This window comes from Pongo pygmaeus, chromosome 10, assembly GCF_028885625.2.
Source record: "Pongo pygmaeus isolate AG05252 chromosome 10, NHGRI_mPonPyg2-v2.0_pri, whole genome shotgun sequence".
NCBI lineage: Eukaryota > Metazoa > Chordata > Mammalia > Primates > Hominidae > Pongo > Pongo pygmaeus.
This window is the reverse complement of record NC_072383.2, coordinates 40,487,051-40,559,139: the sequence shown is the minus strand read 5'-3', so window position 1 is coordinate 40,559,139 and position 72,089 is coordinate 40,487,051. Positions and strand designations below refer to the sequence as shown.

The window sequence follows — 72,089 nt, the reverse complement described above, 5'->3', positions numbered from 1 at the left end:
AGAATGTCATATAGTTGGAATCATACAGTATGTAGTTGAATTAGTCCATTTTCACATTGCTATGAAGAAATACCTGATACTGGGTAATTTGTAAAGAAGAAAAGCTTTAATGGACTCAGTTCCATGTGACTGGGGAGACCTCACAATTATGGCAGAAGGCAAAAAATGAGCAAAGGGACATCTTACATGGCAGCAGGCAAGAGAGCATGTGCAGGGGAACTGCCCCCTGTAAAACCATCAGATCTTGTGAGACTTATCCACTATCATGAGACAAGCATGGGAAAATCCCACCCCCATGATTCAATTACCTCCCACCAGGTCCTTCCCACGACATGTGGGGATTATGGGAATTACAATTCAAGATGAGTTATGGGTAGGGACAGACAAAAAATATCATTCTGCCCCAGCATCTCCCAAGTCTCATGTCCTATATTTCAAAATTAGTCATGCCTTCCCAACAGTCCCCCAAAATCTTAACTCATTTCAGCATTAACTCAGAAGTCCATAATCCAAAGTCTCATCTGAGACAAGGCAAATCCCTTCTGCCTATGAACTTGTAAAATCAAAAGCAAGTTAGTTACTTCCTAGATACAGTGGGGGTACAGGCATTGGGTAAATATGCCCATTCCAAATGGGAGAAATTGGCCAAAACAAAGGGTCTACAGGCACCAAGCAAGTCTAAAATCCAGGAAGGCAGTCAAAAATTAAAGCTTCAAAATGATCTCCTTGGACTTCAGGTCTCACATCCAGGTCACACTGATGTAAGTATACATTGTAAGATGTCATACAATGATCTTGGGCAGCTCTGCCCCTGTGGCTTTGCAGGGTACAGCTCCCTTCCTGGTTGCCTTCACAAGCTGTTGGTGGATCTACAATTCTGGGGTCTGGAGGACAGTGGCCTTCCTCTCACAGCTCCAATAGGCAGTACTCCAGTGGGGACTCTGTGGGGGCTCCCACCCCACATTTCCCTTCCACAATGCCCCAGCTGAGGTTCTCCATGAGGGCCCCACCCCTGCAACAAACTTCTGCCTGGACGTCTAGGCATTTCCATACATCATCTGAAATCTAGGCAGACGTTTCCAAACATCAATTCTTGATTTCTGTGAACAGGCAGGCCTAATAGCATGTGTAAACTGCCGAGGTGTGGGGCTTGCACCCTCTGAAGCAATGGACTGAGCTACACCTTGGCTCCTTTTAGCCACAGCTGGAGCGGCTGAGATTCAAGGCACCAAGTCCCTAGGCTGCACACAGCAAGGGGGCCCTGGGCCTAGCCTACAAAATAATTTTTTTCTTCCTAGGCCTCTGGCCTGTGATGGGAGGGGCTGCTGTGAAAGTCTCTGACATGCCCTGGAGACATTTTCCTCATCATTTTGGTGATTAACATTTGACTTCTTGTTACTTATGCAAATTTCTGCAGCCTGCTTGAAGTTTTCCTCAGAAAATGGGTTTTTCTTTTCTATTGCATTGTCAGACTGCAAATTTTCTAAACTTTTATGCTCTGCTTCTCTTTTAAATGTAAATTCCAATTCCAAACCATATATTTGTTAATGAATAAAACTGAATGCTTTTAAGAGCACCCAAGTCACATTTTGAATGCTTTGCTGCCTAGAAATTTCTTCTGCCAGATACCCTAAATCATCTCTCTCAAGTTCAAAATTTCACAGATCTCTAGGGCAGGGGCAACATGCTGTCCATCTCTTTGCTAAAGCATAGCAAGAATCACCTTTGCTCCAGTTACCAATAAGTTCCTCATCTCCATCTGACACCCTGCTCAGCCTGCACTTTTTTGTTGAAACCATTCAACTAGTCTCTAGGAATCTCCAAACCTTTCCACATCTTCCCATCTTCTTCTGAGACCTCCAAACAGTTCCAACTTCTGCCTGTTACCCAGTTCCAAAATTGCTACCACATTTTCAGGTATCTTAATAGCAGTACCCCACTCTACTGGTACCAATTTACTATATTAGTCCTTTCTCATGCTGCTAATAAAGACATACCTGAGAATGGGTAATTTATAAAGAAAAAAAAAGCTTTAATGGTCTCACAGTTCCACATTGCTGGGAGGCCTCACAATCATGGTGGAAGGTGAAGGAGGAGCAAAGTCGCATCTTACATGGCAGCAGGCAAGACAACGTGTACAAGGGAACCGCCCTTTATAAAACCATCAGATCTTGTGAGACTTATTCACTATCACAAGAACAGCATGAGAAAAACCTGTCCCCATGATTCAATTACCTCCCAGCAGGTCCCTCCCACGACATGTGAGAATTATGGGAACTTCAATTCAAGATGAGATTTGCCTGAGGACACAGCCAAACCATATCAGTAGACTTCTAGATTGACATCTTTCATTGACTGATGTGCTTTTTAGCCTCCTTGTGTTTTCATGACTTGATAGCATTTATTTTCAGTGGCGAATAATATTCCATTGTCTCAATGCATCACAGTTTATTTATCCACTCACCTAGTGAAGAACAGACATCCTGATTGCTTCCCAGTTTTGGCAATTATGAATAAAACTGTGCTAACATCTGTGTGTACATGTTTTTGTGGGCATAAGTTTTAAACTCATTTCAAGGAGCATGATTGCTGAATTGTATGGTGTGTTTAGTTTAATAAGAAAGTGTCAAATTGTCTTCCAAAGTTTCTGTGCTATTTTTCGTTCCTGCCAGCAGTGAATAAGAGTTCTTATTGCTTCACATCCTTGCCAGCATTTGATATTGTCAGTATTTTGGGTTTTCTTCATTCTGATAGGTGTCTAGAGGTGTCTCATTGATTTAATTTGCAGTTCCTTAATAATGTATGATGTTGAGCATCTTTTCATATGCTTATTTGCCATCTATGTATTTTCTTTGGTGAGGTGCCTTTTCTTTTGCCCATTTTTAAATCAGGTTATTTATTTACATAGTGTTGGGTTTTAAGTGTTCCTTTTATATTTGGGATAAAAGTCCTTTTTCATATAGGTCTTTTGCAAATATTTTCTAAGTCTGTGATTGTTTTCTCATTCTCTTGACAGTGGTTTCCAAAAACTCATCTGTTTTATTTTGAAGTCCAGCATATCAATTATTTCTTTCATGGGTTGTGCCTTTGTATTGTATATTCTCAAAGCCTTTTTAAGTCTTATTTTTTTATTGATTTGGTTCTAGAAGTAGTAAGGTTTTCTTACCTTGAAAGGCTCCATATTTCAGAGCTAGCGTTATCTTTCTGTCTCTCTCTCATTCTCTCTCTCTCTCTCTCTCGTCATTCGTTGCTTAAGAAATGGTTCTCTGTAGTCTGCCTTCATTTCATTCTTCTCATGTTACGTCAAACTCAGTAACAATGAACAAATAATACTAGTAATACTATTTCAAGTTTTTAAAAATTACACCATACCACTTAAGTTTCCAATTTCTATTTTAGAATAGTAGGCACTGTTATAAATAAATCCTCAAATCTCAGTGGCTTAATAGAAATTTATTTTTGATTCACATACTAGTCAATTATGAGGATTCCTGGTTGGTGTTTAGTCACATGAGAATTATAGGTCCCAGTCTACTTTCATTGTGTGGTTCCACTTTCTCAAACAGATGGGGAAAATCAGAAGAGTTTGTTTAAATGTCCCTTGGCCCAGAAGTGACTGGTCATTTCTCATTATATTACATTGTCATAAATTATTCTTGTGTTCTCTTCTGGATCCAAGAGAGCTTTGTCTTGGAAATATAATCCTTGGTTGGGAAGACTTTCTACATTATGACAGAGAGAATATGAATATTTTGTAGGAAACATACGTTATTTGTAGAAAAAAACATAAGAATGGAGGATTTCAGCCAGGAGTAATGTGATGAGAGGAAGAATTGAAAGGGCCAAAGAAGAATCCCTAGATCATACCAACATTTAAGGGACTGGCTGAGAATGAGAACCATGGGAAGAAGACTTAGAAGGAATTGATCAGCCAGAGGGCAAAATCTAGGATGCTAGGGGAAGAAACAGTTTCAATTAAGAAAAAAAAAACCGAGAGCTAAATGCAGATGTGTATGTTAATAAACGGGCTCAAAATAGTTTGTTGTATTTGGAATTGATAACATATAAAGTGAAATGAGGGATGTGATAGCCAGTTTGCAGAGGGTTGTAGAGTGGACAGGATTTAAATGTGGATGCGGAAAAAGGAAATAAAGACTCTTTCTGCTATAGTTTAAATGTGTTCCCCAAAGTTCATGTATTGGGAACTTAATTCCCAATGTGTTGAGAGGTGGGACTTTTAGGAGGTAATTAGGTCATGAGGGTTCTGCCCTCGTGAGTGAATTAACGTCATTATCATGGGAGTAGATTTACTATAAAATTGAGTTTGCCCGCAATACTCTCTCATGCTCTCAAGACCTTTCTGCCTTCCACCAGGGATGATGCAGCAAGAAGGCCCTGACCACATGACAGCCCCTTCTTGGACTTCCCAGCCTCTAGGACTGTAAGAAATAAATTTATAAGCCTATCCCTTATAAATTACCCAGCCTGTGGTATCCTCTTACAGTAGCACAAAACAGACTAAGACACTTTCTCGTAAGAACTTTGCATCAGCAGAGGAGAAATGATATAAAGAAATACCTAGAAGGGGACACAGATTTAACGTAAGGGGTTTACTATTGCTTTTGTTGCAAAATCAAATTTTTTTTAAAAAAAGAAGACTAACTTTTTGTTGCAAAATATCATTATGGTTTGGAATTTGAAGAGACTTAACCACGTGGATACACTGAAAAGGGCACATATTTCCTGCCAATATAAAACTACGAGGAAGATAACTTTCCTCCTCAGACCTCCTATAGTGTTTAACTGAACCATAAGTGTGCTGTAAGTACCCATATTCTTGACAGGTTTCCACTACTAGACATAAGATCACTGAGGCAGAATCTAGGTCTAATTTATAGTTGCATCTGCAGAGCATCTTAGGAACACTGACGTGTTTACCTTCTGCATATAGAATAGTGACCAAAAATGTTTTTTGTATAAATGTAAGAAATCTTTCACTGTCAAGATTGTATATTTACTCAAGTGAATATTGTTTCTTGAAAAGATGGGTGATGATTTTTAAGCCTACCAACCTTTCTGCTCCATAATTTTCTCCCTTTCTTTTTACATTCTCACTCATTTTTTTCTGTTGTACTGCTAGACAATAGACGCAGCCATCATAATTGTAATAAATGTAACATGATCTACTTCATAAGGAAACATTATTTGTGATTAACATAATAAGATTAAAGACTCAGAAACAACCCTATGGAGCTATCCAACCTCCTTTGCTGTGATAGTTACGTAATATATCAATCATATCTGTAATACATTGTTCTCTTCGGCGGGTGAAATCTGTATTCTCCTTTGTTAAATTGTTAATGGCTTCAAAGTTTTGCTACCTGCTTTTCCTTTAATTTGTTTTTTTTTTTTTGCAGTTTGTTTAGAACTTTTTATTTTCCTAAATTGACAAATTTATATAAATTTTACTTATGAACAATAGTCCCCTTTAAAAGCAATTCACATCTAGACATCTAGTACATTCCTAGATTTAATGTTCTCTTTAGGTCTAATCTTACCTACTCACTCAATAGTTATGAATTAAAATATAATACAGCTTTGACTTCTAGACTAAATCTGCCAGCTGAGATTTAATTTGCCATTATGACCTCGTAGTTGTAAAACAGAAACTAGATCTATAGCTCACCTTATTAAAACATGGCCATCTATCAGTGCCTAATTTAATCCCTACTTTTTCCAAGAAATTTACAAAGACTCATTTTTTTCTATAAATTCATAGCTTTTACTTTCATTATCCCTTTTATCATTTAACTTTTCATATGGGTCTTTCTCTTGAAGATCAGTGACTATGTATTATGCTTCTTTGAGTGTTTTAACATAATAGATTTTCAATGGAAGAATGAAATGTATTAATGATAAATCATCTCATCTACAGGGCAAAATGTCTTCATAATAAGTGATTGAGATAACAAAGGAATCACAATGGTCATTATGCCAGATCATGAATGAGGGAGAAATTATGTGGAATGCTTATTAATAACAGCTGATTCTCAGAAAAGGAAAAACTAAATTAGGAGACTGAGCATTGCTGTAAGGTAGAAGAGAGTCCCCTTCACAAATGCCTGAGAAGAAAGAGTGTTAAGAGGACAAATTGGCCCACTGTGGCAAGTGCTGGTGAGCAGTCAAATGATAATTATGTTTGACAAGACAAGAATCACCACGGAACTGGATGAGAGCTATTTCAGTTGAGTGTTGCATCCCAGGATCTGCATGTTTAACAAGAACCGCAGATAATTTGTATGCAGAATGACTTCAAATCACACCAAGACACTCATATTATCTTAAACTATTTCTACAAACCTGAATGGGGGAAAACTTGAAACTAAACACAAAGTCAATTGACCTGATTCTTCTCTCTAAATAGATTGTCTATTTAGATTATTATAGATTATTGTACTAAAATACTCTTATTGTAGTTGAAAGTAACCAAATATCTAGGTGTTTTATGTATTAATAACAGGAGCGTCAAATAAAACATTAGTAATAAATATTCTAAGTTCGAGAATGTTGCTCTCTGTACTCATTTCATGAACACAAGATATTAGGAAATACTTATTTCTGTTGAACAAAAGAATTACACTAAGGTGAAACCTTCCCATTATGTTTTCCAGATAAGACAGAGAATCAAATATTTTAAGCATGACAATAGAAGGAAGGGCTAAGTGTATGCATGAGAATGGCTCTCCAAAGGATAAACATTACATCAGAGAAACATTATAGGAAGAACATTTTATATGGATCTCACAGCACTGAAATTATGAATGTTTCCCACTAGAAATTATGTTGGAAAGGTTATGTTTTACAAAGATTTAATTCAAACATAAGGAAATTAAAATAATGTAACCTGAAGAAATGTTTGTAATATTTATTTGATATTTTCCACAGGAAATGAAGACTCAGTAATAATTAAATACAAACAACATCTACTGAAAGAGGCTTATGAATGGTTGTGTGGAAAAACAAATTCAGAATTGGAAACTTCCTGCTCTCAGTTCTATTTTTGAGAATAATAATAGAATAAAAGCATAACATGAGACTATTACTTAGAAAAGATAATTGTGTTTGTAAGTGTGTGCATTCACACAGATCACAGACAGACATACTGTGTAGGAATAATTTTCATTATGGTAATGAAAGGTAATGGGTTCAAGAGAGTTGGGTGGAAATTAATAACCCTCAGGGGGTTCTAATTGTTATTTTCCGTTTTTATGAACCTCTTTCTGAAGCCCAATAAATAGTTAATGAATCATTCAGTAGCTAAGGAAAAAAAACTATATTAACCAGTGTATTTTGTGCAGAGTTAGGCTTTTATTATGACACTGAATGTTGCCTGGTGTCCAGAAAGCAGTCCCCGAAGCAGTTTTAATAAATGCTACAGCTGGAAGTATATATACTTTCCACAGACTGACGTGTGATTTCTAAACGCTTAAAAGGAAAGCAGACATAAAAACAGAAGATTGAGAAATACATCCTAGTATACTTGAAAACTACTAAATTGATAAATATTTAAAGAGTTCATGAAAATGTAAGGAATGCAATTATTTAACAATATATACTGATAATTTGATATCCAAATTAATTTAAAGAGCTTGACATCACAATTCTCAAATCAAGCATTGTGTAGTTTCCAAAAGGTAGCACACATTCACTCATCTTTTTCCTTCTCAATATTCAAAATCTCACATTTTGGTTGTAATATATTTTCCAATAATTTGTTGTATTATTTCCCAGAAACCCAAGTCAATTTAACAGGGTAAAAAAATCATACTTCCTGGTATTTCACTTGAACATCTCATGAACATTCTCTTTCTCAAAGCCTGCCCAATAGACAAAAGTGGTTCGCCATGGCAACAATCAACCTGTAAGGAAGAATTTATAGAGGAAGGGAAACACTATTTGTAAGTCATGTAGTTGGAGATAAAAACAAGGATCGGTTGTAAAAGGGACAATAAATTTTCTCACCTCACCAAGTCCACTCCTCTTCAGAGAAACCTCAGGCAAAACAAGAACTTCACAAATTAATACAGCAAATATATAGTCCTAATCTCTGAGTTCCATGGAGCCAAGGCAACCAGGCCTTGAAAGTCTCTCCAATTTATGGAGATACAGTCACCATAATTGGTGAGAATATCCCACCAAGTAACCCAGGAACTGAACTTTTCAAGGTTCACATCAGGGTTTCCCATCCACGAAGGCCCAGTTTGTCTTGTGTTTGGATTTAGACGTTTGGATCTTTGGAATGAAATTTTATTACCTGGGAGAAATTCTTTCAGAACCCTCAACCATAATCCTATCAGACTTCTCTCAAAAGTATATTTTCATTTATGAGAGCAAAATAACATTTTGATATGGGAGTATACCTCAGAGAAGCAGTGATTAGATGAGGGAGGAAGTCACAAGAAGGAAGAGGAGGTTGTTAGCATGTTCAGACTTCCCCAATTTGTGTGAGGCCATTAATATGTATTTGGTAATTAATGAATACCTAATCCTTGCAAACTGCAATATCCTAGCTGTGCACATAGATATTTTTTAAACCTTATCCATTTTTTAAAAGCCACTTTATTTTTTAGAGCAGTTTTAGGTTCAGATCAATATTGAGAAGAAAGCACTGAGAGTTCCCATGTGCCTCTTACCCCAACACAGGCACAGCCTCCCCAAATATCAATGCCTCCCACCAGAGTGGTACATTTGTTACAAATGATAAACATTCATACATCATTATCACCCAAAGCTCATACTTATATTAGGGTTTACTCTTGGTGCTGTACATGTATGGGTTTTGACAAAGGTGCAATTCCATGTATTCACCATTAGAGTACCATACAGAGTAGTTTCACTGCTCTAAAAATCCTCTGTGCTCCACATATTCATCTACCCTCCTTCCTAAACTCTGGCAACCTCTGATCTTTCTGCTGTCCCCAGAGTTTTGCCTTTTCCAGAATGTCACACAGCTGGAGTCATATAGAATGTAGCCTTCTACATTGGCTTCTTTCACTTACTATAATGACATACTTTTAAGGTTCATTCATGTCTTTTCACGGCTTGATAGTGCCTTTATTTTCAGTGCTGAATAACATTCCATTTTCTGGATGTACCACAATTTATCTGCTCACTTAGTGAAGGACAGACAGCTTGTTTGCTTCCAAGTTTTGGCAGTTATGAATAAAACTGCTGTAAATATTGGTGTGCAAGTGTTTTTGTGGACAAAAGTTTTCAACTTATTTCAAACAACATGGTTGCTGAGTTGTATGATGTGTTTAGTTTTCTAAGAAACTTGCTCAACATCATATAATATTAAGCTACTTTTTCATACACTTATTTGTCATCTGTACATCTTCTTTGGTAAGGTATCTGTTCAGATCCTTGGCCTATTTTTTAATCAAGTTGTTCATTCTCTTACTGTTGAGTATTGCATAGATTTTCAGCCTCTTATAACATGTGCATCCTCAAGTTTTGGGAGGGCTCACAAAATGTCTAATGTACATCCATAAAATTTTCTTGGGCACAGCTGGTTGTCATTGTTAAGTCAGGAATCTCTAGCAACACATATCAAACCCCTAGTATAACCAAATTCATGTTTGGCTGCTCACCACTCAAAACGCTGAATACATAACAGGTGAGGTATGGTGAAAGGAAAGCAGCTTTATTTAAATGCCAGTAGTTGAGGAGATGGCCAGCCTCAAGCAGCAAAGAAACAATCTCAAATTTTTAGGCTGAGTGAAGGGGCTTAAAAAAGGAAACTTGGCATAGGAAACATGTGAGAGTGGTGCAGGATACAGGTCTGCATGCCTTGTTATGATGGCTATCTGGAGATATTGTCCATCTGGAGTGCAGGCTGGCACCATCTCAACAATGACTAGTTTGTAGATTACCCGCCTTGAGCTGGGTCTCCATGCCTGGTTTGATTCAAGATTAGTCCGTGGGATTTCTAAGCAAGTTCATAATTAGATAAGCTAGCACAGTGCATGGGAGTGTCTGCTGGGAAAGAGAAGGAAACAAAGTTTCAAAGCACATTTTAAGGCTACATTCTGAGATTAGAGAAGAAAAGTCCAAAATGCATTTTAAAGCTAAGCTACTCTGTTACACAAAGAGGGGTCCCTCAGTATCAAATCACCATCTACCATAGAGAGAGAACTGGGATTTACTAGTTTTATTCCTACCTGGCATCTGGCATCTTGCAGAGATACTACTCCCAGCCCAGCCAAGGCTTGCTAATTGGCCTGAGTCATCATCATTGAGACTTCCGCAGTGTCGGTGCTATAGAGTTGCCTATGGTGCCACCTAAAAGTGAGTGAAAGCAACAATCTTTGCTCCATGTGATGTGCAGTTAGAGGGAGTCCCACTGTTGGGAAGCTTAGGCCCCAAAGTCAAGAGTTTAGTAAAGCACCATAGTCAATTCACACACATGACATTATTTTCCCCCAACCTGTGCCAAGGTGGTTATGCTATCAGCTTCAGGTTCAAATTGTTGTCTCATCCCATACAGCCTCTGGTGTCAAATGTGCCTTTTCTCCTTTTGAAAATTCACCCTCAATGGTCTCATCATCATTCCCTGTAATCCAGCCTCCACCTACCAGGTATGTTTAATACGTCAGAAATCCAGTCATAGACAGGGTTCAAGTTATTTTCCCCATACGAGACTACTGAGTGTGTCTGTCTCAAAAAGTCTGAAAGTGTTCATACATAGTTTTTCTCCATCCTTAAGGGAGCATAATTTTCTCCAAATCCAAGATGATACAAAATTGATTTTTTATGCCTGGGCCGGGAAATGTCAAATTGCTGATGCTGCTAGAGGTAAATGATTGATTCAAATATTCACAGGTGACAAGATTGCCAGCAAACAGTAAAATTCCATATTTCTAGATAAACAAAACAATGACTAGAATAAAACCATCAGTTTCAAATGGATGAGTGCTTCTCTGTCAATGCCAGGCCAAAGAGCAAGAGTGGTAGCAAACCTGGTTCAATGGTTTGTGCTATTCTATATCTGCCTGTCCTGATGGAGAAGGGGTCCCCTTCTTTACCCCTCACAAAGGCGCTCTATGGGATAGTGTAACCCCACCAAGGCTCATTAGATAAACATTCAAAGCAACTCAAATCCCACTAGGAATAGTGAAACTTGTGCTAGAAATAAAAACAAAAGCCAGAGTCAGAGAGTTTTTTGTTTTTCTGCTAAAGACAAATCAATTCCTGTCATAGATTTTCATCTGATATATTATTTGAAACAAAATAATTTATATGCAAAGAATAGAAACAGAAGAATAAAGTATCATTTCCAATTAAATATGATTGTGCTGCCTGATTTATTTTTTCAAAGTGAGAGAAATAAAATGAGTTATAACAAGCTTTATTATAGCTTCAAATATAACCAAGCTAAAAATGACTTTGATTTTGTGTGACTGTGATTTTCTTCAGAAAGTTCAAATAGACATGGTATGTTCTAAGGTTACCATGTTAGTTTTTAACGCAACATTTTACACTGTATCAATACAAAATTTTTTAGATCAAGAATATATCAAATGCACCATTTTCTTCTCGAAGGTTTTTGAAATCTAAAGTGTTGGCAGAAATCTTCTAACTCTGAGGTTAGAACTAATCTTATTAAAATGGTTTTCTATACACAATGGGAAGCTACTGAAGGGTTTTAAGTAAAATCAGATCTGTGTTTGAAAAGCTCTCTCTGGGCCAGGTGCAGTGGCTTACGCCTATAATCCCAGCATTTTGGGAGGCTGAGGCGGGTGGAGTGCTTGAGCCCAGGAGTTTGAGACCAATCTGGGCAAGATGGCAAAACCCATCTCCACAAAAAACACAAAAATTAGCCAAACTTGGTGGTGTGTGCCTGTAGTTCCAGCTACTCGGGAGGCTGAGTTGGGAGGATCACTTGAGTCCAGGAGCTGGAGGGTGCAGTGAGCTGAGATGGCACCACTGCACTCCAGGCTGGGCAACAGAGTGAGACCCCCATCTCAAAAAAAAAAAAAGAAAAAAGAAAAAAAAGAAAAGCTTTATCTGGATGTGAGATCCCTTTGGAGGGAGCTTTTGGAGGGAGTGCAAGCTCCCTCTGTAATGATGTAGAGCACAGTGTAAACTGGGGATATATCTCTTGCCAGTGGTTGAGTTAGGAGGCTACTACAGTGGTCAGATTATTGTGAAGTCTTGGAGATGGAAGCATGTGGACAGCTTTGAGAATGAATAGGAGGTAACATTGAGAAGATTTCATGAATGGTTAGATATAGGGGCCAAGGGAGGGAGATGTCAAGGGTGACTCCTAGATTTCTAGCTTGCCCAACTTGGTATTGCTGGTACCTTCAGTAACAGAGGGATGAATACAGGAACAAAACCACACCAGGAGTTGGGGAGAGCATGTTTACTTCTGGATGTAGCAATTTTGAAAAGGCTTTGAGACTTCCACGATGTGATGTCAAGCAGACAATTGAACATATGGGTTGGGAACGCAGAGCTGGAGGTGTCAAAGTGTGCAGAGGTGTTAGATGAGACAATTGACACCATGGTTGGGGATGAGCTGGCCTAAGGAGGGAGCATAAAGTGGAAGAGGAGAGGCCTTAGGGCAAATATTTCTGTGGCTGGGTCAGCAAAGGAGATAGAAAGAGAGTCATAAGCTAGATAGCACATGGAGAACCAATAAAGGGACAGGTTATGGAAAATGAGTGATTCAAGATGTGTGGAATGGGCAACCACGTGCAGAGGTGCTGAGAAGTCAATGAGAGTAGATTACCTCCAAGTGTTCAAAGTTAATGATGAAGCCTGGCTGTACAACCTTGTATGCAGATTATTACTATTATTTGTCCACAAGCCTTAAGTTAAAGTCCCAGGAACGGATTTCATAGGTCAAAAAGGGAAAATATTTGCTAATCAACATTTTAAAGGGCAAAAGATAATAGATGATTACTCCCTGACCCCCCAGAGCTTAAGTGAGCCTCAGGACATGACATCTAACACGTCATTCCAAACAAATTCCAACCAGGCAGGTCTTCTTTGCCTACCATATATGTACTTTTATTTCCCTCTTTCTTTTTCTGTCTCTCTCCTTTCTATTTTTTAAATCATTTCTATTCACTTGAAGACTGCTTTCATTTCAATGTTTTAGAAGTTTCAACTTATTTAAATGATAGGTTTTGACAGCAAGATGAAATGTTACATATCCCTTAGCCTTGCTTTTATAAGCAACTTTTCTTCAATCTAATAAGTGCAGAGAATTATAGATGAGTTAGCTCAGGATATAGAAAGTGCCTATTAATCTGCTGCTTCCAAACAAAAATGACTAGCCAAGAACAAAGTACAATTGATATATGTCTCTGATCTTTAAATTGCCTAATGAAAAAAATGTATTAATGTATTTGAAGTGTCAGAATTCCACTTGAGGCCTGGCTGGTTCTTATGGTTCCTTATATGATCAAAAGGAGAGAGTCACCCTATCTGGCATTTCAAAAACCCATCTATGCAGAGTCACTCCTCTGCAGAAGCAATTTACATCTGAATTTTCTCCTGCCCTCATACATTGTGGTGTCTGAGAGGAAGAGGGAAGGGAGATGGTGAATCTTTTTCTAATGTGATTGTTTGCAATGGCTTTTGGCTGTGAGTTGCATGCATTTCACTCTTTTGAATGACCTCCCTGCTCTGATTCTTATGGCATTGACTAATACTACACACCAAGCAAGACTGCCAACTCATTGGCACAATTTGCAATTTTCATGGCTCACTTGGTAGACTTGCATAGATGTAACTGGCCTGCCTCTTCCTTCTGCCAATTAAACTGTGCACTCGAGTGTCATCACCCAATACCACTGACAAGGGCAAATGGTACCAGGTTAGCTCTGTGCAGAGACGTTCACCATAGAATGATTAGTTTGTACCTTTTATTCCCTGAGGGGCCAAAATCAAAATAGCAAAAAGATAAAGAGGACTATTTCTCCACTGTCTAGGAAAAACACAATGAAAGTAAATCTGCCAAATGCTAATCACATAACTTACGCCTGAACTACCTGCATAACAGCTCAAATCTGTGCTCCTCCTTTATCCTCTCTGCCTTCTCGCCTATTCAGACATCACCTTCATGTGGTCTGTTCTGATCTTTTAAGCGTTGTAGAGAGGACTGAATAAAATAAAACTGAAACATGAAGCACAGCATCTAGCATATAGTACAAGTTTAATTAATGGAAGTAGCTCCAGTAGCAGTAGCAAACCTGCCCATTGGATTTTTGTTGTTGCTGTTTGTCTTTGTCACTCAGCCTGCCGCCAGCCATGGGTACAGAATTCCACATTCCATATTCCATGATCCCCTCATAAGCGACCCAGGTGAAATTTACTACTGGTTGCTTCTTCCTCAGTCATTAATTCATTTATACATCCACTCATTCATTTCATCTCTAGGTATTTCTTAAGCACCACGATGTGCCAGGCATTGAACCATAATCGCCAAGGAAACAGTGGTAAACAAGACAGATATGATATCCCTCTCCTGATAGAGCTTTTATTCTTGTGGAGCAAATCACAAGCCAAAATAAATAAATAAAATAATTGCCAGAGCAGGAAGACAAGAAGCTACTTTTCACAAGACAGTCAAGAAAAGACTTCTTTAGGAGGACAGTTTTAATCCTACACACCTGCAGAGGAGCTAAAATTAGAATGGAACTTTCAACCTAAGTACATGACAGGACAGAAAGCTATGTATTTTCATGTAGAAGAACAGTTTAGAAGCAGGGGGATCCCAGTTTCCTATAATCAGCTTCTCTCTCAGTTTATTTGAATATGCACTAATAACAGAAACTGTTATAAAAGTGATATGGTTTAGCAAATTTGACGCCCCCCCCCCAACAAAAGTATACATTTCAAATGATTAAAAGGGACAGTTTTAGATATTAGTTTGTTAAAAAAAAAAAACTGGAAAATTCCCTTTACTTTTCTGGGCCTCAAATCTTTCTAAAGATAGTCAAGGTCATAAAAATATTGACCACATCAAGTCCTGGAGTTATTATAAGTGTGACCGTGGCACATTAATACAAAATGTGTAATAATAAACTTTTAAAACATTTCATGAGAAATATTTAGTCTGGCAGTGATGGCAATAAACTTTAAAATATAAAAGTGTCAATGACTAAAAGAGTCTCAGAGAGATTTTAGTTTATTGTTACTTCTGATTCAATCAAAATGGAAACGTGAGTTATGCTGTGATCATGTATCAATGCAATCTCACACTCTCCCCCAGTGAGGAGGAAGCAGAAAGAAGGAAACGAGTTGGCAGCCATTTGTTGGCCACCAGAGCTTTCTTCAAGAATACATTTTGGGAAGCTTTGGATGTACAGCAAAATCAAGACATACACATAGAAAAAAAAATGTGGTTGTCAATATACATATTGTTTCAATGCTATTCACATTACTTGTAATTATTGATATTAGGGAAAAGTGAAACAAAGAAAGGGCAAACACAGTTCCTGACTGCTTGCTGGTCATTGTCAACCACCTTAATGAATTTTCTGGCTTGCCTTTCTTTTATCATGTCATATGTGGCTGGTCAAGAGGTTAACCTGTAGCACAAGTTTTAATTAAGATCTAGTAATTAGGTTTTTCTTTCCTATGACAAGAAATATTTTTAATAGAATTACCTAATGAGAACAGGCAAATGCTGCTGAATTCTAATTGATAAATGCCCAGGAGTACACGTAAACACTAAAGACCACCTGCCCTGAATTTTGAGTGACTACCAATTTTAAGGCTACACTACAACCAAATCAATTCAGAGCATTCTAGTTTCTTATTTAAAGAACTTCCATCTCCACTATCTGGGTACCTTATTTATTTCAGCTGTATAAGCTGATACTATCACAAGAATTCAAATGCTTTAACAATCTGCTTTTGAAAGCTGGTGAAATATTAAATATCTCCTAGCACTGATCAGTATAATTTGTCAAATTTTTTAATGGAGCAAGTCGCTAAGAAGTGTGTAAATAAGCCCAAAAGGTACAAGACTGGATTCAGTAATAGAAATAACAACAAAGGTAAAACAAAGCAGTTTTGGGAAACAGCCAGATTCCAGTCTTAGGTCTGGAGTTACGATGTCTTGGGCAAGTAACTCAAACTATCTCTATTATTTGTAAAATAGAAATAACCAGCCCAACTTTTAGATTTGTTGGGAGCTTTGCTGAAAGTTTGTTGTCCTATGGTTTGGCATGTGATAAAAATGCGCAATCAATATCAGTCAATATCTATCTCCCCAGGCTGGCCAACCAGACCTCATTGTGCAATCTGCCCTGGCTTCTGAATCCTCGATTAATCACATTGGCTGACTCCCTGTGCTGCAGCCATGGTTCCGAGATGAGAGTGGTCACAGGAAGGCAATGGATTGGCACACTTTGTTCCCTGTTCAAAATTTAAAACTGTTAAAGTAAAGAAAAGCCCCGTCTTTATAATCATAGCAAAACAGAGAATTGAAAACTAAACGAGCCAAAGACTAACAGCACATTTTATGCCTGATTTACTGAAGTAATTACTCACATCTATCCTTACTTTGGCCGTGACTCTTAAATTTACCTCTACCATCTAAGAATCACAACTCTTCAGTTTGTTCAGTAGACACAAGTCCCAGGCTTAGGGGAGTTCAGGAATTAGTATTAAGGTTCTGAGTGAAAGTTCTCCATAGAAATCATTTCCTGACATAAATGTCCTCCACTAGAACACTCTGTAATTTTACACAAGTGAAATTTCTCTGTTTCAAAAATAATAATACCAAGCATCTGTAGGAGAGTAAATTGATACCAACATCAAAATGTAAACATGGAAGTTAAGAGGATTTTATAAGACCTGCTTTTTACATTTTCTTTTTCATATTCTATTAAAAAAGTACAACATAAGCAAAATGGTTGTCTAAACCTAACTGCAGACATAGTTTTAAGTGTTTCAACTGCAGTAATACTCCAAGATCCTCTCTCATAGTTTATAACAGCATTCAAATTCTACTCCAGACATTTACCCTTTCCATATGTTCCTAGCAGGAAACGTGCTTGAAAACAGAAATTCAGAGAGACATATGATACTCAATAATATAAAACATTTTCTAGGGGAACAAAAGGGACACTCTAATGAAAATACTTGTTAGATATTGGTTTTACTCAAATATTATCCAAGTATCATTTCTTTGGTAACCATTGTTTTGCATCTCAGAATTTGTTTTTTTCTGAGATTTTTTGAATGCTCTTGTATTAAGATGTTTTTATAGCAAAAGTTATTATTTTAAGTCTTATTTTCAAATCTTCTCTAACTAAAATGTATAGCTGAAGCCACTCTGCAAATGAAAATTCCCCCTTCCCTTTGTAAAACTGTAGGCATTCTTTGATACAATAGCACAATTGTTTGAGCTCCAGTGCAACAAATTTGAGATGCTGATGAAGTCAACAGAAATTTACAACGTGTCACCTCACTTAAAAGATCAAAACATAATAGACTGAAGAATATTTACCAAATGATTATTAAATATTTTTGACAGTTTGAATTTTAATTTTGGGACTATCAGTGACAGTTTCTGAAAAATCTTGTCACCGATTTCTCTAAGAGTATAAAAGTATTGCCACTGAAGATCTTTCTACAGCATAGATGGGTGAGTGAGGGATGTATAGTGAATGTAGGCTGAAACTTTGGATTATATAATCAGATGAGAAGAATTTAAAATGCCTGCATCAGAAAATAATGCAACAGCAAAGAGAAGTGTAGTTCATTGAAAACTCTCTTCATGAGATACAAGGTCTTTCTCTTCCTGCCTTTCAAATGAAAAAAATCTTTTAGATGTAACTTATTTCATTTTCTACAATATTCTTGAAGTTTTGCCAATAAAAGAGATTTTCTTATACCGAAGGAGCATTTAAATACAACCAGGATAAGGACTGCAAGCACATGGCAAGCATAATGCCCCTCATCAATACACCACAGGCAGTCATTGCAATAGATGTTGGTACTCTTGGTCAGCGCAATAGTAAATCTTGTGTGTCAACTTGACTGAACTAGGGTGCCCAGTTGTTTAGTAAAACAACACCCAAGACGTTGTAAAGACAGTATTTAAATGTGATTGACATTTACAATCAGTAAATGTCATAATATTTACTGATTACCCTCCATAGTATGAGTGGGTATCGTCCAATCAGCTGAAAGCTTTAAGAACAAAGAATGAGGTTTCTGGAAAAGAAGCATTTCTACCTCAAGGCTGCAATATAGAAGCTCTGCCTGAGTCTCTCACCTGCTAGACTGCCCTGCAGATTTCAGACTCAAGACTGCATGCAATTAACTTTTACCTGAATTTCCAGCCTGCCAGCTTGCCCTAAAGATTTCAAACTTGCCAGGCACCACATTCACATGAGCCAATTCCCTAAAATGAGTCTCTTTGTACTTACATATTATTTACATATAAAAATGATACCCTATTGGTTCTGAAGAACTCTGACTTCTCACTAATATACCCAGTAGGCCCAGGCATAGCCTTTTCTCCACACTTATTCCAGCAGCCACTACTGGTTAATTAGAGGTGACACACCCAGTTAAATCTATTTTCCATTTCCATAGTAGAATATTTGGACATTTAAGAAAATAGCATATGGACATTTAGGTGCACATGTACCCTAAAACTTAAAGTATAATAATAATAAAATTTAAAAAAAAGAAAATAGCATATGGAATACATGTATAAAGTAAAAATTCTTTTGTAATGTGTTTAATTAACTTTGTCTTTTTTTATTTATTTTTATTTTTATTTTTTGAGATGGAGTTTCACCCTTGTTGCCCAGGCTGGAATGCAACGGCACGATCTCAGTTCACTGCAACCTCCACCTGCTGGGTTCAAGTGATTCTCCTGCCTCAGCCTTCTGAGTAGCTGGGATTGCAGGTGTGCACCACCCAGCTAATTTTTGTAATGTTATTAGAGACAGGGTTTCACCACTTTGGCCAGGCTGGTCTCAAACTCCTGACCTCAGGTGATCCACCCACCTCAGCCTCTCAAAGTGCTGGAATTACAGGCGTGAGCCACCACGCCAGCCACCATTGTCTTTTATATTTTAGTTGTTATGTAATCAGCTTGCTTAAATCAAAATATACTTCATTTCACAGCTCTTCATTATTCATATTGTAGAACAGTTTCCCACAGCCTACCAAAAATAATAAAAAGCACAGAGATGTGTTAATATCAAACTTTACATCATCTTAAGATGAGTTTTCACCTTTCTCAACTTTCTCCCTAAATAATCTTACCCATTTTCTCAAAGTCAGACTTAAGATGAAGATACAAAAATTGTCAAAGGGCCTTAGTCATAGGACCTACCCCACCTCCAAAGGCATTCACCAGCTTCTCCTGCCCAACCATTTTCTCTGAGTCCTAGATCCATTGTATCCAACTATTCATCCATGCTGCTACCCACTCCCCCACCTGTCTGTCTCCCACATTCCTGTAAATATATACTACTTCATTGCTTATGTCAGGTATTTAAATCATCCTTGATTCCTCTTTTCTTTTACTCCCATGTCCGAATACCACCACATAATATTTTTCCTACCTCAAAGACACATCTCATTTTGTCCTCTACTCCCCATTTCCTCTGTTATCATTCAAGTCCTCGATGCCAGTATTTCTGACTTGGACTCTTGCAACGGCTTCTTTGTGGTCTCCTCTTCCATTCTTCCCCTCACAATTCATTCCTCACATTGTATGAAAAGTTCCTATTGTGGAAACTGGATTATGTTACAAAGTTGATTAACCATTCAAAGGCTTCTCATTACACTCAGAGTAGAGGCAATGTAACTCATCCCCTCCCTCACCATCATCACTTCATGCCATTTGCCCTCTGCTCAGTGTCTGAGGGACACTGTTCCCCCATTGCTACATCTAGTTTTTAAAATAAGCTCTTCCTCACCTCACAGCTTTATTTCATGCTGCTCCCACTTCCTGAAAGCTTTCTCCATGCATACATCCTGAGTCCTTTACTGTCACTTGACCCAAGGGTCAACATGCTGTTCACCAACATCTCATCTCAATCAGTCTTTTTCTGAGATGGTGTTTTCTAACAAACTTCCTTTCTTGGTGTATTATGATTTGTAAGTATCTTGTTTATTTGTCTGCTTATCAGTTTTTAGTTTCCTACCTCCACTAGAATGTAAGTGCTGGTAGTTAATGGTCATGTCTATCATGTTTATTTTTGTAACTATAGAAAAATCCCAATTCCTTAAACTTAGTAAACATTCAGTAAATATGTTTCAAAGAAAATATTTCATGTATTCTTAAAAATAATTCCTTAGCTGCAAGCTCTGTTTTTACTAGTCTACATGTCACTAGACCATTAACCCTTTGCTCTGACAAAAACAGTCTGAATTTCATCACAGAACTCTGGGAAAATTAAACAAAATTATTGGAAGAAAACAGAGAGAATTTTATATTATACTTAGGAGAGTGAAAGATTTATTTTAGATTTTCAATAGGTGGATAGATAGACTTATAGATTTAAATGTACATAAAAATAAATGTAATTTATATATAAAATGGCATATATTATTGCATATATACATTATTTATATATGGTATATACATAGATTTATATATATATAATGGCATATATATTATACATATATAATGGCACAATGGCACAAAAGAACAAATACATAGCTCTTACAACTATAATAATTAAGACCATGCTGAAACATGAGGAAATATTATGATATGATGTTCAGTTAAAAAGCATAATGCAAAATGAATGGTAACTTTGATATAATCACATGTAAATAAAATGAATATACATGTATAAAAATGAAGGTCATGAATAAAAATGAAAATGGTTATACTAGGATTTATTATTATGAAGAAAAACCCACTCATGTTTTACATCATCATCCTTTGTATCAAAAGTACAAATAGGGACAAAGTGCACAATGGAAACCTTTTACATAACTTTTGCAAAGTTGATCTTAAAAGATAAATTGCATCAGGCTGCAGGTAACAGATATCTCAGTGTTGCTACATTTGCTTTAAGCAGCAGTGCATCTGGAGCCATGTAACAAGAGATCATTCTTAAACAAAATTGGTGACAATAGAGCCTTTTTAGGCAAATTAAATTGGTATTTTTTCTATAAATGTTTCAGATATTTAGACTTTGGTCTTTTATCTATTCACAAAGCCAGTATAGCAAGAGAAACACAATAAAATATAAGACTTTAAGCCTGGATCCCATCACTCAGGACATGAAGATAATAATGTTTATTTCTCTGAAATAAAATTTTTATTTCCCTGAGTTAAAAGGAAAATAATGGTATTTTCATTTGAAATGTATCCAAAGACAATGAACTTATTTTAAGATTCATTATTTAAGTCAATAAACATTACCCTGTGACAGGCACTGTGCCACCCAGTGGGCCACAAATATGGTAAAGTGCCATGTCCACCTTCATTCAAGACCACAGCAGACAGCAAATATTTGTCATAAGGGCCACCCAGGCCTATGGCCCAGGGCAAACGGGGCACAGGGGAAAGTAATTTGATTCCTTCTGTGAAGAGGCTTTCTGTAGAAGATGACCTGGTACCGGCCTTTGAAGGATGGTGAGAGTTTTTCATCAAGTATAGAAGAGAGAAGAAAAGCAGTCAATACTGAAAACAGGATAACTAAGGTCATGTGAAGAACAGTTTTTAAAATCACCTAATTTTTCTTGACTAGAGAGGAATGCAAAAGATAAAAAAAGTATATTTCCTTTTATTTTATAGACATGGCTGACTTGTCCTTTAATAGAAACAGAGTAGTTCATTTGTTCAGTTATATATACTTCATAATAGGCATTGGATCTAACTTATTAACTTTATTATAAAATTCATATTCTTTGATTAAAAACCTCCAGGGAAAAATATTAATGGAAGAAGTTATAATATACTTATGCTGAAAGAAAAAATTTACTGGTTATACAATTTAAAAAATTGTTTATATATACATGGTAATTCACATTCCACCTTCAGGGTGGCAGAAAATTGTGTTTAGAATTACTTTTAAAATTAAATTTCAGCAGATTAATTTTCATATGGGCAATTGATTTGTTTTCCTTTTTAAATGTCAATGCTGTTGTTATATAAGACAATAAATGTTAGTTGACAATGTAAGTAATTGTACTACAAAATAGCATCTGCTACAAGGCATTCAAAGCCACCTGCAACAAATCTTCTATATCTAAATTGTAAATACATGCCTTTTATTATGCAAGGCTTTCCTTATATAATATGGAAACCAACGGACTTTTAATTTGATGTCTTGAAATGGACAAAATGAAAGACCCATGTGAACTTAGCAGCCATTAACAAATTCACAGAACACTTCAGACATTGTACATGTGATTAAAAAATGCTTACGTTTTGGAGAAAATATAGAAGAAATGTTACTGCCTAAGTCATGCTCTATTTTTCACTGTGCCTATTGCACGTGGACAGTCTAACGTCAGATGTTCCTCTGAGTCAGGCCAAACTGTGCAAGGGCAAACCCCACCACGTTCCTAGTCAGTGTTCCATGCTTTAATTCCACAGAGAGATCCTATTTCATGTGTTTTTCATTTTAAGTTCTGCCTTCTTGAATGCTATTTCCTTTCTTTTGGTTTTCACCAAGGTCAAAGAAATCTCCAGCAAACAAAAAATGCAAATGTCCAGTGTTGTACTGGAAACCTGCCCATCCAGTGTCCAAACAACCCTAGACTTAAAGTTAATGAGATCACTCAGGACACTACCAAGTCGATATCAAAATTCTAATGGTCAAGAACAAGCACATATTTATTAAAGACATTAACTGTGATGACTTGAGCCAATGTCTCCTTTTTCGTGCTGTCTCCTGGGGGGTATCTACAGGGGTGATCACCACAGGCATGATAAATCAGTAAACAACATCCAGGTAAAAGGGTCTCTAATTCTCCTCCCCACACATCCTATCATTCCCTGACTATAGAGGATCTCAATATACTAACACTCGCTAAGAGTGTCAAAATAGAACCTCCAAGATTCTCATGCTGAGAATGCCAGATAAAACCTATACAGAACTGTAGTGTGAGCACAAACCCAAAAAGCAATTCCATCCTTCTACATATGGCACCCTCATAAGTAATCTTTTCCTCTTCTCATTTCTCATAAAGCCTTGTAGCATTTGATGGTTAGAGACTGAATATCAGATGTGAATGAATATTGCTTTGCGGAAGCCTTCAGCAAAGTTTGTCAAAATATGCCTTAGGAAAACAAAGCAACCGGTTACCAATTACCAGATGAAGAAATGATTAGGATTCAATTTTCAAAAGAGCTACTCAATTATGCACACTCTTCACTGCCTCGTTACGCACACATGTATGTTGAACAATTAGAATTTTATCAGTAAATTAAAGCTGGACTTACTATGGCAATTACAATGCATTAAAGAGCCTCTCTCACCATGAATTTTATAAGTAGGTTTCAAAGACATTCAGAAAAGTGGTTCTTGCATTCTTAAAAGCAAACAATTTATGAAATTTCATCGTAGCAACCTTCAATTTATATAATGATTCTTCATTTTGGTGTTTTCTTATGTTAAATCTCAGCCAAATGCTCCTATGACTAAATTACTTGCTGTATAGCATTTTCCCACATAAAATGTGGAGAAAAAGCCTCCTGGAAGTCATTAAAAATGCATTTCTCAGTATATGTTTCTATATAGATGTTCCAGAAAACAATTCAATGTGAAAAATATTGGACTCATTTGCCTTGTTAAAACCAATTGAGTGCTAATAACATGAAGGTTTAAAAAAAATCCATATTCTACTTCTGTTATCTCTTAATGTTTCTCAATTTTCTAAAATTAACGTATTCATTCAAGAAATATTTTTGAGCACTTATGTCACTGGCGCTGTGCAAAGCACAGAAGACATTAATGTGAGTAAGAGATTATAGTCCCTGTTGGGGGGGGGGGGGTGCGGGGCAGGATACAATGACAATGATTTAAGATGTGTTTAGTCAATATATCACTGGGACTTGGTGATTGTTTGAATAGAGACAGGGAGAAAGAGAAGTCAAAGAAGACTTCTACGTTTTTAGAGTTGATGAGAAGGCATCTGGTGGTGTAAATCTCAAAGCTAGGAAAACGAAACAAATAGATACAGAGGAAAGGAACTAAGATGAAAAGTTGAAGAGTTTGAGGTGCCAGCAAGATATCTAGACATCCACATCTAACAGGCAATTGATATCAGGAGAGTCACCAGGCTAGAGAAACACTTCAGTGAATGAAAGAGACTGCATAGGATGTGTGCATTCAGTGGAAAGAGCGGGTAGAATGGGTGGGGCCAAACTCTCAGGAACACTAACATTTAAGAGAAAGATGGAGTCAGAGGAATCTGAAAAAGAAACTGAGAACAAGTGGCCAGAAAGAGAGAGTAAGAAGAAATTCCAGCCGTGTATGGTGTCAGGATCTCCATGGGTACAGCATGTACTGAGAAAGAATAATTAAGAGCCAAGGAAGTCAAGGACTGAGAAGTATCCACTGGATTTACCATTAAGGAACTAAGTCTCACTTTAGGAGGACAGTTTCAGAGGGTTGGGAAATGAAAGGGAAATAAAGGAGACAGTGACTACAGACACTTCTTCCGGCATGGACAATAAGAGATGGCAGAGAATGGAGGGGGTCTGGAGTTTTCATTTTAAAGCCCTAGAGGAAGGATTTTAGTTGTATAAGAAGGGTGAGACTTCGACTATTTAGCGACTATTGAAAGGGAGCCTGTGGAAGGGAGGAGATTAGAAATAAGAGCATCAGAGGGTACATTATCAATGACCTCACATTTAAAAAGTAAGAAATACTTCCAGCAATAATGTAAATGGAATTTGGTTATAGATGAATAAAAAGTTTTTCTCAGATCTAGTATTACAGTATCTCTGTATAGCAATCACTTCCTGATCAATCATTTACTTACATATATATATATGTATTTTATATATATATAAAAAATACTTCCTCCCACAAAGGTCTTGAGGTAGCTAACAACAAAATAGTAACAAAAATCAAAAGTATATTACAAAATTGCAAAGTAAATATGGAAACTGGGGCTAAAAAGGATAGAAAAATAATAAAACCAAGTATAATAAATATATAAAAAGCCTTGTATATTTGCTAGTACTGAGTTAAAATCTGGCTCTGAGCCATCTAGCAACCAAAGCAAAGAGAGAAATGCTAAATGGTACAAGGTTTTGTGTCCATAAAATGAAGACAAAGGAATGGTTTAGAGGAGACATAGCTTCTTCTTAAATCAAGACCAGAGAGGAATTTTTTCATTGTCCTTACAAAGATGACACAGTGAGGGAAAAAAATGCCTTCCTTACAATATGTCAACAACTGATAAAGCGACAAATTTCAAACACCTGTTTCTAAAAATGTGCCCCAATATGTCCTAAAAGGAAATGATACCAGATGGCAATTAACTTGAGTTCCAAGAATGCAGAACTCTAACATCTGGTTTGATAAAGGGACTAATTTAGAATATCTTAGAGGAATGGAAAAGCTGCATGCCCTGGGAGTATTCCTTCATAAATATTATTAAATAGCATTTTTCTCAACTAGCATGATAATAAGGTTTATACAGCAGAGAATTAAAGGTTGGATTTTATGGCAAGAACCTTGGTAGCCAATCAGTGTTGAGAGGTAGCAAAAAATGTCCTAACTGGTGGGCACAACATAGAGATAAAAAAATCCAGGAGTTGAGAGTAGTTGAATGTCTTTCTTTCTTTTCCTTGCCTACTTGCTCTGGCTAGGACTTCCAGTACTATGTTGAATAGAGGTGGGGAGAGGCATGCTTACCTTGTTCCTAATCTTTCCATTTTTCACCATTGAGTATGATGTTAGCTGTGGACTTTTCATATATAGCTTTTATTATGTTGAGATAAATTTCTTCTATACCTAGTTTGTTGAGTTTCTGTCATAAAAGGATGTTGAATTCTGTCAAATGCTCTTCATCATTTATTGAGATGATTGGGTGATTTTCATCCCTTACTCTATCAATTTGATGTACCATATTTATTTATTTGCATACGTTGAACCATCTTTAGATCCCAAATATAAATCCCACTGGATCATGGTGTGTGACCCTTTCAATGAGCTGTTGAATTCAGGTTGCTAGCATTTTATTAAGGAGTTTTAAAATCTGTGTTCATCAATGATATTGGCCTGTAGTTTTCTCTTCTTTTAGTTTCTTCGTACAGCTTTGGTATGGGTAATATTGGCTTTGTAAAATGAGTTTAGAAGTGTTCCCTCTTCTTCAAATTTTTGGAAGATTTGAAAGAAATTATATTAATTCTTCTTTAAATGTTTGGTGTAACTGACTAGTGAATTCATTTGGTCCTGGCCTATTTTGTGTTGAGAAGTTTTTTAACAGTTATTCAATCCCCTTCTTTATTAGTCTGTTCAGAGTTTCTATTATTTCAGTTATTTCTATTATTTCTATTATTGATTCAGTTTTGGTATGTTGTATATTTCTAAGAATTTATTCATTTACTCTATGTTATCCAATTTATTGGTGTATAATTTTTCATACTGGACTCTTATGATCTTTTTTATTTCTGTGGCATCAGTTGTAATGTCTCTTTTTTCATTTATAATTTTATTTGAGTCTTATCTTTTTTACTTATTAGTCTAGCTAAGAATTTGCAATTTTGTTTGTCCTTTAAAAAACCCAATTTTAGTTTCTTTATTTTTTGATTGATTTTAAACAATCTAATTTTCTAGCTATATGAAAATTGTTATATTAGTTATAGTACATACAAATGATCGAATTAAATGATTGGAGAATTAAGAATCATGGTTTTGTGTTTTTACAAAACATACACCCTAATCTTTTATTATTAGCTTCAACAGAAATAACATTACTCTCATTGCTATGAGTATCTGAATACTTACTCTCAATTTCTGTGCCGATCTAAGACAGTGTCTTGCTCTGTCCCCGAGGCTGGAGTGCAGTGGCGTGATCTCAGCTCACTGCAACCTCCACCTCCCACCTCAGCCTCTCTAGTAACTGGGACCACAGGCACCTGCTACCATGCCCAGGTAATTTTTCATTTTTTCTTTTGTGGGCTTTTTTTAAATATAGAAATGGGGTCTCCCTATGTTGCCCAGGTGGGTCTCGAACTCCTGGACTCAAGCAATCCACCTACTTTAGCCTCCCAAAGTACTGGGATTACAGGCTTGAGCCACCGCACCCAGCTTCATTGATTTTTTTCTGCTGTCGTTCTTTTCTCAATTTCATTATTTTCTGCTCCAACGTGTATTATTTCCTTCCTTCTGCTTATTTTGGGCTTAGTTTGTTCTTTTATTTATATTAATGGCAAAAAAAACACAGCTTTTGCACCAACCTAATAGTTGCTTGAAGTGTAAAGTTAGGTTGTTTATTTGACATCTTTCTTTTACGTTAATGTAGATATCAATTGTTATAAACATCTTTCTTAGAACCTGTCTCGATGTTTACTAGCTATTCAATGAGGTTTCTCCAACACTATACGTATTAGTGCATTATTCAAACTGGATTTACAAGTCAGCATATTTTTTGGCAGTTTTGCATTTGGAACACTGCTGTCGCATACAAAAGTCTAAGGTTATGATTTTCCTGGAACATTTTAGAAATAATGATATTCTAGATTCATGGATGTAGTTGATTTATATGGCATTCTACTACTTAAGCACCACATTAACTGACATTTTTACATTTTTAGAGTAAGATAATTGTGTTAGGCTGTTCTTGCTTTGCTACAAAGAAATACCTAGTGCCGAGTAATTTATAAAAAAAAGAGGTTTAGTTGGCTCACAGTTCTGCAGGCTGTACAAACACGGTGCTGGCATCAGCTCGGCTTCTGGGAAGGCCTCAGGGAGCTTTTATTCATAGAGGAAGGTGAAGCATGAGCAGGCACATCACATGGCGAGAGTGGGAGCAATGGCTGGGGGGAGATGCCATATACTTTTAAACAGTCAGATCTCATGAGAACGCACTCAACTATCACTGGAACAGTACCTAGGGGATGGCGCTAAATCGTTCATGAGAAATCCAACCCCATGAACCAATCACCTCCCACCAGGCCCCATCTTCAACAGTGGGGATTATAATTCAACATGAGATTTAGGGAGGACAATATCCAAACTATATCAATAATAACTGATAATTATAATAAAAACTTGCAGCAATATTGTCAAATTATTCCTCTAAAGTAGTTTAAAAGGTTTGTCATTGAGGCTTTGCTTACACATTTTTTGAGCAAGTCTAAATAATTAGCATAATTTGATTTTTGAGAGTTTCAGAATCCATGTTTTGTGAAACACGAAATTATTTTATTGTTTAAGCCATTTTCAATTAGATATGTAGTCACTTGAAACTGAAATTATCTTAACTGATACAGTAGGCAGATTTAGCAAAGCCAGTATTTTCTTGGTTGATTTGGGATAGGTTTGTGTTTGAGAACATATTTGTTTATGTTTTATTACCAACTTGTACTTAAATATACTTTAGTTTGCAAAACTGCAATGGGAAATAATTTATGTTTAATTACATTTTAACTAGTCATTCTCTTGCCATGAAAATCCATGAAACTGGCATTAATCTAAAATAGTTTTGATGTGAGTCCAGGAACACAGCAACAGTTTTTGATGAAATTGTCTGAAATATAGGACTACTGTTTAATTCAGGGCTCAGCATTTAGACTATTGAATTCAATGTCTTGTGCACTAGTGTGAGAATTAAAACAAATGGCAGTTTAGGTTTTTCCTAGTCAACTGTAAGGCCACCATGACAAACATCTGCATAAAGAGTTAAAAGTTTAGTGAATTATTTTTGTCCTTTATCTAAAAAATATCAAAACTCTAAATATTAAAAGCATCAATATGTTCAATAATCTGTAATCAAACATTCAGATGATGGTTGATTTGTTCAGTATTTATCTAGATGTTTTGTGTCACCATGAGCGGGACTACTACCTACTGAACATCGTCTTACCAAGAAGTAAATTCTGTGAGCATAAAATATTGGTATGTGCCCATTATTATTTTTTCAACACAAGGAAAATATAACTCACTAAGAGCCGTAAGAGGTTAAATGTTAGCATCATTTGAATGAGTCTGTTTCAAAATATTTCCATGTCAATGTTCCAGCAACCAAAAATTGCATGTGTCTACTTATTTACAAATATGACATCAATGCATCATAAGCATAATAATTACAATAAAATATTAAGCCCCATGATTTATGGGAATTAAAATAGAATCAAAAAGAGCAAATAAAGATCATCTGGTTACATACCATCTTTGTCTGGGTTCAGTTAGGGAAACAGGGCTATCACATGTGTTGAGAATAAAGTGGTATAAATAATATAGTAATTACAGATTTTGTGAATGTGCGAAGAGATAGGCAACAGAAAGACAGAACAGATGGACAGAACATCAGAGAAACAATTACTTGTGACATCAGCCTACATCATTAGAGGAGGTGGCCAAGCCACAGTCACTGAGAAAGTCAAGCAGCCACTACATCTGAATGCCACGACTGTGGAAGAAGAGCTTATGGAGAGATCTGTGATGCTAGCATGCCTGGCAGTTGCAGCTGCGAAGTGGGGCTCATGGAGAGGTCTAAAGAGCCACTACATCAGGCTACCATGTCTTTCCAAGAATAGTGGCTTCTGCTTTATTTCAAACTTTCAAATCTTGTAGTAGTTCTCATTGACAATCTTCATGCCAGAACCACCCATGGAAGAAACTTCAGAGAAACGTAGTTACTAGCCTTAGAAGAATTGGTGCCTGAGTCAAGTCAACATCCACAAATATCTGTTGACTAATATTTGAATTTCAAATAAAGACAGTAATGTTATGTTTTCACCTAATATATTGCAACTATCCTTTATTCAATTGAAGATACATTGACTTCCACAAAAGATGAAACATGAAGCCCCATATTATTTTATGCATCTTGAAGTGAGGCTTATTTCTTTTCTAGATGATTCAGTCTCTGCATTTGATATCATATAGTCAAATACTGAGATATTTGGATACAAGGATAATCATTATTAACACATAATAGTTTATATTATTTGGGAATTGAGCAGAAAAAAGAATAATATACATAAATATATTCATAGCCAAACAGGGGAAAATACACATACATGCCTTTTATTGTCCCTATTCATGAAACAACTCATATGGGTATAGATGGTATTTATAATACCCTTCTTCCATTATTATTGTAAATTCTTTTGAAATGTACCAAGTACCTCAGCCAGTCCTAGTTCTTTGTCTGATATGGTAACCACATCTTTATTCTTGAAGGGTTTGTGTCATTAGCAATTCTGCCTATATTTCTGTACCACAGAACATGGGAAAACTGAGAGGCCTATCAAGGAATCTTCCAGATTTCTAGCATGTTCATCCCTGGTGCCACTGTGTCCAACCAACACAATTTTCCCTTGATAATCAGGATCAATCTCCTCAGCCAAAGCATAACTATTTTTTGACACGCTGTTTCAGTGTCATGAGGAGCCCTGAGTAAGCAGGTGGCTCCTGGTTACTCCTTCCTTTTCCCTACCTCAACTTCCTGTTTAATGGCACCATTGCTGTGTCCCCTGGTGGGAACATTCCTCCCTTATGACCTACAATCTCTAAACAAATGGAAATGAAAGAACAGGAACTGTGTTTTGACAGTGGGTTCTAGAGATAAATAGCAAAAGGCATTTCACTATTTTTCCTCCATTTTTCCCTCCATTTTGTTCTCTGGTTATTGACACTTCACTCTAGTAATGCCTCCAACCTCAGTAGTGAGGGTCAGTTTGCATGAGTGAAGCCCTCATAGCCTAAGTGACCTAATGCAACACTTTGATTGCTTCAGCTTAGTTTCCCCACTACCTTTGCACTGCATTGACTTTGTGTCACGTCCTGAGCAACAAATGGCATGTTTTCTGTTGGCCCTCCTGCTCCACCATCCTTTATCCTACTTTTAGTCTTAAATGTTAAAATGAGAAACTAATCAAGTCAACAGCAACAAAGAAAAATTCCTTAAATCCCCAAATTCCTTAAAAAATTCCTTAAATCCCCAAATTCCCCAAATTCCTTAAATTATTCTACTGTAGTCTAGCTTAAACAAGGAAACAAATACTGTCTTTAGAGGAAATCTTTCTAAAATAACAGCAGCAATGCATCACTTCATCTACAACCATAATCTGTACATACTTAATTACCAAGAACCAGCTAAGCAAAAATTCATGTAAATGGGTTTTATGAAGTGAATATGAAGAAAAGAGAGTAAAGGTCAAAGGATTACTTAGTGTAGAGAAAAGAAAGCTGTGAGTTGACAATAGTCTTCTAATATCTTTCCCATTCTCATCCAGAGTTATTAATGGTAAAAATTTAGGTTAGCTTAGGTAAAAACTTGCTAAATAAAAACATCAAAGAGGCTGGAATGGATTATTAAAGAGAAACTTCATGAAACTAGTCTGCGGTTCCCAAAGAGTGGTCTGTGTTCAGAGAGCAATGAACTATTTGACCCAAAAGGTCCTTATAATTTCTGGCTTTTTCATATTGTATCTTATTCACAGAGAGGAAATGTGGTTCCAAATGCCTGGAAATATAGTATAAATGTATGGCAGAACAAAGTGAAATCATTATCTTATGCCCATTCTAGGGGTGGGAGGAGGGTGTGGGAAGAACTCTGACACGCTTATGTTTTGCAAAGCACTTTCTCCCATGCAGCCTTCTGTTAGGCCAATAGCCCTATGAGATAAGTATCTTTAACTCCACGTTGCAGGAATGTCTGTTTAAGGTCACACAACCAGAAGAGAAAGAAGAGGGTGCATGGAATATGTATCAATCTCCTAGAATAAAATCTATTACGGTCTCTATAAATAAAAGCTCTCATGAATAAAGTTCATTCTATATACTTTAATCAATGTTAATATAATCTGACAAATAAACACCATTACAAGCATAAATCTTAAATATGGACATTTGTGATTAATAGAAGTATCTCAAGCTTCTCAGGTGTCATGATGAGTAGCAAAATGGCAACTACCAGCAGGATGGTTCAGGTACTTAAGTCACATACTCCATTAATAAGGTTCCCTGACAGAGAGACCATTCTAAGCCCAATACATCAGAAGCTTTGAGATCAGCAGGACTATTACCTCACTCCTCTTCAATTTCACAGATTCTAAGAAAAGCAAATCACCAGCTTTGCTTATACATCAGGGTCTGCCAGACACTGAAGAAATAATAAAAACACTACCTCAGAAGAAACTTATGTCTCAAGAAGAAATCAAATTTATCCAATGTGGACTGCTGTTTGTCATAAGACAAAAAAATTGTCTTTATAATAAGTGACTTCCAAATGACAAACAAGAAATTGTACATTAAACCACATTAATAAATATTCTGCAAAAAAATATAGAAAATTTATATTTTTTTACGTTAGAGCAGTGTAAATCCTAATTTATGTATTTTTGTCAGCTTCTCCACAGGTTTACTTGTTTATATACTTTATACTTATTAAAGTATACATTAAAAACAAAGAAAAGGCCTATCTCCAAAATTGATTGCTACAATTTAATTTTCTCAAATTTGTCAGTAACAGAGGAGCATTGAGATTTCGAGAAAGAGTTTCTGCTTTGGAGTTTGTTAGGCCTTTTGAATTCTCTGATAGGTAAGAGCTGTATTACTTTTAGACACTTACTTAACTTCTCTGAGCCATTATTCCTCTCTGTAAAAACAGGAAAATAATATACACTCTGAAGAGGTGTTTTGAGCAGAAATTTCCCAACACAGTGCATCTTTCCTTCCTTTTCCCCATCTGCATTTATTTGTTCATTCTATACCTAAATTGAGCTTTTATTAAGATAAAATGGAAATCATCTTGCACCAGCATTAGATTTGCAAGACAATTGCAAATTGTAGGACAAATGTAAATAGAAATGATACAATCAGATCCTATGAACAACAGGGTTATATGTCCAATCACAGGGTGTTCAACAAAATGTGCCTGCATTACTGAATGCTTTGAACTTATTGGGAGAATCTGGGAAACTAAGGGCATAATTCTATTAAAATGGCCTTTCCAATAGAAATACAATGTGAGCTACATGTAACTTGAAGTTGTTTAGTGGCCACAAGCAAAAAAGTAAAAAGAAAACAGTAAAATTAATTTTAATAATATTTTAACCTACTATATCCAAAATATTATCATTTCAAAATGCAATCAACATAACAAATATTAATGAGATTTTTTTTCTTTTTTTTCCATACTAAGTCTTTGAAATCTGGTGTATATTTCACATCTACAGCACATCTCAGTGTTAGTCCCATTTCAGATACTCAGCAGTCAGTTTTGGCTCATGGTTCCCATACTGAACAGTGCAACACTAGATGACAGAGCTCTGGGCAGAGATGAACATACAAAACAGAAGCCACTGGAAGGGAGCCAACTTATTGCCCTGTAGGTAATGACAGGTTGCTAAGAGTTACTCCAGTCCAGATCTCACTCAAACCTTAGGTCTGTCCTGAGCTCCTGGGCCAGAGACCAAATACCTTTTGGGCAGCCTCTGACCTCCTCATGAGCTTCTTTGTGAATTTTTAGAGGTTTTGGTCACTGACCTGTGAAGCAAACAAATAAAAAAGTTAGTCTTGGGACCAATGGGATATATTCCCAAACTCCCAAAGCTCTCGGGGGGAACAAAGGGACTTAAGGAATATCTTAAGAGCTGCAAAAACATTTTATGGTCCAGCTGTGGGGCCTTACCGCCTTGAGTCTTCTGGGAACACCCAGGTCAGTAACGTAGCCTGCTGGCTTTGAAAAAAGAGGCATTTGGGGCAATTTGTTGTCTTTCATTTGTTTGCAAAAATCAATGAGGCCTCATTAAGGAAAGGAAGGGGTTGGTCTTTCCTCTGGTTCATTTTATCTTTGTTGCTGTTTGAACAGGTGCGAAGGCTAGAATTATCTGGCGTATTTATAGGATTTTTGGACTGGAACGAACCATTACAAATTTGGTCATCAAACTTTTTAAAGCTAGCCCATTAAAAAAAAGAGACAAGCTTTAATTTTTGGACAATTAAAAAACTCACGTTTCACACTTTTTTTCTCACCTGTTAAAGGTTTTTAAAATATCTGACACCTGACATTCCAACTGCTGGTACCCCAAGTTAGCCCCTCAATTGGACCCTTACTTGCTAAGGCTCCAAACCTCTTTGAACTCCAACTTGACTCCCCTCTTTTAGGCATCCCCACCAGCCTCCAGTCTGCAGTCTGTACCATCACAACCTTCCTAAAGCACGCCTCTGATCATGTGATTTCTATTACTAATAAGAATTAGTTTTAGGTGCTATGTTCCAGGCATGTGCACTTTACTCTTTTAAATCCTCACAACTCTTTGAAGTAGTAATTCTTATTATACTCATTTTATTGTTGAGAAACTGAGGGTTAGGTAAAACCCAGGAGTAAACAATTTATAAATGGCAAAACTGGGGTTTGAACCCCGGCAGGCTGAGTCTCATTGCATGAACAAGAAGCTATCTCAAAAATACTCAGTGGCTATTTCACTATGCGTATCAAAACACTATGTTTCTCACCTTACATATATGCAGTAAAAAATTAAGAGCATTTAGAAACTTGTCTAGCATTTTAACTGAGTACTTTTATGTCTGCTGAATAATTAAAATTTGAGGCTTGTAAAAAGAATTACTCAGTGCCATCCTATTCTCTCACAAATCCAGTACAAACATTTTTATCAATTATCCCCACAATTTTCACAAACTGATGCTCTTGTTTCACACCATTTCCACTGGCTAAAATGCTAAATCTTTGCCATTTAAACCATCTTTAAGGCCCATCTTAAAGATCTCCATTTCGGCCTGAAGTGATCTTTCTTTCCTCAGGGTCCTCATAGAAACTCTTAGCAACATTCTAAATTCACATAAGACACTGTGCCCTGTGGCATAGGTTTTACGAACATACCTATCTTCATGTTTGGATGTGAAACCACTTGAGGGCCAGAGATGGAAGGGGTAGTGGACATTAGGTAGTGAACATAAGCTAGCCTGGACCCCGGAGCCCCAGCAACACTAGCTGTTTGACTTTGGGCAGGGCAATTATCCTCTCTGGTCTTGTTTCCTCCTCTGTGTCCAAGAATGATGTTAATGATGCCTGAGAGGTGTACCTCTCAGGGGGGTTAAAAAGATCAAAATGAATAACAAATCTTACAGTGCACAGTAATGGCCAAATGCAATACAATGTAAGAAATTCCTTGTGTTCACTGTTGTATCCCCTAAGATGCTTAGTGCCATGCCTCACATTACAGCGGATCTATTTCTCGAATTGATACATTCATCCTTAAGTTATAAAACAAACAATAAACATTTCTTAATGATCATTTTATTTGATAGGTTTAATTGTTATTTCAAAATCAAATGTTTCTTGGCCTGGTGCAGTGGCTCACGCCTGTAATCCCAACACTTTGGGAGACTGAGGCAGGTGGATCGCTTGAGCCCAGAAGTTCAAGACCAGCCTGGCCAATATGGTGAAACCCTGTCTCTACTAAAAGGACAAAAATTAGCCAAGTGTGGTGGTGCACGCCTGTAGTCCCAGCTACTCAGCAGGCTGAGGCACGAGAATCATTTGAACACAGGAGGCTGAGGTTGCAGTGAGCCGAGATTGCGCCACTGCACTCCAGCCTGGGTGATAGAGTGAGACTGTGTCTCAAAAAAAAAAAAAAAATCAAATATTACTTGGAAAATTTCTCTTTCAAACAGATTTTGCTTTGTATATGCTTCCAGGAAAATAATTACAATATTTTAGAACAGAGTGAAACACAGAGAAAATCACTTTTATCATTGAAAATGTAGAATACGAATTAATTATTGATCATTGAATTCTTTCTTATTACAAACATTGAAGTTATTGCCATCTGACCATCTATATCTAAACCTAATACTGCCCATCCTATGCCATTTGGGTTTCTTATTTTAAGCAAAATGCATCTCAGGTTGTGATTGCTATGTTTATTTGTTTGTTTTCCTTATGTCTGCATTAACATTTATAGAAGATAAAACTTGGGCCTAAGATTTTGACTTCGGCTATGGTAAAGACTGGGAGAAATTATCTTCTTTTATCTTCTCACTTATCAAATTGCAAAAGTTAATTTGTAATTATGATAAAGTCCTGCCAAACACCCCACCTTCAACTAAGTAACCAGGGAGATTTTTATACATATCAGAGAATTTAGCTTCACCAGTGAGCAATTTGCCGGGCAGTCAGCATGTTCTAGGAGTGTTTTCTTAGCCTAACAGAGAACATATGTGTCCCTGGTCATTTCTCCATTCCCTTCGAGAAGGGCACAAATTTTTAAAATAGAATATAAAAAGAAGACATTTATGCAGCCAAAAAACACATGAAAAAATGCTCACCATCACTGGCCATCAGAGAAATGCAAATCAAAACCACAATGAGATACCATCTCACACCAGTTAGAATGGCAATCATTAAAAAGTCAGGAAACAACAGGTGCTGGAGAGGATGTGGAGAAATAGGAACACTTTTACACTGTTGGTGGGACTGTAAACTAGTTCAACCCTTGTGGAAGTCAGTGTGGCAATTCCTCAGGGATCTAGAACTAGAAATTCCATTCGACCCAGCCATCCCATTACTGGGTATATACCCAAAGGACTATAAATCATGCTGCTATAAAGACACATGCACACGTATGTTTATTGCGGCATTATTCACAATAGCAAAGACTTGGAACCAACCCAAATGTCCAACAATGATAGACTGGATTAAGAAAATGTGGCACATATACACCATGGAATACTATGCGGCCATAAAAAATGATGAGTTCATGTCCTTTGTAGGGACATGGATGAAATTGGAAATCATCATTCTCAGTAAACTATCGCAAGAACAAAAAACCAAACACCACATATTCTCACTCATAGGTGGGAATTGAACAATGAGAACACATGGACACAGGAAGGGGAACATCACACTTCGGGGACTGTTGTGGGGTGGGGGGAGGGGGGAGGGATAGCATTGAGAGATATACCTAATGCTAGATGACGAGTTGGTGGGTGCAGCGCACCAGCATGGCACATGTATACATATGTAACTTATCTGCACATTGCGCACATGTACCATAAAACCTAAAGTATAATAATAATAATAATAATAATAATAATAAAGAAAAAATAAATAAATAAATAAATAAAATAGAATATAATTATGCAACTATGTATTGCTTGTTATATTCTTCTTGTACTCACAGGACTTTGTATGGTTGGGAAGAAGGCAGGATACACAGGAAAAACTAACCTGCTAAAGAAGCTCAAGTGATACCCCACCCGAGACTTCCCAGAAAGAGCCAGAAGGAAACTTTGGGTCTAGTCCATAGCACAAAAATCCCACATCTCATTCCTTCCTGAGAAATGGGATGATTGGGGAACAGCTGTGCCTTAGATTTATAGAACTCATTTTTTCCCAAAGTGTTTAATTTTTTGTACAGATTTCAAATGTATGCCTATAAACTAAATATTTAAATAATGGTAGCATAAAGTTAACTTTTGACTGGCTCTAATATTTTTCTAGACGTTCACACATTTGACCTGGAGTCAACCTGTGAGATACCAACCAAGCTTACAGATAGGAAATTGACAGCAGAGTGTACAAATGTTCCCTTTTAAGGGAAAATTAATGCAAATTTGCACCTGAAGCCTAGAGTTCACGTATCTTTGTCCTTTGGATTCTTTTAACTTGACCTTTCAGCTTTCCATGACTTATTCTATCCTATTCACATTGAGATTTTACAAGTTCAAAGTCACTAAAATTATATAGATACACATATATGTACATATATGCATATATGTACATATATGTGTATGTGTGTGTGTGGGTATATATATAGTCATTGTCAAATATATATGTATAGTCATTTAAAAATCAAATGTTCCTTGGCTAGGTGCAGTGGCTTAGGCCTGTAATCCCAGCACTTTTTTTACTACCATTATTTAAATATTTAATTTATAGGCATACATTTAATATCTGTACAAGAAAATTAAACACTTTGGGAAAAATGAGTCCTGTAAATCAGTTGGTAAGATTGCCTCTTTGAAAAAAATATAAAGATAAAAGGATCCCAAGTCACAGTCCACATTATTTCTGCTCATTACACATTCCTAAAAAAAGAATGAGAGAGAACGCTAGTGTATTCTACATTATCTTGATTTCACTAGTTCATTTTATGGGATTATTTTCTTGGTTATCATTCTAATAAGTGATGTATGCCATCAGCAAGAGACAATTTTTAAAAAAAGTAGAAACAGTATAAAAACTAGAATACAATTTTTATGATTATTCATTGCAAGTTATTTTCTAAGCATTGCTATTCTAAATAACAAAGCTATTGGGAAGAATTCCACAGCTTAAAGTTTCATTTTAGAGCTCAATATTTTTCTTTAAAAAAAGTATAATGGTGTGCAGAATCAAGTAATAAGAGAACTATGCTGATGGTTTTACTATTCAGCCCTTCTGATTACATTTGCATATACCCAGGCATTTTTAGAAAAAAAGTAAAAGAAAAATACAGTCCTAGTATTACCAGAACAAAATATAATGCCATTGTCCCAAATAAGCTGTCTGTCCCTAGAACAGTTTTCTTGGTGATAGTAGACATTTACATGCAAAATTGCAAATTGAGCAGGGATTCTGAACAGTAGAAATAATTTAATCACTTTTAAGACAATATTTTGAAAAGTTAATTTTTCCCTCTTAATATATAAAGAGCTCTGGATAAGCAATAATGAATAATAAGCATAGAAATTAAAAAACTAAACAGATTTAGAAAAAGCAACACAAAAAATTTAAAATGGCTGATAAATATGTTGCAAGCTTCTCAATCTCACTAGTGATCTCATGGACAGTAAGAGAGCATGAGACATCCGCACAGCCTAAGCCTTCTAATTACTTAGTGACAAAGAAAGAGAAAATCGTTGACATGACACAGATGAATAAATTCCGCAGCACAAGTTCAGGGGAGCAAATAGATTTACATAGGAATAAAGAAACTGAAAGTAGATTGCCTGTTCTGTTTCTCACTGAAAAATAAGAGGACACCCCATCTAAGACAGAAGCAGCATTCTGTTCAAAATCTATTAGTAAGTCAACACATTTATGACACACTTTAGCATGGAGTACAGCCCCTCCACTTCATCCTCACCTCACCAGCTTCATTTCCCACTGTTCTCCCCATCCTAACACAGCAGCACACTCCACGTTTTAGCAATTTTTAACCATTTGGAGTTCACTAAATACATCATACTGCTTTATTCTTTATGTCTGGAAAATGCTTTACTCTTTGCATTATCTTAGTTGTTCAATTGCTTTTATCCATTTATTCAATCATTCAACAAATTATTTTCATAGAGTACCAGCTGGGTGACTGGTATGCTGGGCACCGAACTTGTAAAGATAAATAGGACATCGTTCCTGTTTTCTAGAAGCTTGCATTCTAACCCAGGAAGAAAGATAAGAAAACTGGTTCATTCGATTCGGTAATGGAACGAAGTATAGAGTGCTAGAGCAGAGTGTGCTTGGAGGAAGCGATGCTCACGCTGACGACGATACAACTGTAGATGTCAGCCTGGCAAGAGGTGGGTGACAGAATGTTCTAGAAGAATCAATCCGTGCATGCAGAGGGCCAAAAGTGATTCTGCTATATTATGGCAGAAGACTCTATAGAGTTTGTCAATGAACTGTGTTTGTAGAGCAAGGGGAAAGGAGATGTATGGAAATCCTCTTGGACTTCTTGAGATAATTTAGAAATGACCATCTATGGATGGTATTTGATGTCACAGGAGTGGATGAAATTATTGCCAAACATTTTATTAGACTCACTCTTGACTACCCTTCCAGTTTCAGTTCATCTGTCACTTCCTACAGAGAAAGGGCCCAGGACCACGCCCTTAGGAGCTACACCCCTTCAAGGTTCTATAGAGAGAAAGGAACTGACAAAGGAAACTAAAATGTAGTGGGCAGAGGGATAGGAGGAGCCTCAGAAGGGACTGATACTCTGGAATTTGAGAATGATGAGAATGATGAAGTTTAACCTTAAACTTTATCTGAACTGAATTCTAAAATTTTTTTATTCTCAAAATTCAATTGCCATAGTTTTAAGAATCAAAAATATACCGAAATCGTTTAAAACTAATGATGTCTGCTTTGCAAATTATCAAAGGTAAAATTCAATAAAACAAATTCCATATATTAAAGGATAAATAAAAAATTGAAGAAACATAAAAATTGAAAGATAGAAAGTTAAAGGATTAGCAAATAAATATAAGAAGATGTATAAACTATATATTAATATAAAAGAGCAAGAATGGCTAGAGAAATACTGGGCAAGATAGAATTTACAGGGGAAAATATTAAATGGGATAAATAAGATCATTTTATAGTGGCAAAATGCACAAAAAAGAGTTTCAAAGGCAATATAAAATTAATGAAATGGAATTGCTTAACATTTGACTCAATCTCAGTCAGCTTATGATAGAACAAGAGGTGACATAAATGATTTAATAAAGATATAGAAAATCTTTAAAACTTATGTACTCCAACATTAATATAAAATATGTATCAAACATTATAAATTGAAAAAAGAAAGTATACTATCTTCCTCAGTATTGCTTTAACATTTACAATCAAGCTTATATTTTGAGCAATCAAAAAATAATTCCAAAAAGGAAGAAATTTGTACTCTATATTTTCTTTTTTTCTTTCCTTCCAACTTTTGTTTTAGGTTCATGTGGTACAGGTGCAGGTTGTTACATGGGTAAATTGCATGTCGCATGGGTTAGGTGTACAGGTTATTTTGTCACCCAAGTAATGCACATAGTACCCGATAGGTAGTTTTTTGATCTTCACCCTCCTCCTGCCCTCTACTCTTAAGTAGACCCCAGTGTCTACTGTTCCCTTCTTAGGGTCCATCTGTGCTCAGTGTTTAGCTCCCACTTATATGTGAGAACTTACACTTAGTTTTCCATTCCTATATTAATTCACTTAGAATAATGGCCTCCAGCTGTATCCATGTTGCTGCAAAGGACAAGATTTCACTGTTTATTATGGCTGCGTGGTATTCCATTTTGTATATGTACCACATTTTCTTTATCCAGTCCACCATTGTTGGACTTCTAGGTTAATTCCATGCCTTTGCTATTGTGAATAGTGCTGTGATGAACATAGATGTGCATGTGTCTTTATGGTAGAATGATTTATATTCCTTTGGATATATAGCCAATAAGGGGATTGATGGGTTGAATGGTAGTTCTGTTTTAAGTTCTTTGAGAAAGACCCTGTCTCAAAAAAACAAAAGCAAACAAAAAAATGCTCCCTTTTCTCTGCAACCTCACCAGCATCTATTATTTTTTGACTTTTTAATAATATCCATTCTGATGGATGTGAGATGGTATCTCATCGTGGTGTTGGTTTGTATTTCTCTAATGATTAGTGAAGTTGAGAATTTTTTTACTTACTTGCGGGTTGCATATATCTTTTGAGAAGTGTTTGTTCATGTTCTTTGCCCATTTTTTAATGGGGATTTTTTTGCCTGTTAAGTTTCTTATAAATTCTGGATATTAAACCTTTGTTGGTTGCATAGCTGCAAATATATTCTTCCATTCTGTAGGTTGTCTGTTTACTCTGTTGATAGTTTCTTTTGCTGTGCAGAAGTTCTTTATTTTAATTAGATCCCACTTCTCAATATTTACTTTTGTTGCAATTGCTTTTAGAGTCCTCATCATGAAGTCTTTGCCAGGATCTATGTTCAAAATAGTATTTCCTAGGTTTTCCTCTAGGGTTTTTACAGTTTTAAGTTTTACATTTAAGTCTTAAATTTATCTTAAGTTGTTTTTTTTTTAATATGGTGAAAGGAAGGGGTCTAGTTTCAGTCTTCTGCATATGGCCAGCCAGTTATCCCAGCACAATTTATTGAATAAGGGATCCTTTCCTCATTGCTTGTTTCTGTTGGCCTTGTCTAAGATTAGATTGTTGTAGGTGTGCAGCTTTATTTCTGAGTTTTCTATTCTGTTCCATTGGTCTATATGTCTGTTTTTGTACGAGTATTATGCTGTTTTGGTTACTGTAGCATTATAGTATAGGTTGAAGTCCAGTAGAGTGACATCTCTAGCTTTGTTCTTTTTGCTCAGGATTGCATAGCTATTGGGCTCCTTTTTGGTTCCATATGAATTTTAGAAGAGTTTTTTTTATGATTCTGTGAATAATGATGTTGGTAATTGGATTGGAATAAGCATTGAATCTGTAAATTGCTTTGGTAATATGGCCATTTTAATGATATTGATTCTTTCTATCCATGAGCGTGGAATGTTTTTCCATTTGTTTGTGTCATTCTAATTTCTTTCAGCAGTGTTTAGTAAACTCATTGTAGAGATCTTTCACCTCCCTGGTTAGCTGTATTCCTGGGTATTTTATCCTTTTTGTGGCTATTGTGAATGGGACTGTGTTCTTGATTTGGCTCTCAGCTTGGATGTTATCGGTGTAAATGCTACTGATTTTTGTACATTTATTTTGTATTCTGAAACTTAGCTGAAGTTGTTTATCAGATCTAAGAGCCTTTGGGCAAAGACTATGGGGCTTTCTAGGTATAGAATGATCATCTTTGAAGAAACAGTTTGACTTCCTTTCTTCGTATTTGGATGACTTTTATTTTTCTCTTGCCTGATTTCTCTGGCTAGGACTTGCAAAACTATGTTGTATGTCAGTGGTAAGATTGGGCAACTTTGTCTTGTCCCAATTTTCAAAAGGAATGCTTCCAGCTCTTGCCCGTTCAGTATGATGTTGGCTGTGGGTATGTCATAGATGGCTCTTACTATTTTGAAGTATATTCATTTGATGTATAGTTTGGTATGGGTTTTTAACATGAAGGGATGTTTAATTTTATTGAAAACTTTCTCTGCTTCTATTGAGATTATCATGTGGTGTTTGTTTTTCTGTTTATGTGATGCATCATATTTATTAATTTGTATATGTGGAACCAACCTTGTATCCCAGGAACAAAGCTTACTCGATCATTGTGGATTAGCTTTTTGATGTACTGCTGGATTCAGTTTACTGGTATTTTGTTGCGGATTTTTGCATCTATGTTCATCAAGGATTTCAGCCTGCAGTTTTCTTTCTTTGTTGTATCTCTGACAGGTTTTAGTATCAGAATTATGCTGGCCTCATATAATCTGTTAGGGAGGAGTCCTGCTTCCTCAATTTTTTGGAACAATTTCAGTAGGATTGGCACCAGCTCTTCTTTATACATCTGGTATAATTTGGTTATAAATCTATCTGGTCCAGTACTTTTTCTGGTTGATAGGTTTTTTATTACTGATTCAATTTTGGAACTCATTATTGGTCTGTTCAGGGTTTCAATTTCTTCCTGGTTCAATCTAGGGAGGTTGTATATTTCCAGGAGTTTATCCAATGTATCCATTTCTTCTAGGTTTTCTAGTTTGCGTGTCCATAGAGATGCTCATAATAGTCTTTGAGGGTTATTTTGTATTTCTGTGGGGTTGGTGGTAATTTCCCCTTTGTCATTTCTGATTGTGTTTATTTTGATCTTTTCTCTTTTTTTTATTAGTCTAGCTAGTGTAGTTTCTAACCACAATACAAGAAATAGTGGAAATTATAAATAAAAATTCAAACCAATAACAACAAAAATGTTAATCACAACTACAGAAAAGACAATCATTGATTCAAGTAAGGAGTAAAAATAAAATAGTACTCTACTTAGACAAGAATTAAAATATAAATGCAGTCTTTTATCTCAAAAGAGATAAAAAAGAAATAAAATAAGCATTAACTCAAGCTGTTAGAATCAAGAATCCTAAGGAAAACAGATAGAAATAAATTACTGTATAAAATAGAAATGACTATATTGAAATAAGTACACATGGAATAACTAAATAAAATATTTTTCAAATAAATTATTAGTGGGCCTATGAGGAAAATAAGGAAAAAGCAATATAAATAAAAAGCGAATAAATAAAACTTGTCAATATAAATAAGCTAAAGCACACAGCAACTAAAATATTAAACAAATAAATAATCTCTATAAATATTATTTAATAAAATTTAAAACAGTCTGATTTTTGAGGAAATAAAATTCACAAAGAAAAAGAAACCATCGTGACTCCATGGCTGGGTGGTTTTAAGGATAAAATTATCTAAAATTGCCAGAGAATATATAAATTCTATGCTACATAAATATTTTGTGGAAACACAGATGAATGAAATCATTCCCACCTAATTTTACCAAGCCAATATTTTTGTGAAATTAAATCTAACAAAAATAAACACCAAATAATAGTATAAGTCAATAGCAGTTGTTAATAGAGAAATAAACATCCTTAACAAAATTTTCAGTATAATGTTAAAAGTGTAATCTGTCATGACTAAGAAATATTTATTTTAGACATTCAAGAGGTTGAAAATCAGGGTATAGGATATGTTACTTTATATGAGTAGGTTGAATTTCTTAAATAAGATCATTTTAAAAGATTTATGAAAAAGATTTGGCATTTAGAAAAAATATTTTAATAAATATCTCCAAAGCTATAATTCAAAAACTCTTTTAAAAAATTAAAAGATTAATATAGTCTCAAATAAGAAGCAATTTTATTTTCAAGCCAGTAATCAATAAAATATTAGCAGCAAACATTCAGAGCCATTAATACAGTTTGGCTCTGTCCACACCCAAATCTCATCTTGTAGCTCCCATAATTCCCACGTGTTGTGGTAGGGACCCAGATGGAGATGATTAAATTAAGGGGACGAGTCTTTCCTGTGCTGTTCTTACAGTGAATAAGTCTCACAATATCTGATGATTTTAAAAACGGGAGTTTGCCAGCACAACCTCTTTCTTTGCCTGCCACCATCCATGTAAGGTGCGACTTGCGCCTCCTTGCCTCTACCATGATCGTGAGGCTTCCCTAGCCACGTGGAACTGTGAGTTCTCCATTAAACCTCTTTCCTTTGTAAATTGCCGGGTCTCAGGTATGTCTTTATCAGCAACATGAAAACAGACTAGAGTCATTTTATTACAATCACAAAGTAATGCTGACTACTACTGTTTTTAATATGAAAGTTTTGAAAAATGCTATTAGATGCAAAAAAATAAAAAATATTGGTATAGAGAGACAACATTATTATTATGTGGTAAGATCATATATCAGAAAAAGGAATCATTAGAAACAACTTTTACAATTCATTTTGTGAAGTGGGGCTGTGATATTATGAAATATACATTTGGTCTTTGTCCAGTCTCCTGGCATCCAACTCCTGAAATATTTGGAATCCTTAAAGTGATGTGTCTTTTTGTATGCTAATGAGTTGCCTGGAGGTTGGCAGATCCTAAGTAGCTTCAGGATGGGGGATGGACTTTCAGTCATACCCCCAACCTTCAAGGATGGAAGAGGACCTGAAGGTTGGATTGATCACCAATGGCCAATGATTTAATCAATCATGTCTCTGTAATAAAGCTTCCATAGAAACCCAAAAAGAATGGGTTCAGGGAGCTCTTGACAGTAGGACGTGTGGAGGTTCCTGGAGGGTGGTGCACCCCAACTTCATGGGGACAGAAGCTCTTGCACTCAGGGTACTTCCATACCTCACTCTATTCATCCTTTCGTCGGTATCCTTTTTAATACCTATTGTAATCAACCAGTAACCATAAATGTTTCCCTGAGTTCTGTGAGCCTCACTCTAGTAAATTCATCAAACCCAAGGAGAAGGTTGTGGGAACCCCAATTTATAGCAGGTCAGTCAGAAGCACAGGTAAAACAACCTGGGGCCTGAGACTGGTTTTAGAAGTGGAGGGCAATGTTGTGGGATTGAGCCCTTCACCAATGGAAGCTGATGCTATCTCCAGGTGGTTAGTGTCGGAATTGAATGAGAGAACACCCAGCTGGTGTTCACTGCAGAACTGAGTTTTCCCTTGGTGGTGGGGAAAAACTCCCACACATTTGGTCAGAGAGTCTTCTGTGTTGATTGTTGTTGAATGAGAGAATAGAAAAAACTGATTTTTTTTTTTTTAACCAGGAGCCAACTCAAAATAATACATAAACTTTATAGTATTTTTATACAACTGAAATAAAGTTTTAACATATAATGGAAAAAGAAACTAGATTAATAGTATCCACAAAAAAAATAGTAAAAATTCAGGGATAATATTAACAGACATATAACTCAGAAGACTTTTTGTGCTCTGGAAGGAAAGACAAAATTTTTAAGTATGGCAACTCTCTCACTCCCAATAAATACACAGATTTAATCTAGTTCAAAATTGAAGGGAGCTTGATGAAAACTCTGTAAAAATAAGTACAAACTTTATCAGAAGTCTTAAACATATTATAAAGTTTAAATGCATTAAATACTATCAGTACAAAAATGGCTATAGGTAATGGAACATAATAGATTGCCCAACAATAAATCCCAACATATTTGAGAAATGAAAATATGATTAATGAAAGATTACAAATCAATGGATAAGAAAAAGTGTTCTAGGAATGGTTTGGGTTCATTTGATTACAAAATTTGGGAAAAAAATACAGATTCTCACTTTACTTCATATACCAGCATAAGCCTCATATGTGTTAAAGAGTTATATGTGAAAAATATTAAGCATAAAATCTTAGAAGATAACATGGAAGTGCATCTTATTAAATGTTTAAGGGGAGTAATGAGGGAAGGGCAGATAGATAATGAGAAGTAAATAATTTTAAGCTAAAACATAATTACAAATAAAAAATAGTTTTAATTACATAAAAAAATTTAAAATCTATGGGTAAAACATTGAAAACAAATGCCCAAAGCAGAACATATTTGCAGCGAATATGAGAGTTAAATTCTTTATTAAATAAAGAGCTATAAAACAGATAAAAGAAGTAAAAAGTATCAAATATATGAATGATCAAAGGACATTAAAAGAAATTCACAGAAGAAAATACAATTAACATACTACCATTTATGAAAATATTCAGCTTCTCTAGGAATCAAAGAAAATGATTTGATAACTGACCTGTGAAATTAGGGAGAAAGAGAAATGTATAAACACAGCCTGTCAAGGATGGATGAAATAGAGACTCTCATACCTAGCCAGTTGCCGTATAAATTTGTATATGTTTGGAGAGCAATTTGAGGAAGCAGTTATCCCCTTGTACTGGTAATTTCACTTCTGGATATAAATCTTAAGGGAACCATTCTAAACAGAGACAAAGTACTAGGCACAGTTTTTCTCAGGCTTATTGGTTGGTTGGTTGGTTGGTTTTCCTATACATGAATCAGATTCATTCTTTTATTTTTCATAGTTACAATGGAAAAAACGTAAAAATGTAACCCAAGAAGATTAATTATTTTCTGGTATACCCGCCCACTCAATGATGTATTATGCAAAATAGACTATAATATTGTTAAGTGAAAATAAAAGATATAAATTATATGTGTAATAGGATAAGTGTTCAAATTAAAGTTTTACATGAGTAAAAGGACTAAAAGGAAATATATCAAAATCTTAATGGCAGTGGTGATTGGTTAATGAAACTCTATGTGCTATGGAGTTTTTCCTAATTTTCTCTATTGTCAAATTTTTCTTTAGTGAATATGAATAATTTTTATTTTTGAGGAAACAATGACAAAAAAACACTAAACAAAGACAACTAATTTGCATCAGCTACTAGGTCAGCAGTTTTCTGAGGCCTGGAAGGGAAAGAAAGTCTTCTTGAGAGAGTGGGGCTCCAGCACCCCCCTTCTCCCCAACATAGCCTCTCTTTTGAGAGGCAAGCACAACTCTGAGACAGGGGTGGGCTGGGAATGAAAGAATTAGGAACAGCTGGAGCAGATTCAGAACCATGACACGCATTCCTCTTCAAAGGCAGCTCAGAGGCTGGCAAGGTGAGTGAGAGTTCAGAGGACAGAGAGCTTACAAATGGGTGGATTAAGCTAAAAATGAGCAGGAGGCATCTTGAGGGCACCACTCGTGCTCAGAGTGAGTAAAGAGAAGAATGTGGCATTTGACACCTGTGGGCTAACCAGCAGCTGAGTATAAGCTGTGGGAGAAAGTTAAAAGCTGTCAAAAGTGGTTGTGTTCACCCATGGAAAAGCCAAGGAAATAAGGCAGTGGTTAGAAAAAAGAGCTCATTTCAAATTGGTAATGAATTGTATCATTTATAACCAAGCCTCTCTTGGTTTCATCATTTGGTCTAAATTGTGGGTGTGGTTATGTAGAAGTGACGTTTTCCAACAATTATGCTTTAATTTTACATAAGGCAAGTTTTTTTTCAAAAAAAGGAAATATATAAGAATGAAAAAAGCACTAGAAAAATCTGACCCTGGGCTGCATTTGCTTAGCCAAATGGCTTAAATATTACGAGCCTTGGTTTTCTCATTTATGGGGATTCAGTAATTCATTGAGCCTCTCTACTGCAGCACTGTACCCAGCACCAGAGATTCATGGTTAAGTAAGATGGACAAGCTTCTCACCCTTCAGGGGACCAATGGGAAAGCAGAGAGCTGAAGACAGTGGGATGAGTGCCATGAAAGGGGATGAAGGAGGGTTAGAGTTATTGAGGCTTCATAGTAGTGACATCTCATCCAAGTTCAGAGACTACATGGCCTACTTGAAAGACAAGGGAAAGGCTTTCCATTTGGCTTGACAAAAAGGAGCATGTCATACTAAGCCTTTTCAAACACTCTGGACTTTATCCTACAAAGTCTGGGAAGATATTGCAGATTTTAAGCCCAAGGGTCACACAAGCAAATGTACATTTCTCAAAGAACACTCCTGGGTGTGTGAAGAAAGAACATGAGGGAGGAGGCTACTGGACAGTACACTCTTGCAGAAAGTGAGGGGAGAGAGAGTGGCAGATTGGAGTATAGATTTGTGTGCAAGGATGAAAACAGAGACAGATTTCAGGTTATGAGCGGAAGAGAGAAGCAAAGATGTCACCCAAGTTTCTGATCTTACTAATTGGGAAGAAGCTGGTGCTGCAGTCTGGGGCACAGACAAGAAAAGAGGAGCAGGCCTGAGAGAGAAAATATTGATTCCAGTTTTGAACAGGTTGATTTTGAGGGACCGTGAGGCATTTAACTTGTGAAGTCCCCCCACCAGCCCGCAAACTTAACTTGTGAGGTTGATGAGAACTCTGAAGCTCCAGAGGAAGAGCTGGTCTTAGGACAGATTTAGAAAACATTAGCAAATAAATGTGTGTGAATGAAACCATCCAGACAGAGTACTCAGAGGGAGAAGAGATTCATGGAAGAATCCTGACAAATCCCAATACTGAAGGTGCAATACAAGAAGAGGATCTTGAACAATTGCTAAGATGGAGTGCACATGAGGGCAGAAATAAAATTTTATGGCTGCAGAGTCACAGAGGTCAGGGAGGAAGTGGTAAAGGCTGCCCAATGTCATGGAGAATAAAATAATACAAAGGCCAAGGGGTATCCACTGGAGTCGGCTATGAGGGGTTATTGGTAAACTTGGCCAAAGAATTAATGTGACGTGATGAGGGTAGAACCCAGATCGCAGTGGCTGAGGAGTGAATGTCATGTGATAAAGAAGAAACATCAAATGGAGGCAATTCCACAATTCCTTTAACATAATTCAACTGTGAAATGGAGAAGATATGGAAAGAACTTGAGAAACTGTATTAGTTTCCTAGAACTGCCATAGTAAATTACCACAAAGAAGATGGCTTAAAACAACATTTATTGCATCCCAGTTCCCGGGGACTAGATGTCTGAAATCAAGATGTTGGCAAGGCCAGCATCCCACTGAAGGTTCTAGGGAAGATTCCTTCCTTGCCTTCTCCTAGCTTCTGGGGCCTCCTGGCAGTCCTGGTGTTCCTTAGTTTGTAGCTGAACCACACAGTCTCTGCCTCCTCCTTCACAGGACCTTCTTCTTCCCTCATGTCTGTGTCTCTGTGTCTGCCTATTCCTCTTTCTTCTCTTATCAACACACCGGTCATTGGGTTTAGGGCCTGCCCTAATCCAATATGACCTCATTTTAACCTAACCTACATCTGTAAAGACCTTTTTTCCATATGAGGTCACATTCTGAGATTCTGGTGGATATGAATTTTGACACGATTCAACCCAGTACAGAAATACATGGGGAAAGTGACTTTTGTTTGTTTCTGTGGTTGCTTGTTTTATTTAATAATGTTACACCTGGAAAATTAAATGATTAGGTCCTTTGTGATACATACGTGATGCCAATTTGAAAACCTATGTCTCCTAGAGATAACAATTATTTGATAGGAGGTTCTCCCAAAATCTTATGAGATGTTACACCAAATATGAGATTCATGAAAGAAATTGTCCCTGAGGGATAAAAATGGTAATTCTGTAGTAACTTTGCATCATTTCTTATGGCTTTCAGCAACTGTTTTAACTCTTTGGAAATTATATAAATGTAGACAAGACTTATGGGATAGAACTGAATGAGACTTTGTATCTTATTCAATTTCAGATTTTCCCTAGGATAGCATGATTTTAGAATAATCCATTTGCATGAGGAACAATTTAGGCCTTTTGTTTACAACTTGCCAAAGGGGGAAAAAATCTAGCTTATATAGTGTTTAAATAAATTGGCCAGTTGAGGAGGGTATCATGGAGTTACAATTTGTTATCATTTTATTGAGATTAAAATAATTAACGTATGTACCTTGTTTCCTCATGGCATGACTAAAATAAAATAAACAGAACAAAAACAGATCCCTTACCTTGAGAAAGAAAACAGACAAAACTTCAAGACCAGCTACACCAGAGGTATTTGAAATACTGGAGTCCATTCTCTCTTCACTGAGGTTTTATTACAAGAATCAAAATTCTGAATATTAAACCCACATTTAATATTAAAATATTAATGATATTTTAATATCATTAATTATTAATTGAGATAGCTATTAAAATAAGCAGGAAATGCAGAAAAGATAGTTCTCTTATATAATACTTTCATTTCTACTCTCATCCTGTATAGCTTTAACTAAAATGCAGCAATCTAAAAATGCATACATATTACTCTGGTGTCAGTGGAATAACCATAATTTTTATTTACCTTTCATTTCTTCCTGAAGGCAAAAATTTGAAGGAAACACCTGCAGATTTTGCCTCCTAGTCCTTGACTTTTCCAGCAATATGATCCACAGACTAGAGTTTGGACACTGTTTCATTTCAGATTGGATGAAGGGAAAATTGTAAAGTGCTTTTTACATAACCACCTGTTCTTTTCCCCTAGTAGCAACGACAGCTCCCCACTGGCTGGGTGCACCAGCACATTTCCTATTTGAAGCCCACCACTGGAAGTTCTGCACACGTGTCCCTCACAGCCAGCATCTGGGGACCATTACTACTACTACCTTACAGTGATGTGTGGTGGAGCTGGGAGCTGAACACTGCCCACTCCACCCAAGTTCTTCATCACTCACACTACACCCACTGCCCTTTCCCATCATATGTTGATTTTATAGATCACAGAAAAGTAGCAATAATAAAAGCACCAGTCAGTTCCCCACAGACTCTGGAAAAATGTACTTGTATCTCAGAGGAAAGTCTAGGTTGGATGCCATCTAGGTTTAATGTCTTTTTGCTTCATTAGGTAAAGCTATTTTAGTGCATTCCCTAACAAGCTCTTGTTTGACAAATTGGTATGTATATAAAGATTTGTGGTATAATAAAATTAACTTTTTTCTTTTGCATGAATCAGAAACCAAAATAGAAAATAGCCTCTCCACTGATCAAATCAGTAAATATTGGGTGCCAAATATGTGCCAGGCACGGCTATTAGCACTAGCTATGCCAAAATCAGCAGAATAGAAGTGGTCTCTGCACTGACAGCTTGTAGACAAACGATAAGCAAATAACTCTATAATTAGAAAATGATAAACCTGGTAAATTCTACAAAGGTAAAAAAAAATTTTTTTTAAAGGAATTTATGAGAGTCAATTATAAATTTGTAGTGTAGGCAACATGGAGGTTTCTGTGAGACCATGGCAGGAGAGATGAAATCTGATGAGTAGAAATTTACTAAGTGAAATGCAGAGGCTGGAAGCACTCCAGGTAGAGATAAATATACACAAAGATGTTAAGTGAGAAAAGAACAAGATGCATGCAAGGGTTCTGACCAGGAGATTGATGTGATATAGTTATCTCTGAACAATATGATATCACTTACTGTGGTAGGGAGCACTAAAAGAGGTTACAGATGAAATCATAAGTTAGGTTCTGGCCATGTTGTATTTAGGGTACTTGTGAGACCTCCAGGAGGAAATATCAAGTGCACTAGATATACAGGTCTGAGACTCTGAAGAGACTCATTCAAGGGAATACGTTTGAGAGCCATTGACATATTGAAGACAATTGCAGCTGAGAGACAGAGAAGAGGAAAGGAGAAAGAAGTCCAGAAGCAAGCCTTCGCAGCTCCAATACTTAGAGATCAGGTAGAGTCAAATGAGCCCACAAAAGGACTCAAAGGGGAGGAGAGGAGAAAGCCTAGGAGAAAAGCTTTGTTCCAGAAGACAAGGGAAAAGATTGTTTTAAGGATAGAATGATTGGCTGTTGTGAAATCTGCTGAGAAATCAAGTAATATGAAAGCTGAACAGTATCCTTTAAGTTTGGGGCCTTAAGGATGATTGGTGACCTTAGCAGGAGCCATTTCAGGAATGACGGGGGTGGAAGTTGAATTGAAGGGGGTTGAGGAGAGTGTAGGAAGTATGTTGTTCAACAAAAATTTACTATTTTGTAAGCCTGTGTATGTTCATCATCTAACAGGATGGAAAAATAACTAATAACTCTCAATTGCCTGGTTATGCTGTAGATTTCTTGGAGAGAGAAGGAGAGACAGAGAGAGGAGAAAAGAAAGGAAGAAAAGAAAGAGAGAAAAAAAATATTCAACCCTAGGGCAAAAAGTGAACCACAAACAAAGATGCTGGAGTTACGCTTATTTTTTTTTTTTTTTGTCTTTTGTTTTTTTTTTTTTTTTTTTTCCTTTTTCTGGAGAACGGGGTCTCGCTATGTTGCCCAGGCAGAGGTCTCGAACTCCTGGGCTCAAGCTATCCTCCCGCCTCTTGCCTCCCTGAGAGCTGGGATTACAGGCGTGAGCCACTGTGCCCGGCCAAAGAGCTGGAAAGTGATCTAAAAGTATTAGCATTACTTTCCATTTAAGACTTGGGGGTAAGCTTTCACCTGGAACATGAAATGTTCACTAGCAAGATAAAATATTTCACTGCATTTTAAGAGCAGACTTTTATCTGATACAAATTCGGTCTAGTGAAACAATTTATGGTTTGTTAAATATTCTGTATTAAGGCCTTTCACTTCAGCATGGCCAATAAAAGAAAGGTAGAAAAGGCCTCTTATAATGAAGAAATAGGCTTGCCATCCTGAATGATTATGTCTTTACCATAGTAACTTAATAAACATTATACTAACTTATAATCTCCTAGTAAAAGGTCTTCGGGGGCATAATTTTAATTGTAAATACAGGCATACCTCATTTTGTTGCAGTTCACTTCATTGCACTTCATAGATAACTGTGTTTTTCACAAATTGAAGGTTTGTGGCAACCTTGTATCAAGCAAGTCTATTGGTGCCATTTTTTCCAACAGCAAGTGCTCACTTTGTGTCTCTGTGTCAGTCACATTTTGGTAATCCTTGCAATATTCCAAACTTTTTCATCCTTATTATATCTGTTATGGTGATCTGTGTTCAGTAATCTTTGATGTTACTATTATAATTGTTTTTTGGGTGCTACAATCCATGCTTATGTAAGGTGACAATCAAGTAATATATGCTGTATGTGTTCTAACTGCTCCACCAACTGGCAATTCCTCATGCTCTCCCTCTCCTTGGGGCTCTCCATTCCCTGAGACACAACAATATCAGAATTAGGCCAATTATTAACCCTTCAATGGCCTCTAAGTGTTTAAATGGAAAGAAGAGTTGCACATCTCTTACTTTAAAACACAAGCTAGAAATGATTAAGCTTAGCGAGGAAAGCATGTCAAAAACTGACACAGGCTGAAAACTGGGCCTCTTATAACAAACAGTTGCCAAGCTGTGACTGCAAATGAAAAGTTCTTGAAGGTCATTAAAAGTACTACTCTAGTGAACACATGAATGATGGGAAAATGAAACAGCCTTATTGCTAATATGGAGACAGTTTTAGTGGTTCTGGATAAAAGATCAAACCAGCCACAACATTTCCTTAAGCCAAAGCCTAAACCAGAGCAAGCCTCTAACGCTCATCAATTCTATGAAGGCTGAGAGAGGTAAGGAAGCTGCAGAAGAAAAGTTTGAAGCTAGCAGAGATGGGTTTATGAGGTTTAAGGAAAGGAGCCATCTCCATAACAGAAAAGTGCAAGGTGAAGCAGAAAGTGCTGATGGAGAAGTTGCAGCAAGGTATCCAGAAGATCTAGCTAAGGTAATGGACGAAGGTGGCTGCACTAAACAACAGATTTTCACGTAGATGAAACAGTTTTAAATTGGAGGAAGATAGCATCTAGGACTTTCATAGCTACAGAGGAGAAGTCAATGTCTGGCTTCAAAGCTTCAAGGAACAGGCTGACTCTCTTTTTAGGGGCTAAGGCAGCTGGTGACTATAAGATGAAGCCAAGGCCTATTGAACATTCTGAAAATGGTAGGGCCCTTAAGAATGATGCTAAATCTACTTTGCCTGTGCTCTATTAACGGAACAACAATGCCTTGATGATACATCTGTTTATAGCATGGTTTACTGAATATTTTAAGACCACTGTTGAGACCTACTGCTCAGAAAAAAACTTATTTTCAAAATATTACTGCTCACTGACAATGCACCTAGTCATCCAAGAGCTCTGATAGAGATTAGTGTTGTTTTTATGCCCACTAACACACCATCCATTCTGCAGCCCATAAATCAAGGAATAATTTCATCATTCAAATCTTATTACTTAAGAAATATATTTTATAAGTCTATAGTTTCCATAGATAATGATTCTTCTGATGAACATGAGAAAAGTAAATTGAAAACCTTTGGGAAAGGATTCATCATTCTAGATGGCATTAAGAACGTTTGTATTTCAAGGAAGAAGGTCAAAAGATTAACAGTAATAGGAGTGTGGAAGAAATTATCCTAACCCCCATGAAGGACTTGGAGGGCTTTAAGACTTCAGTGGAGGAGGTAACTGCAGATGTGACGAAAATAGCAAGAGAACAGAATTAGACATGGAGCCTGAAGATGTGACTGAATTGTTGCAATCACATGATAAAACTTTAATGGATGAGCAGTTGTTTCTTATGAATGAGCAAAGAAAGTGGTTTGTTGAGATGGAATCTACTCCTGGTGATCATGCTGTGAACATTGTTAAAATAACAACACAGAATATTACATAAACTTAGTTGATAAAGCAGCAGCAGAGTTTGAAACTTGACTCCAATATTGAAAGAAGCTCTACGGTGTGTAAAATGTTATCAAATACCACATGCTGCAAATAAATCTTTCATGGAAGGAACAGCCAATGGATAAGGCAAACTTCTTATTGTTGGGGCTGTTGTCTTTTTTAAGAAATTCTCACAGCCACCTCAACCTTCACCTGATTAGTTAACAGCCATCAACATCAAGGCAAGACCCTCCACCAGGAAAAAGATTATAACTTATTGAAAGTTCAGGTGATCATTAGCGATTTTTAGCAATACAGTATTTTTTAAATTAAAGTATGCACATTATTTTTATAGACATAATGCTATGAACACTTACTATAGTATAGTATAAACATAACTTTAATATGCACTGGGAAACCAGAAAATTCTCACTTTCTTGCCATTTTCACTTCATTGCATTGGTCTAGAACTCAACCAGCCATATCTCCAAAGTATGCGTGTATACTAAATATCATACATTACTATAGCAAGTAATTTCAAATAAAATATTCACATTTTTTAAACCTACATTTTGTTCATCCTAACTTCGCCATCTGTTTCCTGAATTACATTAATCCTTCCAAACCCAATTCAGCCCCTCTCATTTGATCCCTTCCATTGACTTAATTCTACTGTCAACCACTAGATCTTTTGTTACACTTGAGGTACTTCTGGGTCCCTCTCTAACTTTCAATATTCTCCTTTTCCCTTTCTCTCACTGCTGAGCACAAATGGAAAAATCACTCACACTTCCACACACCCTCAAAGCCATAGAGTAGAAAATGAGTTGATTACTAGTGTGTTTTATGCAAAAAAAAAAAAAAAAAAAAAAGAGTAGAACACTCTTGCCAGGGAAGCTCAGTGACAAGGATCTCTCCTGAGTCTCTCTCTCTCTCTCTCTCTCTCTCTTTCTCTGTCTCTCTCTCATACACACATACACATACACAGAGAGAGTGAGAGCAAGAGACTCATACTTCCAGATAAACCAATCCAGCTAAAAATGTAGACACAATTTGTTTATTTCCTCCCACATTCTGTTAGAAGTGTTCTCATTTACACTTTGTAGTTCCCTTATCAAGGCCCACTTGAGCAAATGCCTATCAAAACAAACTAACCAAAATATAAACATAAGTACCAGCACAGGAATTTAGTTCCAATGATCCTGACCTTTATAAATGTTAAACTTTTTGAACCTTTTACAATGGAATACAGAACTTCCAGAAAACTATTTTCTTCCACCAGGAGTGCTAAGAAATAGTGATGCTGGGAGAGGAGAGAAACAGAATAAAAGAGTGAGAACACACCATGCTATCCACCCCAATTCTCCTGTTCCCTCCCCCAAAATGGTCCTCATTGAAGCAGAACAATCAAAAGAGGATGAGAGACCAATTTGTTTCTACAACTAAAAATATTGATAATCTAAATTTTATTTGAGCATTGACTGTGTGTTGATAACAAACTATGGCTATATATGATTTGTTGCATTTAGGTCACTTATAAAAATTCCAACATCAGTTCATGTATAGGCCACTTTTTGGAGCCAACAATTACAAGGAAAGAATAAAACCTGTGACTCACTCTCAAGACTTTCTTTCGTCTTCCTTCAACCACAAGGATCTAGTTTCTATAAATAATCTTTTTCCTGATCCTCAGGACCCCCTACTACTTAACATTATAAATATGCAGCACTTTATATTTATGTACTCATTACTCTCAACTATTCCATGTTCCAGAACTCATCAACCCTCTTGTTTTCATAGCACCATATCTTTACTCCAAACAATCTCATCTTGCTGATGTCTATATTTTTAAAAGATGTGCCCTCATTCTCCCGTATTATTCAGGTCAAAATCTTGGCATATTCTGTGATTCTGCCCGCTCTCAGCCTCCCAAATCCAATCAGTTGTCAAGTCCTATAATAATAGCAACCATTTTTAAATGCCTATTCTGTACTGAACTGTGGATTTATAAAATGGGGTCATATTTACTCACACTGCATTCCGGTTTTGCAAAGAAAATGTAGTTGTTTTCTCTAATACTGCTCTGACTTTTACTCATGGGTTCTACTTAGGAGGGTAGCAGAAAAAAAAACACAACAACTAAAGATTAGTCCAATCTAGTTAATGGAACAATTTAATGGTTCCTTTAAGTAATGTGCAGTCTCTTGGAGCGAAAATGTAAATCTCTCATATATCCATCTTTCTCCCTCTGCTTTCCCCCAGATGGCATTTTGGTGACACCTCATGATGGCAGAACTGGATGGCATCCTTGGACAGAACCGTATATCTTCACTTCTCCCTGGGCTTCCTCCTGAACTGGTGACAATGGGCCATCACTGGCCTTGTCTCTGGGAATTTTTGTTGCATCTGCTGCTGAAGTCTGTGCTTCTTACTCTGGCCCAGTCCTCTTCCCTGCTACTTTGTTCCCCCTCAAATGCTTCCAGTTCCTCCCACTGTCCACCACTAGCCTCTGGTTTGGGGTCAGCATGGCCCTCTCACAACTGTGCCAGTGGCAGGGCCACACTGGCTCTCTACTTAGCTGTTCCCTGTGGCCCTTCTGTGGGCCTCTAGAATATTCTGGTTCTAGTTCACAGCACACAGAAATTGAAAACAGCTCAGAAATTGTAAACTCTGGCGCTCTGTCTGTTTAAAGAAACTACAGTGATGGAGTTACTCTGATTGAGCTCCTTCTACCATCTCAGACTCCTGCAGGAGGGCCCTGAGTCACTCAGTCTCAAGAATCTTCACCCCTGGCTGTCTTGCCTCTCCCATCTTCTTCCTCTGCCCACAGCCCCTGAAATTGAAGTGGTCAAGACTCCTCCCCCTTTTTCTTCCTGGCTAAATATGACCTCCTCTATATAAATCTCCATTTGTCCCCTCCTCAATGATAACCTTCATTGCCCTCTGATTATTAGTTCCTCTGAAAGCAGACTCCATTTTTTTCTCTTTATGTCCCACACACTTGACCATAATACTTGTGAAATTGTATGTCCTCACTCTGCTTTCACAGATTTGTCTCCCGTCAGCTCTTCCATATACAAACTTTCATCACATGGTGCTTGTTCAGTTGACAATTTTATATCATAAAGGCTCTTGAAAATATCTATGACTTTTGTTTCTCAGTTTAATAATATTTGAACCACCCTCCCCACTCCCCCAAAAAATATGCAGTCTGCAAAGTAACATACCAACATTGCTCTTAAGGGAAAGGTACTCTCACCAATGTTCTTGATGCAACACTTTCTGGTTTGAGACTATCAAGGGGGCACATTAGAATTGTATGTCCAAAAGTAAAACAATAGAGTTAAATTTACATATTTTTCTGTGAATATTATTTGGATACATATCTCAGTTTGAGATAGAATGCATCAGTTTTCCCATTAAAATTAATGAAAAAAAAATGCATTGACTTTTAACTTAGTAACAGTTTTCAGGAAAAAAAAGAATATATCTCATCCTTTTATATTCTTTCTTCCCTCTTTTCTCCCATCCTTTTCTTCCTTCTTAATTCTTAACAAGCATTTAGGAGTGACTAATATATACACAGTAACCAAGACCCTTCCTTGAAGGTTCTCTGATAGTCTGATGCAGTGGTTGTCAAGGGCATGGGGGAGAAATTTTGCCCCTTTGTCCCCTCAGGGACATTTGACAATATCTGGAGATAATTTGGGCTGTCACAAATCCAGCATGGCAGGGAGAAAGGTATACACCTGGCATGTAGTGGATAGAATTTAGGGATACTGCTAAGCATTCTACAATGCGCAGAACAGACCCCACAGAAAGGAATTATCTGCTCCCAAAGGTCAACGGTGCTGAGGATGAGAAACCTCACTCTAATGGGTCCTATCTTTTCTGCTACAAGGCCATTCACAATAGAATACTTCCCTTTTGTCATTTCTCTACCCTCAAGTTTGAAAATTCTAAATTCTCATTTTTAAAGGCCATATAGAATGTCACTCTCTTTTTGATGCCTTTTTAAATTCCTGCTACTGAATGTGATGCCTTCTTTCTCCTGAACCCCACCTTATGTTTAATGTAATTCTTTCACAGATTTTGCCAAGCTACTGTTCTTTAATCAAACTATTAATATTTTTCCCCATGAATTTAGTGCTTTCTATTGGAATTTTGAGAAAGTTGCTATCTTAGTCCATTCATGTTGCTCTAACAAGGCACCTGAGACTGGGTAGTTTACAGCAACAGAAATGTATTTCTCACAGGTCTGAAGGCTGGAGTCCAGATAGAGGCACTGGCTGTTTCAGTGTCTAGTAAGGGTTGCTCTCTGCTTCAAGATGGTCTCTTCAACAATATGTCATCACATAGCACAAGACAGTGAACACACTCCTCAAGCCCTTTGTATAAGGTCCCTAATTTCATTCCTAAGCGCTCCACCCTTATGACTTAATCACCTTCTAAAGGCCCTACCTCCTAATAGTTTCACATTGGCCATTAAGTTTCAACACACGAATTTTGGAGGACACATTTCAGACCATAGCAATTGCTTAATCTCATTGGACCTTAATTTTATTATTTGCACAATAAATAGGGACAATGTGATGCCTCAGTACTCTTTCCAGATCCCCATGTTTGATTTCCTCCTTATCAATAGTGTGCAATTCTTACCCCCACATACCAGTATTCAAATGAAGTCCTACATCTGCAGAATTCTTGTTCTAACTTGTCACACCGGCAGCCACCATCATCCATTAAAATTCTTTTCATAATAATTACAGAGTTTTAGATCAGTTTTTTTGGGAAATGAAAAAAAAATCAAAGAGGTGACTAAGAAGTTATTGATAGACACATAAAGATTACAGTGATTTAAATTTGAGTATCCAAAGTGGTTATAAATATCAAGGGGAGAGGGCTACCTCTCTATTTCATTCTGTTTTTGAATCCTTTAATCCAAGTGGAATTTAAAGCACTGTCCTACCACTTATCCCTGTAATCTGTCTGTTCAGTGTGGTTTCTGTGAACCTTGGAAACAACCTACGTATTATGTAAATAATGAGGTATAATATCATAAAAAATGAGATAATTATATAGCATTTTGAAGATATAACTAAATTGTTTACATTTTTTAAATCAAAGTAGTAACATATTTCAGCTTTATGTTTAGTCAAAATACGGATTTGAAAAACACGGGTTTTTATAACATGTCAGTCTATTTTTAATTTTTTAATAAATCATTCCATAATTAACCATATAGTCTTTCAATTAACTCTACCTTATAGTGTTCTTCAGAAACTCTAATTATACCTTAGATTATCATTTAGAACACCTGCTTTTGTGGTTTCAGTAATTTCAGCCTTGAATATTTTGACATAAAGAGCTATAATCATTGGGAATTTTATGAAGTTTAAAAAGTACTGTATGTCCCACCTTTCTAGCTAACTTTAGCCTGTTTTACATGCCATGACTCTTTGCTTGTTGAAGCTATTGTCCATCATCTTTCATCTTGAGTTACTAATCTAAGGAAATATGGATATTTAGCCTGAAAGCCAAGAGCATCAAGAAGTCCAGTGTCCTTATTCTCAGCTTATATGACTTATACCAATTATCACTATATTGGAAAACAACGGGGATGGCTCTGAGCGTGGTTCCTAGAAAGCCCATCCTCCTACCTAATGATATTCATAGGCAAAATGTGTCAAGCTCTGAATGAGGTAAAGCATACCATATGCATAATGACATTTTTATTTCAACATACTAATTTAAATGTCCATAGGCACTTTGTCCATTCCCTGCAGATTTGCCTAGACTAATGACCAGTGGCCACTTCAGTGGCCACAAGTGGAAGCCAATTGCACAAACTGTTCGCTATTATTTTTTCAAACTTCTGTTGTCAATTTTATTCTTAACTGACATATGATAAATTTCAAATTTTTAACTCTATCTGTTTACGTGCCAAGGACAGATTAAAATGTGATATCTAGCTTTATGAAGTTCCTCTGGGGCTTTGGCTTTGAACAAGTTCGAGAGACATATTATCTTAAGCAACCTCATTTCTCCCAAGATGCTATACTTATAGTTTAGGGTTCTAAACAAATAGGCCTTACTCTAAATGCACTATCAACTTAGCATATTGATGATTTATTGCTTCTTTGTAACTAATCAAATGTGACTATATTTTATCATATCACTCCCACTTATCCCACCCCATCTAACATTCTTGTCCCAAATGTTTTATGATAAAGTTTTATACATATCTAACCATTAACAATTCTAGTTGATAAACTAGGATATTTTACTATGCTAGTCTTAAAACTGAAGTTACACAATTAGTATAATTAAAGGAAAGGGTTTCAAATTTTATGTGCCAAGTCCAATATGAAAAATAGCCAACACTAGAAGTGATATCAAGTGAGAAATTATGCATGCACCATAGGCCATGAATCCAAAATTTGGAATTTATATATTACAGCTACTCCTATATAAGTAGACTACATCTTGTAAAACTGCTTGGTATGGTCTAATAACACATTAGATGTACAGAGCTGTTTTTACCACTTGACCTAGTTTTTGCTGCCCAGGGAGGCAAATGTTAAATGAAACTCCTCTCCTTTCCTGCACTCAGTCTCCTCCCCTGCCATAGATATCATCAAAATAGATTTAGCTTTTATTTTAGTTTTCTATGACTAGTTCTATGTCCCTTTGGCCCAATCAGTAACAATCTACTCAAATTTTTTTAAAGATAGCAAGCTGTATCCCATCCCCAGGGCATAAAACCCAGAGGCCATCCATTTCGGTGCTTTATAAATAAGATTTTGCCAAAGCAGCATTAGTGGAATCTTGCCACAACTAAATCCCAATAGTGCTCAAGCTTTGCATTAAGCTGCTGCCCTTGACCTCTGGGAGAGGTGATTTGCCATTAGGTTTATTAGAGTATCTCTGGAGCATGTTAGAGAAGCATTTTTTTCCTAAATTCAAGATGGATGGGAGTTCATACACAATCAAAGATAGGTTCATTTAGCCCAGCTGTACAACTAAGATTTTGACAGAAGACTGATATTTGAGTCACAGAATCATCAAATTTAAGGGCCAGAAGGGATGTTGAGAGAATCTGTTCCTCTTTGAATGAATGAATAAATAAAGAAATCTCCATGAAGGAGCAAATGCAAAATTTATTATTGCTAAGGAAACATAACAAGGATTGGTCATCTAATTTGCCACCTGCCACTGTACCCGTCTCCTGGCTCTCCCCAAAGAAGAGACCAAGGACTCTAATAGCTATGCATAACAGTTTGCAACAAGTCACAAGGAAAATATTAGCATTATCCACATTTTGAACATTCCAGAAGCAAGAGAGCCTACCTGGCTTACAGTTGTTGCCTCAAGTCACTGATTTATATGACAAAGTCAACAATGTCCAATTTGGCCATCACAAAAATGGTTAGCAAGAAATACATAAATGGCTTTTGGGGTTCAGAGAGAAAATAACACAAGCCACTGCTTTCTTTGATACACTTGTTGCTATCAAAGACAATAATCTAACAAAAGAAATAATTTGTGCCTAGGAGATATTTTCTAGGCAAACCAAATTTCTATGGTATTTCAGCTTCAAGATCTCTCTGATACTTCATCACGTATTCCCTTTATCCACAATAGTCACTCTTAGAAGGGGACCAACTAGCCAAAGGGAAGCAGCCATTGGATGATGGCGACTGGCGGACTGGGAATGGGGTGTGTACCACCTGGCAGAAACCAGTGGAATCATCACCAAGTCTCACATCATCTGGGGAGCTGTCCTAGAAGACAGATGAGGATAGAGAAGTAACTATCCGTGGCTATCACCGCAGAGCACACTTTCCAGTCCAATAGTAATGAAAAATGACCCATGTCCTCACAGACAGATAACCAGGTTTTATCCTTTCTTTCCTCTCCAAGTATACCTCAAAAATGGATAGTTATCCCACTGATGACTAGACTAGTGTTAGGCTCTGATTGGTAGAAAAAGGAAGAAGAAACAGGTGGCTTTGATATATCCCCCAAATCAGCTGCAGGCGGGCTGTACACCTGAAAGTAGAGGATGGAAATTTTTTTAAAGGAACTAAGGAAAGTTGAATCCTCCTGCTCTTAGTTCTAGTCTCCTATCGTCATCAAAAATTCCCAGTGTTTTGCTGACCAAGTCCACTTTTTGTTCATATGCCTATTTTAAATTTCTAAAAGAAACGGATGCTAAAGAAAATAAATCTCTATGTAATCTTGGAATTCCTTCAAAATTTGAAATCCAACTTGGTATATTTCAATATACATCTATCTGGTACCTCCAGTGGGCAAGGAGGCAGGATGTTGCAGTTGAAAGCACATGAAACTTGTAATCAACAAGATCTGAACTTGAATCCTAGTTTAGCCAATTACAGGCTATTTAAACTTGGATTATCACATAAACCTTTGACCCTTTCTTTCATCATCTGTAAAATAAAAACAATAACCTGAATTTCACAATGTTCTCAGCATTAAATGAGGTAATATATGTGTAAAAGGTCATAGGAATGTCAGTTAATACCATTTTAGTTACAACACCTTTTCACCCTTCCAGAAGCAATATTCAGTATAATTGGGAAGGTACAGCTTGACAGAAGCAGCAGCTTAAACGCATATGGTTTGTTTCCTAATAATTTCAGAGAAGGGACTATGTGAAGGCTTTTTTAAAGTTAGCCACTCTGTTCTCCAATAATCCTTCATTTTATATATTGTATGTTTTTAATCTCTAATCCTCTTTTATAAGCAGCTTGTACTCCAATCATGGATATTGCCTCTTAAATTCCTTTTGACCTGGAATGAAAATGTAAATGTGCATTAAGGAGAAAAAGTCCAACCAGTATATCATATTTATGATTTACTCTGCTAGGGGAGACATGGAATAATTTTTATTTTCTCAATGGATTCAACTTCTCCATGTTACTCATTATTAATTTTTTTTTGCGAGTAGAAAGCTGACATTTAAATATATTCTGCTTCATATTGACTGAACATTATTCTAGGGTTTTCAACAGACTGAACCCTAGACTTCCTTCTTTAATTACATGCTTATGTTCTTGCCCCAAAATGCTCCAAAATGTGTTGCTGAATCATAAATTGTTCTGAGACCATTGTTGGTGGGGTGAGTGGGGAGGGGGTTAAAATAATATGGCTACACTGTAGTTATTGCTCCTGGGTACTCAGATCAGCATGCATGTTCTTGTTAAAAAATAATAATAATTTTTTTAAAAAATGTCTTTCTGAGTACAAAGACCAAAGTGGAAATCTCATTTATCCTCAAAGACAGAGGTGCCAGGTTCTGGGCCTTTGTGCTTCCCATAGGTCGTTGGCTTAGTTCTGATTTTTCTTTGCTTTCACATCTTTTACTATAGTAAAACACAAATGTAAATCTTTTGAAACTTAATTACTAATTTTTCAATTAAAAATTTCTTTAAAAGAAAATTAGTTCTGGAAGGGTGTTTATTTTGGAATCTGCTATGCATATTCTGGAGTGCATTTTCGCTGATTTATTTCTCTTTTGTTGCTTTAGGTTCTAAATGAGCAATGGATTGAGTTCCATTTCACACTGATTATAACTTCGATGTACAAAGAGAGGGTATATTAGTCATGTTTTTATTTTCTATATTTTATGATGCTCTGACATCTTGGGGACTAAGGAGCTAGGAGAGATTGTTCTTTCCCAGGGTTAGCTAATTCCTAGAGATAGCAAAAAACTTGACTGGAATAAGACTTTGATATGCAAACCACCAGTCCTGAGTTCATACCCTCCCACACCCACCTCCTTTTACCAGTCTCCTGTGATCCAGAACACCACACCCCTGCCCTAAATCACCTGAGGGCCAAGGTACTAAACAACTAGAGGCCACCCCTATAGCCCAAAGCCCACTGAAATTCAAACTAGCCAATCCTAACTAAGCCTGTTTACCTTTCTTGTCCTGTTCCTTCCTAAAGAAACCACAATAAAGGCTTTTGGCCATGCTTTCTCCTCCTGTGCTCCTGACTCTGGACCATGACTGGTGTTTCCCCATGTCACCTTGTATAGTACAGCGTGCCCCCTCCTCTTAGGAACTGTGAGTTGTTTCCTAATCCGTTGCCCTCATATCTGAATAATGATGAAACCTACATTTATAAGAGGGAGAGAGAGAGAGATGAAGAAGAAAGCAGATAAAGAGGAGGAGGAGGAGGAGGAGAAGAAAAAGAGGAAGAAGAGGAGGAAGAGGAGGTTTGGGGAGAGGGTGGGAAGGAAAAAGGAGAAACAGAAAGTGAGAAGAAGAAAAGAGAGAAAAGAAGGGAATGAAAAAGAGAGATAAGCTCTGCCTTTGTGGAGATTTTTTTTATTTTGAGATGGAATGTCGCTCTGTTGCCAGGCTGGAGTGTGGTGGCACCATCTCAGCTCACTGCAACCTGCACCTCCGGGTTCAAGCAATTGTCCTGCCTCAGCCTCCCAAGTAGCTGGGATTATGGGTGCATGCCACCACACCCAGCTAATTTTTGTATTTTAGTACAGATGGGGTTTCACTATGCTGGCCAAGATGGTCTCGATCTCTTGACCTCGTGATCTGCATGCCTCAGCCTCTCAAAGTGCTGGGATTACAGGCGTAAGCCCCCGCGCCTGGCCACCTTTGTGGAGCTTTTAATCCAAGTGTCAGAAGTGTTCCAACCAGGGCAACTCCATCTTGAAAGGGACTGGGTAAAATGGGGCTGAGACCTACTGGCTGCATTCCCAGATAGTTAGGCATTCTAAGTCACAAGATGAGATAGGAGGTCAGCGCAAGATACAGGCCACAAAAACCTTGCCCATAAAACAGGTTGCAGTAAAGAAGCTGGCTAAACCCCACCAAAACCAAGATGGCAACGAGAGTGATCTCTGGTCATCCTCACTGCTACACTCCCACCAGTGCCATGACAGTTTATAAATGCCATGGCAAAGTCAGGAAGTTACCCTATATGGTCTGAAAGGGGGAAGCATGAATAATCCACCCCTTGTTTAGCATATAATCAAGAAAATAACCATAAAAATGGGCAACCAGCAGCCATCAGGGCTGCTCTATGGCATAGCCATTCTTTTATCCCTCTACTTTTTTAATAAACTTGTTTTCACTTTATTGACTCACCCTGAGACTTGCATGAGATCTAAGAATCATCTCTTGGTGTCTGGATTGGGACCCTTTTTCAGTAACATAAGTGGGAAGGATAGGACCTAGCATAGTACATGAAGCATAATAGAAATAAATCGACTATTTACTAAAGAACAACCATGTAGCAGAATTAAGAATCTTTGAAAGATATCAAAAGTAAAAACTTGTTATATTTGTACATAATTTTATGGAGTGGAAGTTGAAAATAATGGAATAATGATATTAATATTTAACTTGAAATATGAAGCTTCAATTTTCCCATATTTAAATAAAGAAACAGCATAAAAGCACATGCTTTGCAGGGTCATTGTGAAGACTTAATACAATAATCTGTCTAAGCAACAAGGAAAGTGCCTGGCACATAGAAGATGCTCAGTCAATGTGACTTTTCATCCTTTTCTGTTAGTACCTGTCACATTAAATATATAACATAAAGAAATTTCTGTCTATATTTAACAGTGGGGTGACAATAGGACACTGAAGGATTTTCAAGGAAGTAGACTGCATGTTCTCTAGCAGTAGTGAACACTGAGAACAGTAGAGCCTTATCAAAAGGTATCCCAGAGATTATAAATTAGAAGGTCTAGGTTGTAGCTAGATATATATATATTTTTAAGTTCCACAGTTTATTCTGATATGAACTTTCTGTTGAGGGCCTTTAAAAACTCCTTCTCAGGTAGGATGTTTGTTGTATGAAATTATGATGCTGCTATATTTCTTTTTTTATTGAAACTTTTATTTTTGACAAATAATAATTGTATATATTTACAGAATGCAGTGTGATCTTTTGATAGATGCATACGGTGGGGGATGATTGTATCAAGCTAATTAACACATTCATCACCTCAGATACTTATCATTTTTTGTAGTAAAAACACTTAACATCCACTTTCTTGGCAATTTTAAAATATATAAGACATTATTATTAACTATGGTCACTATGCTGTACAATAGATCTCAAAAAGTTATTCCTCTTGTTTAACTGAAACTTTATACATTTCATATACATTTGACCAACACCTCTTCATTCCACTTTCCCACCCTGGCTTTCAGTAACCATCATTCTACTCTCTGCTTCTGTTAATTCAACTTTGTAAAATTCCACATGAAAGTGAGATCATGTAGTATTTGTTCTTCTGTGCCTGGCTTATTTCACTTAGCATAATGCCCTCCAGGTTCATCTATGTTGTTACAAATGACAGAATTCTCTTCTTTCTTAAGGCTGAATAGTATTCGATTGTGTACAGATACTACATATTCTTTATCTATTCATACATTAATAAACACCTAGATTGATTCCATATGTTGGCTATGGTGAATAATGCTAAAGGAACCTGGAGTGCAGATATCTTTTCAACATACTGATTTCAATTCTTTGGATATATACCCAGTAGTGGGATTACTGAATTATATGGTAATTTTATTTCTAATTTTTTGAGGAACCTCCATACCTTTTTTCATAATGGCTCTACTAATTTGTATACCCACCAACAGTGTACAAGGGTTTCCTTTTCTCCACATTTTCACCAACACATTATATTTTGTCTTTTTATTAATAGCAATTCTAACAAATATAAGGTGATAGCTCATTGTGGCTTTAATATGCCTTTCCTTGATGAGGAGTGAAATACAGGATCTTTTCACATATCTGTTGGCCATTTGTATGTCATCTTTGAGAAATATCTATTCAGGTCCTTTGCCCATTTTTTAATTGGGTTATTTATTTTTTTGCTGTTGAATTGAGTTCCTTATGTGTTTTAGATTTTAATCCTTTCTCAGATACATGGTTTGAAAATATTTTCTCTCAGTCTGTGAGTTGTCTCTTCACTCTGTCATTGCCTTTGGTGTGTAGAAGCTTTTTAGTTTGATGCAATCCAATTAGTCTATTTATGCTTTTGTTGACTGTGCTTTTGCGATCACATCTAAAACAATTTTCTCCCAGTAGTTTTGTGGTTTGGAGTCTTATACTTAAGTCTTCAATCCCTTTTGAGTTTATTGTTGTACGTAGTATAAGGGTCCAATTTCATTCTTCTTTTTTTTTTTTTTCTGTGTTCGGGAAACATGTTCAGAAGTTCCTGAGGACATGTGTCCAATTTTATTCTTCTGCATACAAATATTTAGTTTTCCCAACATTTACTTAAGAGATTATCATTTCCTTTGTATGTTCTTGGCATCTATTGAAAATCAATTGACTGTAAATGCATGAGTTGATTTCTGGACTTTCTGTTCTGTTCTATTAGTCAAGGTGTCTATGTTTATGCCAATATGCTGTTTTGATTACTATAGCTTTATAATATATTTTGAAGTCAGGTAGTGTGACACATCTACCACATTTCTAATTATTTATCTTTTTGTACATTCAATGAGATTTCATTTAATACTTACAGTGTACCAAGAACTAAGCTAGACACCAAAGATACAAAAAATAAGGTGCAATTGATGATCCCAGGGATGTCTTTAGTGAGGATCACAAACTTCAGAACTAACTATTATAGGAAAGAGGTACTATTATATAAATATATTTACTGTGTAATAAAAGCACAAAGGAGGGAACTCTGCCATGGCCTTATTATGGATTCAATTGCAACTCACTTTTATATTGCCAAACATAAAGAGTATTTCAGTACAAACTATGAATTTTTTGCTTTCAAGCAGCTGTTTTTCAGTAGTTTTCAAATTCTAATAGTTCTCATTGCCTGATGCCATTGCCAAAAGACCTGGTCCAAATCTCAGAGCATAGACACTCAGACCAGAGGATGCCCGAGTTGTAATTATGAATTCCTTTTTACCCTTAGCTAAATTGTCCCTGGTAGGTAATTTACTTATTACTTAATATGTATGACCTAGTTCCTCAGTCCATAAAACTGAGGCAATAATATTTATCTGCTTTTTATGATTTGGTATTCAACTTTTAAGTAACATTTTTTATTTTAAAGGGACCTTATAATTGTTAGTTAGTTTTTTCCTAACTAGCTATACCTGCTTCACAGTGATGGCATGAAGGTTAATGAATTCATTTCGGCAAATGCTTTTGAAGATGAGAAGATTTTTATTCCATTATTTGGTAGTTTATTTTGGCATTATGAGACTTCCCAAATTTGCTTGCACCCAGGGGCAGCCCTGGAGGCACAATGCTTTCTTACCACAGTGTCTCTCTTAAATGGTTTAACAGGAGAACATAGCATTGATTCAGAGAAAACATTTTTAATACATACTATAGGTCATGTAAGAGAAATTCTTCTGATGCTAAGTGTAAACCCGGTGAATGAAGCAGAAACATACTCCCAAGTATCCAGTGTGTTTCCTCCAGGTTCTTCCTAACAACAGCAAAATTGTTGCTTGAAGCCAAGGATGTTGGACACTAATCAAGTTAATAGGAAACATAAAATTAAGAATGCCTGTATTATTAAGTGGGAAAAGTATATTTTTATAATTATGTAGCTGGTAAAAATGTTCATCTCTATTTACTCATTTACTTACTGAGTAAATTGGTAAAACCTGTTTTAGAAGATGTGTACTATATAGCAGTGTGTATTTTTTGGCTTTGAACGTAATCATACCTCTACTTAAGATTATAATGTTATGAAATCCATCCTAAGGAAATTATAGGAAAGTAGACAGTATTTGTATGTGTCTGTTCTTGCATTGCTATAAAGAATTAATGAGACTGAGTAATTTATAAAGAAAAGGGGATTAATTGGCTTTACAGTTCCAGAGGCTGTAAGGGAGCATGGCTGGAGAGGCCTCAGGAAACTTACAATCATGGCAGAAAGGGAAGGGGCTACAGGGATGTCCTGCATGGCCAGAGCAGCAGGGAGAGAGAGCAGGGTGAGGTGCTACACATTTTAAACAACCAGATCTCATGAGATTTGGCCCCTCCAAAATCTCATATCCTTCTCATATTTCAAAATACAATCATGCCTTTCCAACAGTCCACCAAAATCTTAACTCCTCCAGCATTAACTCAGAAGTCCACAGTCCAAAGTCTCATCTGAGACCAGGCAAGTCCCTTCTACCTATAAGCTTGTAAAACCAAAACCAGTTAGTTATTTCCAGGATGCAATGAGGGTACAGGCATTGGCTAAATACTGCCATTCCAAAAGGGAGAAATTGGCCAAAACAAAGGGGCTACAGGCCCCATGCAAGTCTGAAACCCAGCAGGGTAGTCATTAAATCTTAAAGCTCTGAAAGAATCTCCCTTGACTCCATGTTTCACATCCAGGCAACACTGAAGCAAACAGTGGGCCCCAAGGCCTTGGGCAGCTCTGCCTCTGTGGCTGCTTTCATTGAGAGTCTGTGGCTTTTCCAGGCACACAGAGCAAGCTGTTGGTGAATCTGTCATTCTGCAGTCTGGAGAATGGTAGCCCTCTTCTCACAGCTCCACTAGGCAGTACCCCAGTGGGGACTCTGTGTGAGGGCTCCAATCCCACATTTCCCCTCCACACTGCCCTAGTAGAGATTCTCCATGAGGGCTCTGTCCCTGCAGCAAACTTCTGCCTGGACATCCAGGCATTTCCATATATCCTCTGAAATCTAGGCAGAGGCTCCTAAGCCTCAACTCTAACACTCTGTGCACATGCAGGCTTAACACCACATGGAAGCTGCCAAGACTTATGGCTTGCACCCTCTGAAGCAACAGGCCAAGCTCTAACTTGACCACTTTTATCCATGGCTGGAGCTGAAGTGGCCATGATGCAGGGCACCATGTCCTGAGGCTGCACAGAGCAGTGCAGCCCTAGGCCTGGCCCACAAAACCATTCTTGCCTCCTAGCCTCCAGGCCTATGATGGGAGGGGCTGTCAAGAAGGTCTCTGAAATGTCCTGAAGGTATTTTCCCTATTGTCTTGCCTATTAACATTTAGCTCTTCTTTACTTATGCAAATTTCTGCAGCCTTGAGTTTCTCCCCAGAAAGTTAATTTTATTTTCTACCACATGGCCATGCTGCAAATTTTCCAAACTTTTACACTCTGCTTCCCTTTTAAATATAAGTTCCTGTTTCAGATCAAGTTTCAGATAATCTTTTTGCTCATGCATAACAAAAGTGACCTTGGCTCATTCCCAGTAAGTTCCTTATCTCTATCTGAGACCTCTTCCACCTGGACTTTATCACCATTAGCATTTTGGTCACAACAATTTAACAAGTCTCTGGGAAGTTCCAAATTTTCCCTCATCTTCCTGTCTTCTTCTGAGCTCTCCATACTCTTCCAACCTCTGTCCATTACCCAATTCCAAAGCTGCTTCCACATTTTCAGGTATCTTTATAGCAATGCCCCACTCCTTAGTACCAATTTTCTGTGTTAGTTTGTTTCTGCACTGCTATAAAGAAATACCTGAGACTGGGTACTTTATAAAGAAAAGGGTTAAATTGGTTTCCTGTTTCTGCAGGCAGTACAGGGAGCATGGCTTGGAGGCCTTAGGAAACTTACAGTCACGGCAGAAGGCAAAA

General features: G+C 36.7%; 1 pseudogene; it reads left to right on the top strand.

Moving 5' to 3' along the window:
* Nucleotides 1-32,083: 32,083 nt before the first annotated feature.
* On the top strand, nucleotides 32,084-32,417 carry LOC129010692 (alpha-ketoglutarate dehydrogenase component 4-like; annotated as a pseudogene).
* Nucleotides 32,418-72,089: the final 39,672 nt, after the last annotated feature.